This window comes from Apium graveolens, chromosome 7 (genome assembly GCF_009905375.1).
Source record: "Apium graveolens cultivar Ventura chromosome 7, ASM990537v1, whole genome shotgun sequence".
Taxonomy (NCBI): Eukaryota; Viridiplantae; Streptophyta; class Magnoliopsida; order Apiales; family Apiaceae; genus Apium; species Apium graveolens.
In genome coordinates this window covers 255,626,804-255,698,892 of record NC_133653.1, presented here as the reverse complement: position 1 = coordinate 255,698,892, position 72,089 = coordinate 255,626,804, and the positions used below count along the sequence as shown (strand labels likewise).

Sequence of the window (72,089 nt, the reverse complement as noted above, 5' to 3'; positions counted from 1 at the left end):
TAAAAATAATTCAGAATTCTGTTTTAATTTCTGAAAATTCATGTTAATTCTAAAAATAATTATGTTTATTCTGAAAATTTATTTTTAATTTAAAAATAAATCCAAATTATTTAGTTAATTAATTTTAGTTGATAATTAATTATTTAATTAGTCAATTAATTTAAATATTAATTGATTAATTAATTTAATTAGTTATTAATTAATTTTAATTGATTATTTAATTAGATTTAATTATTTAAAATTGATTTAAAAATAGTTTCGAGCTTTAAAATATTATTTTAAATTATTTTCCAGGCTCGATAAATCATATAAAATTATTTTAGGGTGTTTGAACCCTATTATTTTATTATTAAATGATTCGGAGATTGTTTTAATTCCGAAAAATGTTCAAAAATTCATAATAAATAAACCGTTCGTCCGTTTAATACGAAACGAACGCGTACAGACTCAGAAAAATATTTCGCTTTAAATAAAAATACTTTCGAGACCCAAATCCTTTGGTTTCGAAAGGTCGCTTATTTTACGAATGATTCTGAGTCGATTATTCATCGATAAATCATATTTTTGACCTAATTTCAATTTTAAACATATCGAGTCGAGCCTTTTGATGAACTGAGTCATATGTGATATGAATTATGTGATACATGAGTTATGTGCTTATGTGCTATGTGAATTACGTGTATATGTGGATCAAGAGTCCTGTGATTGTCTGTTATATTTATGTGTGGGCTATCGTATGGGTAGACGATAGGCTTTTGCCGCGTAGTTCGTCGAGTGGTTATCGATTAGACAATTAAAGTTCTATATTTTAATTATAGATGCGGATCATTCGAGTTGATCAAGACAAGATGTTGGATAAAGAGTGAGATGGAATGGAACTGGATATCTGGCTTCTAGCAATCGCAGGAGCAGCATATCAGTAAGGTGTTGAAAAGCAGGACGGAGATGTCTTGAGACAGAATGTCAGAATAGATGTGTCTTTGCAAGTGTGATTAACTGCTAAAAAAACTCAAAGGCAAGTACCCCTGACTTCACTTATCATTCAACTGACGTTTATTTCGAATCATATTATGCAAGTATTATTTTCCCTATTCTCTATTCGGAATAGATAAATATTTTACATATCGCTGAATTAAATAATTCTGTTTATGCAAATACTCATCTGTTATTCTATATTCAAAATAGTCAAGTGATTTTACTTATCCAATTACTGGATTTATAAATGTTTTGGGTTTTGAGAAAAATGATTTTGTTGCAAGTATTCCTGCCCAAGTGAATGAGGGAATAAAATTGTTTCGGGTATCGAGTATTATGACCCCTTTTCATTAAAAGGTTTTGAGATTGAATGGTTACTGATTGCGTAAGAGGCCGAAGCACCGGTCCAGCATGAGCTATTATACAGAAGTGTAATACGGAAGTGTAATATCTTACAAGGCTTGTTATGCCTTTTCTGGCGCCCTATAGGTACCGTATGTCTTTGGGATACGGGTAGTACCTATATTAACGGTATGGCTGCGGGATACCGGTGTTGTTTCATGACTGATCATCAGGAACAGCATAGTGCATAATTTTATTCCAATCGATTTGATTATATTGTTTTTGATAATCTTATAAGGAATGATTTATCAACTGTTTCTGTTTTGGAATAATGGTAAAGTACGGTTTTGATTCAGATTTTGATTTATGCTGATACTTACGTTGTTGTTAAATATCAAAGGTGGTATTAATATAGATAAATGATGTTGACTTCAGTATGGAATGTTGTGAGCATCAAAGTTCGTATTGATATCTAATTTGATATGACAGCAAAATAAATATTAATTTGAAGAGTTCGGTTTTGAATAAAGTTTATGATTCAATCCATAATCATTGTTTCATGTTATTGTGGTTTACGATATTTCCGTAAACACTGTTTTACGAGTTTTATTCTCGTCAAAATTCAAAGTATTGCTGAAGCATCTCGCTCAAAAATATCAAATTGGTTTTGAATACAATTAAGGAATTAAATCTAGGATTCCTCAACTAAAATTTTATGATTCAACAATTATGATTTTAAATGTTCTGCTCTAATACAGATGTCGGTTTTATATCAAAAAGACCCTATATATGTCATAATGATCTTGCTGAGCATTTATTTCGCTCATACTTGCCTGTTTTTAAATTTAACCTCCAGTGAGGATTAGCTTGTTGTTTAGCCGCGTAATTCGAGAAAGCAAAGAAGAAGCTTTTGGAAGGTGGTTGGTCCAGGGTTTGCGGGCTAGTGTAAGTTTTATTGTATAAAGTTGTTTATATTATATTATATTATAGTTGTATATTTTATTTGGGCCTAGTATACTTCATTTCGAAGTTATACTAGTGGGTTTAGTTTTGAGTTGGAATTTATTGAAAAGAGTTTTAAAAGAAAGTGAAAAATTTATTGTGGAATTTGGATATCTTGTTTCTAGAACTGTAACCTTAAAAGATCTTGGAGTAGTTAGGGGTCATTTATGCTAATTATCTTCCGCTGGCATTTATTTATTGATTAAACAGGTTAATTTGGATTGAGGTTTCATAGTGACGACCAAATCCTCTGACCCCGGATTTGGGGGCGTTACAGCATATGTAAATGAAATGATCCTACATCTTCAGCAGCAACTCTTGCTCCATTTCCCATCAGTAGAATCACTTCCTCTTCCTTAAGAGTCCTACTTCTCCTTAGTCTCTGCAATGAATTGCAGATATGAGAACCACAGGCGGTATCTAATACCCAAGTAGAAATTTGATTTAATGACATATTCACTTCTATCATGAACATACCTGAATCAGAAGCGGTAGTCTCACTACCCTTCTTCTTCTTCAATTCTGCAAGGTAAACCTTGCAGTTCCTCTTCCAGTGCCCCACCTTGTTACAGTGAAAGTAAACAACTTTGCTCTTGGGATCTTCAGCTTTTGGTGGAACCGGCTTTTCTTCACCTACTTTCTTCTTCTTGGAAGGGTTCCTCTTCCTTTTCTTAGGATTGGAACCTTCACCAATTAGAAGAACAGAACTCTTCTTAGGGGGGGAATTCGATTCCGCAGTCTTCAACATGTTGTGGAGTTCAGGCAGGCTAACATCCAACTTATTCATGTGAAAGTTCACAACAAACTGCGAGAACGAACTCAGAAGCGATTGCAAGACCAAGTCTTGGCTCAGCTCCCCATCCATGGCAAAACCAAGTTGTCCAAGACGTTCAATCAAATTGATCATCTTAAGTACATGGTCATTCACAGATAATCCCTCAGACATCCTACAACCGAACAGCTCCTTCGATATCTCATATCGAGCTGTCCTCCCCGCCACATCATACAACTCTTGTAGATGCATTAGGATAGTGTGAGCATCCATATGCTCATGTTGCTTCTGTAGCTCAATGTTCATGGAAGCTAGCATGATGCATTGAACAACATTTGCATCATCTATCCACTTACGATACACAACATGTTCATCATTATGTGCATCGCTAGCAGGTGCAGTAGGCTTAGGTTAGTCAAGCACATATTCCAGCTTCTCAACCCTGAGAACAATTCTCAAGTTTCGAAGCCAGTCAGCATAATTAGGACCAGTCAACTTGTGAGCATCTAGTATGCTCCTGTGTGATAGTGCAGAAGACATAATATAGTAAATCTGTAAATGATAAACACATAACAACACTTAGCAAATATTCAATTTCATTTCAAAAACACTATATAAATCGGGTCTTTATTCGTAAGTGGCTCCCACTAGTTTATCTAATTTATTCAACCCCCTACGTGAAAAATTAAGCATTCATAATGCTAGTGGGAATAGGAATCCTACATTCCATCACACAACCTCGGCTGTGGCACGAACCGCCATGTAATGTTCAATAGGCAGACAACTCTTGTCAATTACATCTTATGTTATTCCCTAATCAAACTTTAGCCTCTTGAATACTTGAGTCACGGCTGTGGCACGACAAACTCAATATTCTAAGTCAAGTCTAACCCAACATTCCGTACAATTGAATCAGTCTCCAACGGCCCACGGCTGTGGCACGTACCGACCTTTAGATTCTAATTCAATGTACACATCTCTATGTAATAGACAAGTATTTCTTATTTCGAAATCAAAGCCCTCGGCTGTAGCACGAACCGACAATGATTTAAAAATAAGAACTACTTTCTATCATGTTGGAAGGCTATGACCGACACAAGCCCGTTGTATCATTGGCCAATTACTACTTGATATTATTTAATTTTAGAGGGATTATATTACGTTACAATCATAATTATATTATAAAGAGATTCTTCCATTTAAATTAAATATTTCAAATCAATAATCAATAATCAATAATTAGATGATTCCCAGATCGGGTGGAGCATTGTCAAGAGGCGTCACTTAATAACCCTTTCTTACAGATAGAAATCTGTTGTTGACAGAATCATCCTTTCTCTCATATTGAAAATTCATATTCAATTACGTGTTTCATAAACACAAGAATCTCATGATTGTATTCATAATATTATTATTAAGGTTATGAAATAATTTCACTATACTAGATTGTCTAACAAACGCCTTATGTTAATTTAAGTTCACCTAAATCTATCATCGCATGATAAACTAAGCATATATCACATATATAAACATGAATAAACATCTAGGTAGGCATGTTACATCATCTAGCACATTGGTCTAAGCATTATACATCTCTATGTATCACATGAAGCATTTAAAAGCAATTCAAACGATCAAAAACAGCTTTAAAACACTTCTGTTAGCTATAAACAGTTCGAAACAATTTCTTAAAATATCATATAATATACCATTAGAAGCCTCTCGAAAAGACGAATCCAACGGCACCAAAAACGCCCAATTCTGAGCTCCCACGCGCCCTCACGCGCCCCGAGAAGGTGACTCACACGCCGCCACACGCACACGCGCTGTCACGCGCGTGTCACACCGACGCCCACGCGCTCCACGCGCCAAAAACCCTACGCTGACGTCAGCATGATGTCAGCACTGCTTGACCAGCGTGTCTGACACGCGCCGCGCGTGGCACACGAGCGCGTGTACCCCACGCGCGCGCGCCAGACGCGTGGTCCTCCCTTCTGCTTCGAACATTGACGCCTGACACTTCTTCGAACAACGTGCCACCGTCCTGTTCTTTGTCTTCTTCCCGTGCCATCAACAAACAACAGCAGATGTATATATATATATACATACTAACAATTTATATATATATATGATTATTTAATTACGAATTTAATTACAACAACTTCAAAAATTCATAATAAATAATCTATATATCATAAAATTATAAGAAAAATACCCAGACGATCTACAACACTTTTAGAACCCAGATCAACATTCAAATTTTTTTTTGAGAAATGATTTCTCATCAGTCATAATTAATCCATTATATAACTTGTAAAAATCATAATTAATTCATACAAGCACATAAAATTCTGAAATTTTTACCACAGATCTATATGCATACAACCTATGCTCTGATACCATTGATGGATTTTAATCACAACGGAAGCATGGCAAAAACACTTTTACCACATATAAAATCCAAATAAAAGCATATAAATCGTGATTAAAACATATGAATCGATTACTAACCTTTAATAGCGATCCAAAAGCAACGATGGGAGATCCTTAACAGCTGCTCCTCAAACGTGAAGCACTCCACCGGTATCCACCAAGAAAACGATGCTAAGGAGGAGGAGGAGGTGGAGAGAATTAGGTTTTTCTAAAAATTTTGGGTTAGAATAAAAATAGGGTTTTTAATAGTATATTTATAGGCAAAATTTTCAGCTGAAATTTTCCCATAAAATATTATTATTAACCCTTTATTATTCACATTAATAATTAAAACACCTTTTAATTATTAATCGTTTTTCTAAACACTTTAGAAATAATTCTCTCTCTTGATTTAATTTCCAAAAAATTAAATTCTTAATTAATAATATTAAGAACTTTTCTTAATTAATTTATAATCAATTAAATCTCATTTAATTAATTATTAAATTTGCCAATTAATTATTTATTTCATAAATAATTATTAGAAATTATTAATTAATTCCTCCACCATTAAATCATTCTCTTTTATGGTGTGACCCTGTAGGTTCAATATTAAGCCAGTAGTAGAAATAAATAATAATAAAACTATTTTATCATTATTTATATAAATTCTCTAATTTATTAAATATATTTATTCTACATCGTGAGGGATACTTCTCAGCATATCGCGACTATCCGGATAATACGAATTCACTGCTTAGAATACCAAGAACCTATTCAGTGAATAGTTCCGTACAATTAACTCCTTCTACCCTCCAATGTCCTGATTAAATACAAGGCATGGATCTTGTGTCAAGCCTATCTAATTTAATCATTTGCTTTCCCATTTACTATGCTCAGTTCTATGTAAATTAGAAACTCATTTCTAATTTCATTCACTCTGGCCAGAGATTCCTGAACTAGCATAAGTGGATCAGCCTTGAACATTCTCTTCCTTCACTGGAAGGGGTAGATCCTTTATTGATCATACACTATTTTCGTGTACAAATTCCTATACCCAGTAGAGCCCTAATAATTGTCCCTGGAGACTAAGAACTAAACCAAAGCATAGTTCAGTGTACACAAGATGACTATGATGACCTCAAGTCTAAGGATACTTGTACAACTATCACTATGTGAACAACTGTTGACACGTGAGTGAACTCCATCAGTTGTTCAGCTGTGCGAGTCATGTTCAGTGAACTTATTCTATAATAAGCACCTACATACTAGCTATAGTGTCACCACACAAATATCTATGAGAACAGACATCCTTCATAATGAAGCAAGCATAGTATGTACCGATCTTTGCGGATTATGAATTACCAGTTAGTAATCCTATGACCAGGAACTGTTTAAGTTTAGAGTTATCATCTTTTAGGTCTCACTATTATGATCTCATCATAATCCATAAAAAGCTTTACTCTAAACTATGGTATATCTTATTTAAACACTTAAATAGATAGAGCCCGTAATAAAAACAAAACAAGTCTTTTATTAATATCAAAGAAATCAAAATAGATTACATAAAAGTTATTCCTAAATCCTCATACATGATTGGACTTAGGACATATTCCTTTCAGTTAGAAATTCTGTTCATCCCCTTTCCCTTGAACTCATTTGATCTTTTTTCAAACATGGAAATTTCTGCTGCATACTACATATACCTTTCTTCCTTTTCATCCTTTGCTTTTGTTCTGTCATCTCTTACTTTCAGCCATACACACAACACATCCCTCCATGCTCTTATACTAGTATCCTTACCCTTCATCAAACTAATCACCCTCTTGATTTCTGTGGTTGAAAGTGTGTCCATTAATCCCTGCCAAGTAAAGTGTATGAGCCATCTTGATAATAAATTCTGACTTCCTTCAATGATACAACCCAAACTTTGACCATTTCTTCAGCTAATTATTGAAAGTAGTCGTCATCTGTGATGCACCAATTTAGTGGTAGAAAATCATTTTGATCAAATAAATTCCAGATGGCCCGTTTCTTCAACTTGCAGTTTCTTTGGCTTCTCCCAACATTTTTGAAATGAGTTTTGATAGGTGGCTTAAATGAAGGTAGGTTTGAGATTTTCTTTAGAGTGGTTTGGCTAGAGGTGATTTGTATTTATAGTGTTAATGTTTGTTTATACATAAGTTTAGGCTTAGATGTCAGGGTAGTTGAATGTTTGAGCTTGTAGGTTAGTGGCTTGAGCATGTTGGATTTGGATTGATTAGACATTTTTTTTATCCTGCACAATCTTCCTTCTTCTTCTTTCTTCTCTCATCACCCCTTTTCTTGTCTTCTCTCTTCTGTTCTTCTGTCTTGCTACCAGTTGCCTTTGAAGGTTGACTTGGATTTGAGCCAGAAGGTTTTTGATCATCTTTCTTATGCTCATCATCATCCAAGTCACCATTAGTATTGATTTGAGTTTTGGGTAAGTTGGCTTCAGCATCTTTCAGATATCTCCCTAGCAACTTGATAATGTCTTCATCTTCAACAGTCTTGTACTATTTTGTCTTCAAGTATGTCTCCAAAATCATGATCAACTTCTTATTTTCCATGACACATTGCTTAGGAATTTGGAAGTGTTTGTAATGTTTGGTGGTTTGACAGATGTATACCACTCCCTTGCTTGATTGTAAGTATACTTCTAGAAAAGAATCCACTTGAGCCTTCTTCAATTTATTGAGTAAGAGAGTGTCTTCATGAATCAATATGTTGACTTTGTTGATCAGAATGTCCAATTCAGACGCCCTTCTTATTATGAGATAATTAAGGGACACATGTATACATCTATCTACAACAGAGCCATTTATATTGACAACAATCCTTTTCTCCTGAAAATTGTCCTTTCTCACCAAGATCACCCATATGAAATTTATTGTCTTGTCCAAGGCTTTTTTGTATGTGAAGAAGTTGTTATTTGAGAAGCCCTGAGAGCCTTTAGCAATTCATCAAATTCTCTGCTTAGACTAGGTCCCTCAGCTGCTTTGAGTGGCCTAACCATTCCAACATCAACTTGCTGTTCACTATCCTTGGTTTGACTTTTTGAGCCTGGACAGATAATCTTAGCAACCTAGCCTCTATCTCCCCCTTAGTCTTGTTAGCAGGAAAGATGAGAGGAGTAAAAATTTCAGGCCTAACAGCTTCTGGAAGTGCAGGCAATGGAATTTTTAGAGCACCCATGATGGCTCCCAAAGCTAAAGAATTTTGCATTTGAAGATGCTTATGGGAGTCCATCAATGTTTGGATGTCAGCCTGTTGACTTTGTACCAAAGCTGTAAGTTGAGAAACTTGAGCTTTCAATGAATCATTGAAAGACTGTAATGTGGAGACTTGAGACTGAAGAGCTTGAATTTGTAAGTTTGTAGATGTTAACACTGGTGGTTGAGATGCTGAAGAGAGAGAAGTTCCAAATGTAGCTTGTACAACTTCACTAATTCCTTCCATCAAACAGATGGTTCAAATCTAGCCTGATGCAGTTGATCCAGCTTGACCCTGATGTCATTATTACTAGTGATTTTCTGCTGAACAACTTCATGTACGGCTATAAATGATTCCCTCGGATTCTTGATGCTCTTGTCTATAGAAGACGAATCAAACTTGGCCATTTTCCCACTTATTCAGAGTTGTCTTTTAAAACATAGCACTTACTTCCAAACACATGAAGATGCTTCACAATATGCTTTCTTTTAGACAAGATTGAGTAGGGTGATTTTCCAAGATTCTTGTTAATGTGAAATCTATTTTGAGCGTAACATGCAATGTTGACAGCTTCTTCCCAAAAACTTGTTGCAGTTTGGAATCCTGTAGTATTGTTCTAGTAGCCTCTACTAGTGTTCTATTCTTTCTCTCAACTACCCCATTTTGCCGAGGTGTTCTAGCAGCTGAGAATTCTTAAACAATGCCCTTGTCTTTGCAGAATTCAGTTAAAGTTGCATTTCTGAATTCTATGCCATTGTCACTCATCAATCTCTTCACACTATTCTGATCTTCAGCTTGTTTCTCAATCTTCTTGATGTGTTCAATTATGATGTGAGGAGTCTCATCCTTGGAATGCATATATTCTACCCATGTGTACCTTGAGTAGTCATCCACCATCACAAGTGAATATTTCTTCCTTGAAATTGACAAGACATTAACTGGTCCAAGTAAGTCCATGTGAATAAGTTGTAAAGGTGCACTTATGGATTTCATAGTTTTACACTTGTGACTTTACTTCTTTATTTTGCCTTTTTGACCAGCCTCACAAACTTTATTTTGAGCAAACTCCAGATTTGGCATGTCTCTCACTAACTACTTTTTTCACCGGGGTGTTGATTTTCTTGTAATTCAGGTGAGAGATCTTTCTGTGCCACATATTGGTTTGCTCTACAGATGCCTTGGTGTAGAAACAACAAATTCCTTCCTTATTTGCGGAGTGTAAATCTACAACAAACAGGCTTCCCTTTCTTACTCCTTTAAGAGCAACTTTACGAGTCTTTTTGCTGATGATTAAACATTCTCCTTTGTCAAATGCAATATTGAATCCTCTATCTGTGAATATACTGGCACTTAGAGATTCACATCCAAACCAGAAACCAGTGCTACATCTTCAATGATAATATTTCCAGAAACTAACTTGCCATATCCCATTACGAAACCTTTGTTGTTGTCTCCAAAAGTCACTAATGGGCCAGCCATCTCCTCAAACTGTGATAACAGGGCCTTATCACCTGTCATATGTCTTGAGCATCCACTGTCTATGATCCATATGACTCTCTTCATTTTGCCCTGTACATAATGAGGATTGAGTGTGTTTAGCTACCCAAACAGTGTTGGGTACTTTCTTCTTCTTAACATAATTTGCAGAATTAAAATGAGTTGATTCAAAAAGATTGGTGTTCATTGATTGATTTGCATGTTCTCTTTTAGCTGCAGACCCAATGTTGACTTCTTTGAGGTCTACTCTCAGCTTGTGATAACTTTTCATCACTTTCATGTTGCAAGGAATACAATTAAACTTATCACAGAAAGAATAAGGATCTTCAGCCTTTGCTTCACTATATTTGCATGCTCCCAATCTTGACTCACTAACAACCTTTTTGCAAAGGTGAGTTAGATGATTTGTAGAGCCACATTTCTAACACTATTTCCTAGGGGCATCCGCAACAAATGCAAAGTTATTTCTCTTGTTTATCCCAATCTTTCTATTTCTGTTTTTCTTCTTCTTTCCTGCATTCTCAGTCTTAACCTCCTTGATTGGGTTCTTGGGGGTTTGATCCACCATAGGCTTCTTTTCAGTTTTAGAAGGTGGAGTTGTTTTTGTGTATTTCTTTTCATTATCCTCATCAGCAAGTTCTTGCTTTATGATCAACTTCTTTTCACTGAAATTTACTTCACATGCTTTGAACAGAGGTGAACCAACCTTTCTCAGCATAGCTGAGACATCTTCACTTATAGTTGTTTTTCCCTTGTCACCTTCAACTTTCTTGTTGATGTTCAATGCATCATAATCCAACCCAATAGCTATGTTAGCACATGGATTGTTCTTTTCATGGTATTGACCAACTAGCTGAGATGCATTTCTGAATGATTTCAATTTCACCTCATTCTTCTCTAACTTTTCCCTCAACACAACTTATATCTCAGTAGCACATTTTAGCTTGTTCTTTAGATACTCATTTTCTTGCTTGACAGTTTCAAGCTCAACAAGCTGCAGTTCCAGATGTTGTTTCTCAATCTCAAGCTTCTCATTTACTTTTGACAACCTACTCATTTCCTCAGTAGCTGCCACCATGCTTGTGTGTATGTGAAACATCTCTACACTCATCTTTTCTACAGTCTCCTTATATTGACTAACATTTAAATCAACAGTAATAAGAGTTGGTACCTCTATTTTTGATGAGGATGACTCTCCTTACTCCAAGGCCATGAGTGCATAGTTTCCAAACTCCTCATCTTCATCATTATCAGAATCATCCCAACTTTTTTCTTCTACAATGTAAGCTTTTCCAGACTGTTTTTTCAAGAGAGCTTCATACTTAGCCTCCAACTCCAAATATGCCTTATCCTTTTTTCACTTTCTTTGGCTTTCTACATTCTATGACAAAGTGGCCCAATTCATCACAATTGATGCATCTTATTTTTGATCTGTCAATAGATCCAGTTTTGTAGCCACTTTTTCCACCAGAGTTATACTGAGCTTTTAATTTCAAGATGTTGTCCTTGTTGAATGTCTATCCTTTGTTCATGAAGAAATTTGGCTTCTTCATTCTAATATTAGAGAATTTTCTTGCTAGGTAAGCCATGGATTGATCCAACTCATCCAGTTAATCCAAGGTATAAAACTCATCTTCTTCAAGTTACAGAATGACTTGCTTCTGTGGCTCATCGTTCTTTTGCTCAACACTTGAGACAGTTGGAGTCTGAATTTTTTGTTCATCATCAGATAAATTACAATCATTAACAACTAGTGCACTTGAACCATCAAAAATATACCCTTGACCAGCTCTTAAAGATTTTCTTTGAATCATTTCCAGTTCATAGGTTTTTAAATACCATATAAAACCTCCAATGTCATTTTGCTCAAGTCTCCTCCATTTCTTATGGCTGATATTTTCTGTTCAACATGGTTAGGAAGGGTGAGCAAAAATTTCAAGTAAACCTCTTCAACTTCATAGTACTTGTCATGAATCTGCAAGTAATTAATCAGCTTATTGAATCTTACAAACACATCAGTAATACTCTCCTTTGGTTTAGCCATGAGACCCTCACACTGAGACACCTGTATTCTCCTTTGCTTTGATCTAACTTCCTTTGTACCTTCACACAAAATTTCTATTTTCTCCTAGATCTGTTTAGCTGTGTTACAGTTGACAATATTGTTGTACATGACATTGTCAAGTGACTCTATCAGAATTAATTACAGACCACTGTCAAGGGAAACTTTTTCTTTCTTAGTTTCTGTGTATTTTGAAGGATATTTAAGACCATAATGAGCTGGGATGACCATGTCTCCATCTGTAGATTTTTTAATCCTTTCCATAGGTGTGAAAGGTCCATTCTTCAGAATCTGGATGTACAAAGGATTGGCCAGCCTTAGAAACATCATCATTTTCTTCTTCTATAATGTGTAGTTAGTCTTATCAAAGGTTGGTATCTTTATATTGCTTATCTTTTGTGTATTCATTCTTCCAAGATCTTGATTTATTTACTTTCAGATTTTGCTCTTATACCACTTGTTAGATATTGAATACAACACACATGAGGCACTACACCATAGATTGCTTATAGCAACGCCGACAAAACATTACCTTAAGTGCTATTTTTGTTGCAATAGTGTCTATGGCAACAAATATGCCAAAATTAGGCATTGAATCCGAGTGCGTTACAATTGCTCGATTTAGCAACGAATATAGCACCTTATTGTAACATAAATAATTCATTGCAAGATAGACATATAGCAACAAATTCTAGTCTACAGCAACGCCTAAATAGCATTGCAGTAGCTTAAATTCGTATCATTTTAGTGACTTTAAGGCAATAATATTTGACCAATGACAACGATTTTAATCAAGATATTGCAATAATTTTGACCCTATTGTAATGATTTTGTAACTGTTTAGCAACATTATTCAATGAAATAGCAACAATTGTTTTTAAAAAAATTGAAAGATGTTTGCTGTAATTACTACTAACCAGGCATACAACCACAAATTCAATTGATAAATCACAAACTAGGATCAAGTTTCCAGCAGTCCAAAAGCAGTACCATGATCGTTATAATATAGTCTTACAAAGCATTCCAAATCTAAGTCGCATACATAAACTAGACATTAAATTCAAGACATAATTTAGACAAAAGTACATATTCAAGACAAAGATAATTAAAACTAAGCTAAGAAGATAAATGGACGATCAACCAATAGCTTAGTCTCCATATGAGTCGACCTCATCATCACCGTCATCATCTTCATCAACAAGGATGCAAGAAATAATTATAACGAGCAAGCATGAAGAATCCCTCTAGTTTGGTTTCCCTTGCTGAATTTGTTGAAAGAGAGCTGCTGTTAACTAAAAGGTAGCTTGAAGATGTTTCTGAGGGTCAGCTCTCCATCCTTCAGTGTTCCTAAGAGCAGATTTTATAATGATTATTGTAGACTATATCAACAAGGTTGATGACAACCGACAACTCTATATATTATTGTTTACAAAGACTTGCATATTTTACTCTACTATTAAGATTATTAATAATTTAAGAACTGTTTACAGCCAAGGACTTGTAGCTTCCGTTCCATAAAACCTTCTTGAACAGTCAGTTCAAAACAAAACCACATGAGACTTTTAACAGATTAATAAACATTGACTAGGAAAAATATACACACTCCATAAAGATATTTTTATTCTATATACAAGGCCCAACCAAACTAAGCTTAAACATAAATTGTGGCCTATTCGGTCTCTTTAAGAAAAAGCACGTGAATACCTTTCCCAAGAGCAAGTAAAGAAAAAGCAATGGAAGAAAATACCTTTTCCACTAAGATCCTATCCGAAGAGCTTGAAAATAATCATAAATATGTGTCTCTGGAGTCAGTATACATATATATGTAAGAGTAAACGTGAAGATAATATTTTCTTTGTAGTAACACTGACACTAGACCAAACCACTAGGCATTAGCTTTTTTGTGTAGTTCAAAACATATCACAACAAGTGTTCGTTAAGTTGCTTTGTGTGTATACACTATATAGATATTACTTGTATAATTGGAATATATATTGTGTGTGCTTGTTAAGTGATACCAGTACCACATTACCAGTAACAAATTAGATGCAGTGACAAGTGATAAGAAATATAAAGACCTCTTTACTGGAACTAGATAGATACTGAGTATATGTAGAGCCTTAAGAGTTGATTTTCCAAATAAATATCCCATATGTGATTTCAGTGAATCGAAACAAGCCATATTTGTAGAAGATTGTCGCCCAAAGTAGACTGGAGCTCTAATTAAGCACGGAACACAAACAACTGCAATAACCAAACAAGTAACAAATGTAAGATGTATTAGCATGACACTTGTGGGTTTGTTAAACTAGCAAGGAACAATAATGCATAATGATATTAAGGGGAAAAATAAACCGGTAGCAGTTGTTTTCCAACATTCTCGCTGTCACTAAATAATTGCAAAACTTTTTTCCTCTTCTCATTCAGGAATGAGCCATCAGCATCACTCTTACACAGTCCTTTCTCCCACTCCTTGATCAGCCAAAAAACATAAGGGATTAGTATTATACAAATATAGGTTAAGTGTTTTATAATATACAGGGAAAGAGATGTATATATGTTATGAGAACTGTACTTATTCTTTAATTGATGGCACAAATTTATACAAGTTTGAACCTTGACGTACTATTGATAAATAATTAGTTAACTACAAAGTGTCTTACTAGAAATTTTTCCTAATCATAAAGCATAATAACAAAATCTCCGGACAAGCAAATCCAAGTCTACCATCTGCATGATATACATAATTATGTACAAGATAATATGTGTTCAACTTGAAATATACATATGTATAAGTTATAAGGGATTAGTATTATACAAATATAGGTTAAGTGTTTTATAATATACAGGGAAAAAGATGTATATATGTTATGAGAACTATACTTATCCTTTAATTGATGGCACAAATTTATACAAGTTTGAACCTTGACGTACTATTGATAAACAATTAGTTAACTACAAAATGTCTTACTAGAAATTTTTCCTAATCATAAAGGATAATAACAAAATCTCCGGATAAGCAAATCCAAGTCTACCACCTGCATGATATTAACAGAATTATGTACAAGATAATATGTGTTCAACTTGAAATATACACATGTATAAGTTACAAACCACAGAACACTAGAGCGACCGGTGTGCCACATCTGTTCTCGTGTTATCCCTGTGGTATCCAGCTGAAGCGTTCTGAAAATTTCTGGCCCGGGGGAATCAGATGTTATGAAAACCTACCAATATAAGTTACATAAGAAGATAATGGGTCTTAAAAACTGGACTGATTCATGAGTTTGTTTAAGGTGCAAAACAGATGGACATATATTTATGACTCCAATACTCAAGGGGTTTGTTTTAGGCATTGTAATACCAGACTTCAAGCTATTGAGGCTGTTTTTATTATACATCAAATACCCACATATACAACTCTGTATGACATACTGTATATACTAATGAAACCAAAAACACAATTTATTACTAGATGACTCTATCGTGATTATTCTCCTTGAATGTGGCTTGAGTCGAGCAAGATAGGGTGGGAAAACCTATATGGCTAGAATGAGTCATGCATAATATCCGCAAACAAGAAAGAAACTGTCTACATCTTACTTGGCAAGTAACACAGAGTGTGTGACACAGTTGAGTCTTTCCGCAATAGAACTCGCCATATATTTTAGTAATGGATCACGTCTCAATGCCTCATATCAAATTCCAACCAGGAAACATCGTAAAGAATACATAATATCACTTGCAAAAGAGTTTTTACAGACTTGCATACAGTGTCTTATTGTATATATAGTAAATAGGATTACAGTAGTAACAAACTGCCATTTGGAACCTACCTTCCAATAATTTGTCAAGTTCTCCGGATCCTGTGGTGATAAGAATGATTTCCTCCCTCTGAGCATGGAGTTGACCAACACCGATGAAGCCCATTGGGACCAATTTGGAAACAAAAAAATCTCGGGAAGCAAAACCTGGATAATAACAGAGCATACACAAAAAAATCCCACATTTAAAAGCATAAAACACATTATATAAGAATAAATCCGCAATTAAAAGGCTTACAAACACAAACATACAAATAGAGGATACAAATTAAAAAGCTTACAACCACAAACTAACAATAAAATACCCTATTTAAAATCACAACCGAAGCTCTAAATTTGAAATTTAACTTAAAGAAAATTTCAAATTAAAAGCCTGAATTAACATACAAGAACTAAAACATAACCCGATAAATCGATTTTAAAAACATTACTATTTAACAAATAAACCCTAATTGAAACACACCTTTGGATGCAGATTTTAAAATCAATTTGGAAAGAACATACCTTTTCGAGTTTGAGATTGAATCTTCGAGCTTTCCTCTTGATTGGAAGCCTCTAAATCTCCTTGAAATCTCTGACTCACCATCTTTATCGATCTGTGAGTGTAAATGTGAATATGTGAGTGTAGATGTGTAAATGTGAGTGTGTACTTCATAAATAATTTGTAAATAAATTATTTTAGTTTTAATGTGTAACAATATTTGGGCACATGTTTTGGAAATCCCGCTTATATGTTGCCCGGGAAATTTTTGGCCCAAAATTTTAAATTTCTTTGCAATGGTTTTATAAATTTGTTGCAAAGTGTTTAAAATCTTGTCAAATTTTCACCTTTTTGTAACAATTTTTAAAAACATTACAATAGCTACACATTTGTCAAAACTACAACATTTTACAGATAAATTTTGAAGTGAGCGTTGCTATAGCCAATCTATAGTGTAGTGGAGGGGTGAATGTGTTTTGGATATTTTTAAGTCTTTTTCAAACTATTTTGGATGGTGAATAAAGCAGATTAATTTGTAGAGATATTGTGTTTAACAGAATTAACAATGCATGCACAATAAACACACACTACGCCTTAGATGGCTTTTAACAACACCAAAACTGTGTTGCTATAGACCCCTAAAAATGTTTTCATAAGCAAAAATGGGTCTATTGCAACACTTTTTCGGTGTTGGATCTAAGGTCGTCATTATAGGTATCTAACCTTACATCAGTGTCAATCTATGGCAACATAGCAAAATATGTTGCTATAAATATCAATTACAACGGGAATTTCAGAGTATAACAACACATATTTGGTGTTGCAATAGGTATACTATCTGAAAAAAATGGCCCCACATGTGAGCCCCACCTGGGTGCACAACTTGGGCCCACATCAGTAGTTTTTAAAATATTCATATTTAATAGTTTTTTTTTCTTTAAATTTTTATAAATATAATATTAATTAGAAAAATATTTACATCCGAAATATAAAACTCAAATTCATTTAATAAATATAAAACTCATGAATAATTACAAAGAGTTGAACCAAATCTATAAAATTACATTCTACTATAATAAGAACTATAACAAGTTCTATAAAAGTACACGTTAAAATAAATCTAAAAATCCTAGAAGGTACTTGGGCAAAATCATCGGGATAATATTTTTTCCACCCACTTTGCCATGTCCTTCACTATTGTCATCGACTCCAATGTGGTGACCGAATGATTCAAATTGCATTGCTTTGTCATGCCAACTGAAAACAACTGCAAATGGAACAAGGGTAGCATTTAAAAGTCTGGTTATGGTACCAAGATCACAGATCTAGAAAATTGACAAACACTTGTATTAGAAACTTCAGTAATAGTACTTGTTTACAGATAAATAAATGTTTTCAACGAGGAAACATGAACATACAGACGTTCTTATTTTTTCAAATCCACCGAAGATTTTGGCATATATGAAGCCATTGTTCCGCTTAGATGGAACTGCAAGTTAAAATGCAATAAAGGCTTATATAAGTATACATTAAAATCTGAATACTGAATAGTTAGCATGGACAATATGTGATAATGTATTTCTCAAGGAAAAAACAGATCAAATAATTTACTTAATAAATATCAAAAAGTGAGTTGGACTTTCTTCACTATTACAACTGTTTCATTCTTAAACCCATTTTAAGTTAATTATTCAAAAACATAAATCTTATGCAAGATTCACCTTATGTCCTTATTCATGTCAGTTCCTTATGACACTCTCATAAACCTAAAAATGTTGCAGAAACAGAACTTACCAGTATATCTACTTCTACATTTTGCATAAGGCTGCAAAGACTCTAAGGACTTCACATTTCCCCACAACCTTCTAGATATAGCAGGCTGTACCAACTAAGAGAAGAAAGAAACCATTAAATAATTGTTTAAATATACTAGCATGCATAGTTTAAACGAAGACGTTCGGAAATACAAGCAGCACTAACTTTCTATCCCCAACACCGATATTTAAATCCTCATTAAAACTTGCCAAGGCACTATTAAAGAAACCATTAAATAATTGTTTAAATTTACAAGCATGCACAAGTAAAGAGAAAAAAGATAAAGCCAAATACTACAAGTCCAACCCGTTTGATTTTGGATTTGAATATTATCTTAATTCACATCCAAAGTATTATTGAAGTCGAGCTGTCATTGCTACAACTGCAATAAATAAAGTAAACACACGCAAAAATAATCAATATAAAGTAGAACCTTGATAATGAATAACCTCCTCAACTTAATTAATTTTCCGGGAAAACCTGCTTAGCTTTATTCATTCCCAGTGACATTAATTCCTCCATAGCAGCCAACCAAATTTGTAGTCCTCGAAAAAAAAGTTGTGCCTCATGTTAAGTGAAATTTATGTTAAAAGTTATAAGAAAAGAATGTCATCGCAGACTTATCTGATCCTAGTACATATACACATAGGTATAGCTCATAGGGGCAATTAGGTTTGCATCAAATCTACTGAAATGATAAGTGAGTCTAACATCTATCGAAAACATATTAAACATCTAATTTTAAGGCAATGTTCATTCACTTGAATCACATTCTAGTGCATCATGATTATTGAGAACATTGTGATATATTTGAAGTAGGGAATCAGTGTCCTTCACAGGAGTAGCGTAAACAGGTGATCACCAACCTTATTCTCACAGTTCCGGTAAAAGATGCAATGTCACAATAAAGAAGCTTGACTCTGTTACAGTTATAAAAATCTGTAACAGAAAAAACATCCAGAAGATATTTTACTGCCAAAAGTTATGTATAATTACTAAAATACAGTTTGTCCTAATTCCATTTAGTAGTCTTGTTGATACAAACTAGGATTTTCTTCAACCTTATTGCTCAATATTCCAGTAAACGGCAACTGCTTTGCATAAATCTGTAAATTGATATAAAGAACTGTGAGAATCATTGAATTATTTCCCGAATTTCCCCCATTTGTCCTGTGTCCTTCGTTCATTTTAGACTTCTAGTAGAAAGTTTCTACTCATCTTTTTGAAATAACAACAAAAAGCTATATTCTTTGGAAATCTCATATTTTATAAACTAATAACACCAAAGACCAGATTCTTACCATCTTGCAAATGAACCTGTTGTTCCGTTGTCTGCAACTTCAGTTTCAGTTCACTGTTATTAGCTGTCAGACCATTTGTATCTCTCTGGGCCATAATATTAAAGACAAAAAAGTTCAGTTATGAGCATGTCTTCATCCAAATACCATAAACATATGTAGGAGACTTATGTCATGCACAAATAAGCCTCACATGTATAGATCAACTGATAATTTTCTTTATTTAATTGAGCACGAAATAAGGAATTACCTGCAACAGGGTCAATTGAGCAGCCAGAGTTGTTGCCTCCGATTGCATAACCTGTACTTTCCTCTCAAGCTCATTTTCCTCTCTTTAGATCTTGCGGCGGACTGCCTGTATGCCCATATCCTATTTCAACATGAAGAATGAAATTAGATCCCGTATGATAAAACATATTGTAGATGACCCTTAAAAATAAAAAATGAGTTACAGATATAAAAAAGCAAGGACTAAGAATAATGATAACACTTGTACAGAATCTTCGCTTCCTACAGCTTAAAACCCACAATTATATTCACATCAATTCAAAAAAAATACAAAATCGACAACCAAATCATCATTAAACCTAACCAACCAAATTAGTCTAGCATACCCATTAATTAAATTCAACCTCACCTCGAAGCCTAATTTACATAGAGAGAGACGGCGAGGGCCAATGAATGAAGGAGGAGAGAAAAAGGAGAGAGGCGAGTTTTTCCAAATGAAACGAAAATGAATCCCTAAATTTTTTTTGCCCTTCCTTTTGTCCCGCCTCTGTCTATCTGTTTAGCTGCCCAATCCAATTTGTCAGCAGCCCAGCCCATATCAATTCATTTTTTAATTTTATAAGTTTTATAATGTTGTTTAAATCATACATATTATGAATATTATCAACAATTTATTAAATTAATTAATTTTAAAAAAAAGTAATAATACTACAGGGTGTTATTTTTTATAAAATATTTTAGTGATATCAAGTAATTTTTTTATTTTATTAAATTAATTATAAAAATATATTTATTTAATTTAAATTATAATAAAATATTTCAATTTCTATAAATATAAGAATAATTTGTTTATATTTTTGGCTTTCACTTTCCAAAAACTCTACAAACTATTTTTATTCAAATATACTACTTTTAAAGATAAATTTAAAATTAAACTGAATTTTAAAAATAATATTCAACTACTTATGGCAACACGGTATATGTGGTGCAATAGAGAAGACAACTATTTCAATACCAAAGATTTATTGAGCTTTTGCAACATGTTATTATGCCTATTGCAACACCAAAATCTGGGTGTTGTGATAGGGCCATAATTTCATATCTATTGCAACGTTTTCTAAGACAACACCAGGAAAAAAATGTGTAAATAGGTAATCTATGAAGTACTGACAGTATTTTTAAAACTCACTTAACTTTGTATTAAAATTAAGTATGTCTTGCTACAATCCCGGGTTCTTTGTAAGTAAAGAACTGAGCTTCTTTCTTGAGAAAGTTACAAGAAAATCTTGATCTATTTGTTACGAGTGAAAATAAAGGACCAGTGTTTACTTTATAAATTAGTAAACACAGGTTTACACAACATGCAATAAGATATACTAAACCCTACTTTAAGTTATCTCTAACACTTTCCATTTCCGGTTTAATGAATCTTTGAAAATCGTGCAGGTCTGTGACTTTCCTTTGTCAGTTAATCTTGCCCTTTGATCTTGCACTCTTCAAATTGCTTTTGTAGATTTTACAATCTAAGTGATTAGATCGTTTGTTGATTGATAATCTTTAATATTTAACTTGTCTGCATTCTGTACTTGAGGTTCATATCGAGATCTCCAGTTTGTTGTATAGAGAACTAACATCTCGATAAGTATAATGGCTTATCGAGATCTCTTAGTTCTCTATAAGTGTCTTAACTTGTCGAGTTCTCTGAGTTCTATATAAGTGAATTTGGCTTATCGAGGCCTCTGAGTTCTCTATAAGTGTCTTTGACTTATCAAGATCTCTAAGTTCTCTATAAGTGAACTTGGCTTGTCGAGGTCTCCAAATCTCTGTATGTAGAGAAATGACTTGTCGATATCTCTGAGATTTCTATATGCATTTTGACTTGTCGATATCTCTGAGATCACTAATGAGAAATTGACTTGTCGATATCTCCAATTTTCATATCTTCATTTGCCTTGTCGATATCTCTTAGTTCTCTATATGCAGAAATGACTTGTCGATATCCACAATCTTCATATCTTCATTTGACTTGTTGATATCTCTAAAAATTCTCTATAAGCCATTTTAGACTTCTCGATAAGTCATTCTGGAGCTCTCGAATGACTTCGCTATATGACTTGATCTGTGACTTGTACATATCTTGACTTAATGGACATTTTTCCTAAAACAGATTTATTCAACTCCAAGTTTCTTCACCTTTTCTCTGAGGCATGATCTTGTTGATCTTCCAGAGTTTATTCTTAGACTTTAGACTATTTATAGAAAAATACTCTAGTCTGATCTTTAATATTTTTACAGACTCAAGTAATACAATACAAAATACAGATTTATACTATCATACAACTAAATCTCATGGTTATCAATATGACTTAGTTTTGTTATGGTACAAGCATGTTTTGCACAACAATGATCCCATACCTTATTTGACGTTTCATACTTTGCTAACGGAGCACCAATATAATGAGTAACATAATTGTTATTCCACCTGATAATTTTCAAATAATATTATCATCTGCTGGTTTAACTATAGTATCCTTATCACGAACATAACTCCACAAATATTTACCAGGCAAAAATTTATCATAATATAATACAAAAGAATACTCTCAAATAAAAATTTATCATAATGTAATACAAAAGAATACTCTCAAATAAAAATTTATCATAATGTAATACAAAAGAATACTCTCAAATAATATAAAATATAGTTATATATATATTTTATAATTTTCTTTTTTAATAAAAATTGAATTTTTATATTTTTATTCAGAAAAAAATTATAAAAATAAATTACAGAACTATAATTTATATACAAATTTAAATCCGTGCCGCATACTCTTTCAAAAATGTAAATAATTGAAGGGGACGGATTTGTACCACTTTCCTGCCATTTTTTCCAAATAAATACTTTCCAGTTTTCCTCAAAAAACAACTCTCAAATTTTATCATCTATTATATATATAATAGAGCAAATAGGGGGTTAGGTGAGACAATTTATTCAAAATTACTAATTTACCCCTCAATAATAAATATAAATAATTGTCAAATTTAATACCATATATTAATTACACTTAGGTCATTATTACTCCTTATTAATAAATATAAATAAATACCATATTTAATAACATATATTAATTACACCTAACTCATTAGTATTAATAATTTTATATATGTTACCATTTATAATTGAATATTAACAACCTATAATTAGATATCTAAAATTTAATAATATTTGCATGTATATATACTAAATTCTTATTTTTTTTGAAGACTTTATATAAAATAAATTATTTTCAGTAAATAAATTTAATATGTTAGCTAATCTGAAAATGACAATGTTAGTGTATCAAGTATTAAATCCAAGAAATATAATATATATTCTCTTTGTATATGTATAAAATAGTAGGTTATGAGGGGGCTTATAATAAAGTTGAGATTCTTATTATATGACCAAATCGAATATAAACTAAGACAGGTTTGAAGATTTTGAATATATATAATAAAATATTAAAATATCAAGTTCATTACGGTTACATTAATATTTTACAATGGTAATGTGAATCATTTTTCTTACATTAACCAATTTAAAGTTTTTTCAGAGGTATAAGTAAAAAAGTTATAAGATTACTGCACTGTTATAGAAATCGACAATTTCGTCGATAAATTGCTAGAAGGCAATCAAACAATATTATAGAACAAAATCAGTGCATACAACATTTTTGCCATTTTCGATCAAAATCGGCAATTTTCCGGTCAAAATTTGACGAATCAAACACACAATTTGAGGCTATGAAGAAAAGAAAAGAAAGAAGAAATATACTCAGCATCGAGTTGGTGAAGAATGACGATTTTAAATGAAGAAATCAGACGGTTGCCGAATAGAAACTGAAAAGATAACAGAAGAAGAAGAGAGATGCGTAAAGATGATTAAGACTCTTATTATTTTAATAAATAATGCACACAAAATAATGTTATAACTTAATATGGATGTACAAATGCAATTTTACACATCTCAAATATAATTATTTTACTTATATATTTTAAAAAGAATATAAAAATATGTTCGACATTATTTCGATTTAGCATTTCGATAAATTCTCGATTTTTTACGATAGTTCAACCGATGTAGTCCATTTATCAATTTCCATAACCATTGATTACTGACCTATCTATTAATATATTTATCATACAAATGATGTATATTGAAAAATATATTTATTTTATCAATTGTACAATATTATATTTAATATGTCGGCTTTCATATCCAATTATTACATTTTCTAATTTGGAAAGTAAGAATTATCTCATATTCATTGTATTTTGTATCACTAATTGTACCATGTAAACAAATATAGTAACTCTTTAATTAACTTCGCAATATTTCATTCATTGTAATTATTTTCATGAGATATGTATGCTGTCATTTGTATAATATTTTTATATTTCGATTTCATTGCCGCATATTCAATCCATTTTGAGAAAAAACATGTTAAGTACGACATCGATCTCAACTCCATAAAAAGAGATATTTAGTTAATCGATATATTATGAAATTATATAAATATATCGTCAATAATTACAATTAAAATAACATTAATTCACGCATCAGAGAACATGCGAGTTATAGAGCTAGTTCATCTCTTAAAAAACCAAAAATTTACGTAAAAAGTAACAAAATAAAACAATAGATTCAATCCAGCTAAGCAACTCCATACCTGAACTGTGAAAAACACACCTCTTTCCTTTTAGCTCCCCGTTAAAGGCAAGTATCTTCTCCGATTACAACTCCTTTAAATTACAAATCTACCCCTAATAATTCCTAAAATTACTCACCTTAAACAATTTAAACAAAGATAATATAGTCTTTTCACGTTGCCACTTCGTCGAAACGTTGTCGTTTCAATAAACCCTAATCGATAAAATTAAACGATTCGCTTTCCTCATAAATATATACATACAAAAATCTGTACGTATAGACAATTTTCTCCAAGCTCTAATTTTTATTCAATTTGATTGATTCACTTCTATATATAGCTAATTGAATAGCTAATATACATACATTTGTGTGTATATATATATGATTAAGTGCAATTGAGAGTTGAATTGAAAATTTGAAACCCTAGATTATAGATACATATATATATGGATCATGAAGATGAGGATTTGCAGATGGCGTTGAGGATGAGTATGAACGAGCCGCCGGAGCCGAAACGGAGCAAACCGCGGGAGAATTCGATCGGAGAGTCTCCGGAGAGTGATCGGAAATCCCAGCGGGAGCTTATGGCGGCGGCGGCGGAGAAGCGGATGATGGCGGCGAGAGGTGTGTCGGAGTCTCCGAGTTTGATAGCGAAAGTCGAAAAGGCGGAGATTAGTGAGAGTGTGTGGAATTCGAGTAATCGAGTGGAGAGTAAGAAGGAGAGTGTTGGTTTAGGGAGTGAGATAAGTGCCGAGGAGGCGAGGATGTTGTTTATGATGGTGTTTGGGGATGGTGTTAGTAAGGATATTCTCGCGCAGTGGAGTAATCAGGGGATTAGGTACTGATTTTTGTTTTCGATAATGTATCGATTTTTTGTTAGTTTGGTTTAGTTGAATTTTGTGTTACGTGTTGTAGTTGTTTGCGTAAGCTGGTTTAATTTGTGCAAAAGTTAGAGTTTTTGGTTAGATGTTAAAAGATGCAATATTTATTGAGTTTTAAGATATAATTACGGCTTTTTATGAATTTGTTTGTAGCGGTTGTTTAGGGATAAAGGTGGTTGAAAAATGTTATGTACATTGCGAATGGAATTTATATTGGGTTTATACGCGGATAAAAGTTGGAGTTTTGGTTAGAGGTTTAAAGATGCTATTTTTATCGAGTTAAAGGATAAATTTCCTGATTTAAAGAATTTTTTTGTGTTGTGTATGGATATGTGGTTGAAAATTGTAATGTACATTGCAAATGGAGTTTATATTAAGTTTGTACTTGGATAAAGTTGGGTTTTTTGGTTAGAGTTTTAAAGATACCATTTTTATCGAGTTGGAGGATATTATTATGGTTTTTTTAAATGTAGTGATTTATGGTAGATGTGCTTGAAGCTCTAGAGTATATTGCAGGGGGTTAAGTGTTGTTGATAAATGTAATGCACATATGAAATGGAGATTATATTGGGTTTAAACACAGGTGTTCACCTTTTAGTAAAAATGGATATGAGTGCAAAGCTTTGAACTTCCTAACATACGTTTTTTTGCTAAATAAACTGCCAACATAAGTGCTAGTTATGCTACAGCGGAGGGGCATTCCGTAGTATTTATGGTTACATACTGTAATATCTTACTTATGTTTGATTAGTCGAACAAATATGAGCAAAGATGTCTTACTTGGACATTCGTGTGGTTTTTCCCCCTTGTCTGATTAAAGATCAACAAATCTTTGAATTGACTCTATTGTTTTTATTATGAATGGTTTTTGACTTACTGAAACTTATCAAGCCTGAATTAAGAGCTTTCGGTCATTGCTGAACAACATCATTAAATGTTTATCTGTTCAACTTTTATTTCTTTTGTAGGTAGCTTTCCTTTGAAATGATTTATTAGGTTTTAAGTTCTACCACCTTGAAGCTATCCGACATTGATGACAACATTTTATCTCTTTAAACATTTATGATGTATTCTTGGTGAAATAAATGCATCCAGTGAGAAAAGATTTCCATGCAATTATGATGTGCTCTAGCCTCTATATGCCCAAGTTAGGTTTGAAATTAGGAGAAATTTCTTTAAAATTTCAATGTCCAATTGTACTCTTGAATAAAGGTTGGGAATTATTTAAAACCAATTTGGGATAAAATATTTGAAAAAAACCAAGGGGCTCAGGGATATGTACGAAATGATTTACTCTGTTAAATGGGACTTAAGTCATCATTCCAATCAACCCAATTGCTCATATGAACACGGCACATGTGATTGAGGTTCTAAACCCTGTTAACCTGGTTAATTAACCATGAATTAAGCGCCCCTTTAAATCATTTTTTATGTAGGATAATGAAGAATGTTCTACTGAAAAAATGTCTTCTCACTGTATCTCCAAATTTCTTTAGCAGTAGCTTTATTCCTCCTCGAATATATATTAATATAATTATGATATATTACCTGCATGGTGCCCCCATTATGTCCATTGTTATACTTGTCATGATATATTTATATTAGAAGTAGTTATTGTTATTATAATTGCTTAGAAGTGATTATTCCGGTGCAGGTTTAGTCCTGATACAGAAACATCTATGGGTTTGGTACAACATGAAGGCGGACCTTGTGGTGTGTTAGCAACTATTCAAGTAAATTCCCTTAAACATCTTTAACTTCCCATGTATATAATATAATGCCCAACCACTGGTCCAGGGGTATCTACTCACCTTTGGTCTGTGAAAACAATGAGTATATTCTGCATAGCATAACATTTGATTTTAGGTATGAGTGGGGTGTAGATAAATGGTTGAGTGCTTTCGTTGTTGATAAAAGATCCTTTGGTTATTCCGGTCTGTCCTCTTATCCCATGTTTGAATTATATCATAAACCTCAAAGTTCACATAATTATACATGTAAAGCCTCAAAGCTTATTGATGAGAATATGAACCTTAGAATTTATTAAAATAACAGCAGAAGACCCTATAAGATCATTTAGTGAGAAGAATTATTATTCTATCCAGATTGCACTCTAAAGCCATAATATGGGCCGACATTCATTTTCTCGAAGATTTCATTTTAATAGTTCTAGTTATGACCGATGAAGTTAGCACCTTTAAATTGAGTTGTATATTCTTTATATGCATTATTAGTTTTTATGCATTTGTAAGAACAAAAAGTATTAATATGGTGTTCCCCTCTTTAGAATTTATGGCTCTGCCACTAAGTTAAGATTTCTATATCTCTAAGAGATCTTCCTAACTAATAGAAAATTTAGTATAATCCATAAACTGTGATTTCGTAAAGCAATGAATCACGAACACAAATTCAAGAAACGATCTACGTCTTGACAATTCAAGAAGGATTATACAGTACATGGATTAGGAAGGTCAACTGTGATACCAGATATTACCGGTCACTAATAAATAGTCCAATAATAATATTCATAAATAATTAGATATGTAATTTTTTTCTGAGCTTCATGGACTCTTTTTTTGCAATTTTTGAACTAATTAAAACATTCAAAATTGTGCAAAAGTTGTTAGCTAAAATTCAAAGAAAAGTTTGCATACTTGTAATATATATAAAATCAGTACAAGTTGGCGATTATGCTATGTAATAAATAATCAATAAATGGATATCTGGTGATGAGGAAACTGAAAAGAAAAATTTAGTGCCAGAATACTAGTGCTCTTACTTCTATATCGTCCCTCAGACAGGCTTACCCTTTTAATTTTCACTAATTTGGCTTGATATCCTTTTTATTACTCTTTCTTTTTTAGCCCTTATAAATGTAAGTAGCATGATTATTGCTCCTCTCTCTCTCAATCAGTCAATCAATCAATCAATATCTCTTGATTTAGGATTCTTGGAAATTTAAGTTAATTATTTAAGGAGTAAGCCATGTAACTTTCTGATCATATTACAACCCAAAAAGATATTGTAGAAAGTTTGTGTTAGACTCTCTCTCTGTGACACACACACACAAGTCGTAAGAAATGTCTCTTATCCAAAAGCTGTTGTAGAAAGTTTGTATGAGAAACTTCGGAATTTCAAAAGTCGTGCTAATTTAGCAGATGAAAAAGTGGGTGAATGGCAACCATCAGTTGTGCGTCTACGTGGATAGTGGAAAATGAAATACATAACATATTTGATATAGTAAAATAATTGGTTGGGACAATTAGATAAAGAACATGATGAGGACTGATATGAAGTGCTACTGCTATTAATTGCATAGACCAGTGTCCCTGAGTTTTCGAAATTGTAATTTGACATAGCTGTTAATCTGTCAGGATCTGGTGAGTTCCTGACTTGTTTTGTGTCTATTTTGGTGTTTTCTGTTGATTTAAGTAGGATAACAGCTAAAGTAAGCTCAGAAACAGAGATTTAGAGTAGAATAGAGATAAAATCAGAGAGATTAGGTAGAGATCAGAGAGAAACTTGAGAGAGAAGAGAGATAGAATGATGGTTTTTGATATAATGATGAATATTATTGAGGATGCTACTGCACAAAACTTATATTATCTGAATTGGTTTTTTCTGATTATCAAAGCAGATTAGTACATATGATTTTATAGATTCCTTGGATCATTCTAGATAGCTAATTAATTATCTCATAATTGAGAGTCACTGAACATATCTCTTGGACTTCTAATAACTCCCAGACTCTTAACTTTTCACCTTAATGAAGTATCTTAAAGATTTTTCTAGATTATTTTTTAACACCCCCCCTAATCTAGTAAAATCTTGACTTCAAGCAAATCTCGAAAATAATTAAACTTATAGGCTGGCAGTGGTTTTGTAAAGACATCCGCTAGTTCTCAGGTTTGGCAATGCAGAATTTTCAGCTCACCGTCTTCAACAAGTTCTCGAATGAAATGATGACGTATTTCAATATGTTTTGTTCGGCTGTGAAAAATAGGGTTCTTTGTCAGTGCAATAGCTGACATGTTGTCACAATATATAACGGTAGAATCATCCTCTTGTAGCTGCATATCTGCCAGAATCCTTTTTAACCATATTGCTTCACAGGCTGTAGTTGCAGCTGCCACGTATTCTGCTTCTGCGGAGGATAGGGCTACTGTTTTTTGCATCCTAGATGACCAGGAGATGGCTTTTGTACCAAGGCTGAACAAGTAACCACTAGTACTCTTCCTATCATCCACATAACCTGCCCAATTGCTATCCGAGTAACCTACTAGCTTGTTATCTTCTTCAGACCTGTAGAGCAGTCCGTAACTTTTTGTCCCTTTGAGATATCGTAATATCCTCTTTACTGCTGCAAAATGAGCTTTACATGGCTCACTCATAAATCTTGAAACCCCACTAACAGCTTGTACCAAATCTGGCCTTGTATTAGTAATGTAAATCAAAGAGCCAACTAAGCTTCTCTACAATTTCACATCAACCTTCTTACTTTCATCATATTTAGATAACTTTTCATTGACTGCCATGGGAGTAGCAAGAGACTTACAATTTGTCATGTTGAACTTCTTGAGTATATAATCAACGTACTTCTCTTGTGAAATAAATATTTCACCAGGAGATTGCTTAACTTGCATTCCGAGGAAATATTTCATGAGACAAAGGTCAGTCATCTCATACTCCTTCATCATGGCTTTTTTGAAATCTTCAACCATTTTTTCATTTGTACCGGTGTAGATTAGATCATCTATGTACAAGCAAACAATCAGAAAATCTGGACCCTCCTTTTTGACATAGAGTGATGGTTCAGATGGACTTCTTAGAAACTTATTTCGTTGGAAATAGGAATTGATTTTGCCATTCCAAGCTCGAGGGGCCTGCTTTAATCCGTAAAGGGCCTTCCTGAGGCGATAAACTTTATTCTTGTGCTCCTTAATGACATATCCTAGGGGCTATTCTACAAATATCTCCTCTTCGAGATTACCGCTGAGAAATGCAGATTTTACGTCTAGTTGATAGACATTCAACTTGAGTTGCGCAGCTAGAGAAAGTACTGTTCTTATAGTTTCCATCCGAACAACCGGTGCAAAAGTCTCGTTGAAGTCAACTCCAGGTTGTTGCGAATATCCTTTCGCAACCAAACGAGCTTTATCTTTTTGAACCGAACCATCCTCGTTATATTTTGTTTTATACACCCATTTTAGTCCAATAACATCTTTTTTTTAGGCTTCTCTACGAGCTCCCAAGTCTGATTTTTTCTCGATCATTTTCAATTCTTCATCCATTGCTGTTCTCCATGAATTTTCTTGCGAAGCTTCCTCAAAACTTTGTGGTTCAACGAATAGTAAGGCCATGTTGCAGTTTTGATAAATATCATCCAAAGACCGAGTCTTCGGAACAATCGACATCAATGGATGAAGAATTCTAGTTTCTCCGGTTTGCTGATTTTCCAGTTCTCTTTCTTGTGTAGATGGAGGCCCAACAAAGTTAATCTTTTGAAAATTTTCATTTTCATCTTTCTCCCAATCCCATGTTGCTGCTTCGTAAAAATAACATCTCTAGAAATCACAAGTTGATTGGTTACAGGATTAAACAACGTAAATCCTTTTGATTCGTTTTCTTTTGGAACATGAGAGTACGCAATGCTACCAAATACTTTAAAATGATTAACCTTAGGTTTTTCATCAAACCATGCTTCATAAGGTGTTTTATTTCTTACGGCTTTTGTGGGAGACCTATTGAGAATATACACTGACTGCTGTATTAACAGCCTCCGCCCACAGATTCTTAGGTAATTTTTTTACCTTGGAACAAGCTTGGGGCCATCTCAACAATTGTCCTATTTTTCCGTTCAGCGACACCATTTTGTTGGGGCGTGCGACGTACGGTCAACTCCTTTTTTATTCCATGTTCTTTGCAGAATTTTTGGAACTCATTACTAGTGAATTCACCTCCACGATCGGATCTTAAAATTTTCGGAGAATGACCACATTGTTTTTCTGCCATAGCTTTAAATGTAGTAAAATGCAGAAATGCTTCCGATTTGTGCTCCAGAAAATAAACCCAAGTAGTGCGGGTGTAATCATCAATAAATAGCAGAAAATATCCTTTTCCAGCAAGAGAAGGGACTGTTGCAGGTCCCCAAACGTCGGTATGTACAAGTTCAAGAGGGGCTTTGGCTCTCCAAGATGACTTAGAAAAAGGAAAACGATGCTGTTTTCCACAGATGCAGCCTTCACATATATTCTGTTCCTCTGCAATTGTGGGCGGGCCAAGAACCATTTCTTTTCGTTTCAATAATTTTAAGGCCGAATCTGAGATGCCATAGCAGGGATGCCATAGCAGGGACTCATCATTTTCAGCGTTGAGAGAATAATTTTCAACGGATGACATTTTCAACGGATAAACCTTGTTAGGTGCCATCTTGGTTTGAGAAATCAGTTGCTTTGTCTTCTTTTCAAGAAGTAGACAATGATCTCCTTCAAATTTAAGAACATATCCTTTTTGTGCCAATTGACCAACACTTAACAAATTTTGTGTTAGGCTTGGAACAAAAGAACATCATGAATAAGTTTAGAAGTACGTTCCTTTGTTTGTACAGCCACTACTCCTTTGCCTTCAACATTTTGACGTTTTCCATCTCCAAGAGTGACTTGTGATTTCATGTTCTCATTCAGATTAACAAAGATGTTCTTGCCTCCTGTCATGTGGTTAGAGCAACCACTATCAACGTACCAGATATCACTTGTTTCTTGAGTATTAAGGCAAGTATAAAACAATTGGTCCGAAGCCTCGCTGCTCTCAGAAAAATTGGCCTTTTGTTTTTGTCGAAACCAACAATCTGTCAAAATGATTAGGACGGATGAACCTCGTACATTCATACCTGCAATCATGTGTATGATGCCCATTTTTATGACACAAATTGCAGTAAGAACACAGGATTTTTCATTCTGATTCTTTCTTCCTTGGTCGTGGGATTTTCCTCTCCCCCTTCCTCGATAATTGCTTCCTGATCTTTGGAATTTCTGACCATGACCTTCACAATTCTTCTTTGTTTGTGAAGCTTAACTTGGACTGAAAAGCCTGCTCTATGGGCTGGTTTGTAAACCGGGACATTCTGCTTTCATGAGCTTCAAGCGATCCAATTAACTCAACCAGAGTTAATTGAGATAAATCCTTTGATTCTTCGATAGCAGCCACAACATGATCATATTTGACCGGTAAACTTCTCAAAATCTTTTCAACAATTTTCTTATCTTCAATTGTGTCTCCAAAACTCCGAATTTGATTAATGATATTTGAAACACGAGAGAAGAATACTTTTATAGATTCACCTTCTTTCATTAACAGATTATCAAACTCTTTCCAAAGAGATTGAAGTAAGATCGATATTACCTTTTGTGAGCCTTTAAATTCATTCTTTAGAATTTGTTGCTGTACTATTTGAACCTGATGCCATTTCTCTGACTGTAAATGATCTACAGAAGCTTTGATGTGCTTGCTGTGCTGTTTATCCAGAGACCAGTGCTCTGATACCACTGATGGTTTTTGATATAATGATGAATATTATTGAGGATGCTACTGCATAGAGCTTATATTATTTGAATTGGTTTTTTCTGATTATCAAAGCAGATTAGTACATATGATTTTATAGATTCCTTGGATCATTCTAGATAGCTAATTAATTATCTCATAATTGAGAGTCACTGAACATCACTTGGACTTCTAATAACTCCCTGACTCTCGACTTTTCACCTTAATGAAGTATCTTAAAGATTTTTCTAGATTATTTTTCAACATAGAATGGGTTTAGAAACCCTAGAGAGAGAAAGTAAGAATCAGTTACAGAGAGAGAGAATTTTGGTGGCAAAGCCATTTTCATATTCAACATAACATGAAATGAAAGTTACATCAGGTATTTATAGACAAACACAAGCATTGACTGATAAAGACTAAAGTACCCATAATGACACTTAACATAACATACTTTACCCAATACTATAACACTGCCCTATACTAATGCACATTAATATTCCTTATTCCTGACATAATAAGATTAGGAGTAATGGGAAACGTTAATTTTGAATTTGGTTCAAATTGACTGAAATGAATATATCAAATGCCATACCATTTATCTGTTCCGCTGACGTGTTCCTAAGTGCTACTAAAAAATTCATCTAGAATGAACCTTCTGAAAATTTGACTGCTAGGTTTTTATACAACTGATAATTATAACTATATTTTCTTGGGAAGGAAATATGAATTAAATGTTTCTGGGTGTCAGTTTAAAAAGTAAAAGTAGCAAATAAACAATGCTCTACCTTTCTCCAGCATGGTTGTCAAACTTTGACTGTCTTTCCTGTTCCCTTTTTTGGTCTGAAATATATAGGTAGATTGTGTACTTGTTCACATTGCTCCTGGTTACTTTTAAATCGACAATATCTTTGATGAAATTGTTGTCCATAAATTTCTTGCCAGACAAGTTTATAAGAACATCTATGTTAAGTTGCTAGCTCTTCTATAATCTTAGGGTCTTATAGTGAGGCGTTAACTGGATCAAATATTATAATGGGGTGTTTGGGGTTCATTAAACCTCAACTTAAATGGGAAACGAGGTCCTCCAACTTATGTTTCCTGTTTAACAAATATATTGAAAGTGCTTTATTACCCTCTAATCTTGGATAAGTAGAATGTGCTACATGGGGTACCTTCTTCATCTCCCAGACCAATTTATGTAATCTATTCGCATGAATTACTTCTAGCAGTTTGTAATCTTTCTAAATAGTTAGGATAGATTGTATCTATTTCGTTGATATTATTTATATCCTATACTAATAAGTTAGCTTAGTTTTGTCATGAATGTTTTAAGTTATAGAATGTATTACATCTAGTATTCTGAAAATCCTCAATTTTTCGAAAACATCGCGATTATTTTTTAAAAAATATTTGACCGATTCGACATCTTTACAAATTATTTATTTTATAATAAAAATAATGCTAATATATTAAATTTTATTAAAATATTAAAAAACAAAAATACATTAGATTTTTATGATATATGATTTATTTATAAAATGTTATGATGTATTTATAAAATAGCTTGTCTTTTTAAATATAGTTGTTTTTAAATTTTAAATCCACGAATTATAATATAAATTTTCTAAACAGTAAATTTCAACTTATAAGTTACAAATACCATACACTTCACCAACTTATAAGTAAAATTAGTCAAACACCTATATTACTTTTAAGATATAATTATTTATTACTTATATGACACTTTTTAACTTTAAATTATAAGTTACTTTTTTTAAGATATCACAAACGGCCTTTATCCATCATCTCATTTTATGTGTCATGTTTTGACTATTTTATTGTCAAATTTAATTAGACCTGTAATTAGAAAGAAATTTTTTATTATTTTAAAAAACTGAAAATTACATTTTGAAGTGTATGTTTTGAAATTTTCTTAGTTGTATAATAATTTAATTTAAAGTCAAAATTTGGTCAATTTGAGTGCATGCTAGTCAGAATAGGACGCACAAAATGAGATGGAGTGAGTATAAAACTCACCTTGACTCGCACAAATGGACAGACAGACAACTGTAAGCACACAAATATTTAAACAATTGAGGGTGGGTTACTAACCAAGGAGGCCTTCATTTGGAACATATATCATATTCTACGATCCAGAGCAAAAATAAATCAAGAACCACGTGCTTTAGTAGTTTCTGCAATCATGTAAAGTGACACATAGATAAGACTGTGTTAGGCTGCATCGGGGACTAACCAATGAGCTTGAATATAAAGATGTGACGGACTAGTTTGTATCAATGTTAAGGATGTGATAATCTGTTGTCCTATTAAAAGATATTTTGGTTCTACAGGCATTTCTTCTCAAACATCTTTTGTTCTCTCAAGAGGATCTTGGACAGGCAACATTAAATGTGGCAATAAATTTTGAATCAAGGAGAGTTCAGTGTGTTGATCCAGACATATTTGCATCTCTAACTGAAGAGAGGAAGTTAAGGTAAGTTTCCTGACACTGTTCCTTCTTGTGGCTAGAACATTAAACTCGGTTTCCATGGACTTAAGTTATATTTAGGTAATCTGTAAGTATTTGAATACATATCATCTCTGCTAAAGGAGTTAAATTATCATTTAATCAATTATTTGGAAACCTTCAGGTCTTTAATTGAGATCAGCTTTCTGATAGTCGTTATTAACACCATGATTGGAACTTTCCATCAATTCCACTTTGTTGCTTTTAGCTTCTTTATGATTATCTTCTCTGATTTCCCTGTTCGATCTTTGGACCTTCTGGTAAATAGGTGATGTAGGTGTGTGGCTCCCCTAGAGTCGATAAATTTTTTGTTGAGTCTTGGTAGTTTCTAAATGCTCAATTTTTCTAATAGTCAACATTCAACAAAACTAAATACATAAGCGATAAATTTATTTTTATATTAATAGAACACAATTAATGATTGTCTGTAGAATCATGTCAAAAACAAGGGTAAACATGATAGTGATGCAAGCGGATCCCAGCAATTCCTAACAATTTGTATTAGTTGTGCTAACACTCTTAAATCTTCGAACTAATAAAGTTAAATATATATCTTTTTGCATACTTTACCCGCATTTCTTAGAAGTAGATGATAGATTTTTTTATCGAAATTTTCTGTGAGGCCGAGGATTAATCTCACATCTGGCTCTTTTAAAGCTCTTAGAGGCTGTCTTTCTGATGTCTCTGAGGCATAACAGGACTTGTATATGAAGATGATTTTCAAAAATAATGCGTCTTTTGGGGTATTTTGTTTGTCTTTTGGCCGTGTCTAATGTGATTCTTACAACTAATACTTATCATGGTTTGTAGAGCGTTGGTCAGAAGTTTAGCTGAGATGCTCTTTCTTTGCGGAAGTAACAAACGTGCTGCAATTGCATCACTGAGTATCCTTGAATTTGAAATCAAGGGGCCTAACAATATTCCGAAGGACGAGGTGAATATAATGAGAACAGATTTTATTTCTAGAATAAAATTTATCGGAGTCAACCGGAGTAATTCTTACAAATTGAAATAATAAATTTCCAAACTCATAGTTCTTTGGCAATTTCCATGCCGCATCTGTCAGGTCATTGCAAAAGCACTCGAAGGCCTTTCACTTGAGACATATTTGGATTTTCAAAAAGTTCTTAGAGTAACAACATACACCTCAATGGATACTGCAGTTCGGAGGCTAGAGGAAATGATTCCTCTTTTCCAGAGCCGTATGGGAGCAATGCTATTCTTAATATCTGCTTTGCTTTCTCGAGGACTGGTATGGTTTTCAATAGAGAGAATCCTATTCTGTGGTGCCATCTTTCGTGCTTTCTTGTTTGTTTTTCTAGCCACTAACTAGGATCCCCCTTCACCCCTTCCGGACAAAAGTTATGCAAAAGGTCAAGAATTTGAATGTCCATGTAGTTTCTGTCTGCGTTTTTTGTAAATTTACGAATTTAATTATAATATAAGAAAGTAGAGTACTCCAGTACCTTGATCATCTCACCCAGGTTAACTCTGAAGTGCAGATATGCATGTGCAAGTTGCCTTTTTTCTTTTAATATGAAAATTTGTTTGTCATGAATATATAGTATGAAATGATGGCAGATTATGAAATTCAGGGACTAAAGTACTGTAACTTCTGCATTAAAAACAACAGTATCTCCAATTATAGCCCCACTCTCTGTCCCTCACCATATCCCTTGTGTAAGAGACAAATGTATACATGTCAAGTAGGGTCGTAACTTATAGCTATGAGTCTACTGTAAATGATCTTTTCGTTCTAAATACTTGGGTATGACCTCTCCTCTCTCTCTCTCTCTCTCACCATATCGTCATATCACTTGTGTAAGAGACAAATGTATACATGTCAAGTAGGGTCGTAACTTATAGCTATGATTCTACAGTAAATGATCTTTATGTACTAAATACCTGGGTATGACCTCTCCCTGATTTAGGCATGTGGGGAATGAGAAATTTGGTGATCCCTGCTTATTTTTCACGTATGATAAACGGACATATGTTTCTCGAAGAAAATCTGTGGTTTAGATAAGGTAGTGATTGCTGATTTCCTGTGTGTGATCCAATTTGATTAAGTCTACGGTGAGCGATAACTTGATTTTAGTTGGAAGTAGTTTATCTAGGATCTTGTGAATCACTTTGCTGGTAGCAAAGATAAATTTTATGGGGTTTAGTGCTAAATTTAATTCTAGTGTTATGCCTAAATACCTTTGAAGTATTATTTTGTTTTTTGATCATTTTACACTAAGAATGCCTTCCAAGCTATTTGACAATTTTATTCATTCAGCTCGTAATTCCTCCTTCAGCCAGACCATTTAGTTGTGTTGGTTGTTCCATAAAAACCCAATTATAATCATTTAGCTTGTAATTGCTCCTTTAGTCGGACCATTTAGTTGTGCTAGTTGGTTGTTCCATGAAAACCCAATGTCTTAGGAAATACTGATCTTGTAATTTACATATATGTTTTTAGTTTAAAACATTACTATACGATGGACCAAGTACCATACTGAACTATGAGAATGAGATGAATTAAACTTAGATTATAAATCAACTGATAACGTATAGAACGATTACAACTACTGGGAGGGATTCGAGAGTCCCCAGTCGCCTCTCCCAAACTATTCTCTCAATTCACAGAAATAACATGACCCTAATTCCACTGCTCCTCCCCTCTTTTGTTCTCCCCGGCCCAAGCCCACCAATATTTCCTATTTCCCTTTTAAATAAAAAGACTGCTACTTTAATTTATTAAATTACCATGATACCCCTTTTTAATTCTTTTTAGTCCTATGCCTTGAGTAAGTTTTGAGCACAGTTGGCTGTTGACCCTGATGCGTGACATTACTCCCTTCCCACACAAGCACCTTGTCCTCAAGGTGGAACTCCGGAAATCGCTCACTAATACCATCAACTTCTTCCCAAGGGGCTTCAAATTCCGGTAGATTTTTCCACCTTATTAATGCCTCCCGATGTCCCTTATCCTTTGGACCCACATGACGCACGTCTAACAGCTGTTCAGGATGGACCACAAGTTCTAGATCACTATTTAACTGATTTGGAATTGTGGGGGAAGCTGGTACAGTCCCTATAGCTCGTCTCAGTTGTGACACGTGAAAAACCGGGTGTAACTTACTTTCAGGAGGTAAATTAAGCTTGTACGCCACCTTTCCAATCTGCTGCATCACTTCGAATGGCCCGTAAAACTTTGCTGCTAGTTTTTCAAAAGGTTGGCGTGCCAGGGACCGTTGACAGGGACCGTTGACGGTACGGTTGCAATTTGAGGTATACAAAATCCCCTACTGCAAACAGTTCGTCCCTGCATTTTGTATCAGCAGCTGCCTTCATTATAATCTGAGCACGTACCAAATTCAGCCTCAATTCATCCAAGAAATGATCACGTTCCTGAAGCATTTCTTCTATGCTACTCACTGGGGTTTGTCCCCGTCCAATGCTGAGTAGTGGTGGGGGATCCCTCCCATAAACCATTTTAAAAGGGGTCAGCTGTGTTGACATATGAGTGGCTGTGTTGTAAAAAATTTTCCGCCCAAGGTAACCAACGCGCCCACCGTCTTGGTTGAGCTCCAGCAAAGCAACACAAGTAAGTTTCTAAGGCTTTGTTAACAATCTCCGTTTGGCCGTCGGTTTGGGGGTGGTAGGCCGTGTTATGTTTAAGTTCGGTCCCTTTCATCCTGAAAAGCTCTCTCCAAAAGTTACTCAAGAAAACTGTCACGGTCTAAGATAATCGAACTTGGAAACCCGTGTAGTCGCACAATTTCCTTTGTAAAAACCTCCACTACTGAGACTGCAGTAAATGGGTGTTTCAACCCCAAGAAATGGCTGTACTTTGACAACCTATCCACAACGACCAAGATGCTGTCAACTCCTTTTGACAGTGGCAGTCCCCCGATAAAATCAATAGAAATATCATCCCAAATTTTTGTAGGAATTGGTAGGGGCTGTAGAAGCCCGGCTGGAGATCGTTGTGATAACTTATTTTGCTGACACACCCCACATTGTTGCACATAAGTTGTTACCTCTTTCCGCATTCCCGACCAGTGCCAGTCAGAGGCAAGGTGGAGATAAGTTTTTACTTCTCCGGCGTGACCCCCAATTGGAGAGCTGTGATACTCTCTTAACAACATGTTCGTTAGCTTCGATCTTCGCGGTATAACCACACGCCCTTTATACAACAAACAACCTTCAGCCACAGAAAACCCTTCGTGCCCATTTGAATCTTCTTGCAAATCTACTATGATTTGTTGCAAGAATGGATCTTCTTTTACTTCTTGCCGCAAATGCTCCCAGTTTAATTCAGGCAATGACAACAAGGCTCCCAACTCAATGTCCCCAGTAGTTTTTCTCGATAGCTCGTCTGCCACTTTATTGGCTCGTCCCGGTTTAAATTGTATCTCAAAAGAGTATCCCAACAACTTTGAAACCCATTTTTGGTAATCACTACCAACTTCCCTCTGCTGCATTATAAACCTCAGGCTCTGTTGATTAGTCCTCACAATAAAATGCCGACCCAATAAATAATACCTCCATTTTTGAATGGCGAGACACACAACCATCAACTCTTTTTCATAGATGGATTTTTGACGAGCTCGTATGCCTAGCAGTTTGCTAAAATAAGCTAGAGGATGGTTTCCTGGCATTAACACGGCTCCAAGAACGAAACCGGATGCATCTGTCTCTAATACGAACTCTTGAGAGAAATCAGGCATTGCAAGCACAGGGGGATTTATGAGTGCTTGCTTTAATTGCAAAAATGCCCTTTTAGCTTCATTTGACCAGCCAAAATTGTCTTTCCTCAACTGGTCCGTTAATGACCCAGCTATTTGAGCATACTTTTCTACGTACTTTCGGTAATAACCGGCAAGGCCCAGAAACCCGCGAAGCTCCCTCAAGTTTTTTGGTTGTTCCCACTCCACTATAGCTTTAGTTTTTTCATTGTCGACTGCGACACCTTGGCCTGAGATGACGTGACCGAGATAGGCTACACGGTCTTTACAAAACGTACACTTTTATATATTCGCGTAAATGCTGTGATTTGTCAGTGCCCTTAGAACCAGTTTAACATGTTCCAGATGTTGCTCCCTGGTTTTGCTATAAATGAGGATATCGTCAAAAAAGACCGGGACGAATTTCCTTAAATACGGTCGGAACACGTCATTCATTAAGGATTGAAACGTTGCCGGGGCATTCATCAAACCGAATGGCATAACCAAGAACTCATAGTGCCCATCGTGGGTTCGGAAAGCGGTCTTGTGTGTATCCTCGTCTTGCACCAATATTTGATGATATCCCGCCCTCAAATCGAGTTTTGAGAAAATCCTTGACCCATGTAACTCGTCTAGTAGCTCTTCAATCACCGGAATGGGATACTTGTCGGGTATAGTCTCTTTGTTTAGACCCCTATAATCTACGCAGAAACGCCAAGATCCATCCTTCTTGCGTACTAGCAAAACGGGGCTAGAAAATGGGCTTTTAGATGGTTTTATAATCCCCGCTTTTAAGATCTCCTGGATCATTCTCTCTATCTCATCCTTCTGACTTTGGGGGTACCGATAAGGTCGTACCCCTACAGGTTGACTCCCCTCTTTTAACCGAATGAAATGCTCTCGGCCTCTGGGAGGGGGCAGGCCCTCGGGTTCTGCAAAAACTGATCGATGTTCCTTCACCACTTCCGCCAGAAATTCTATTACCTACACCTTGTTTTCCCTGTTTGTTTTTCCTCTCCAATTTCCATCCTATTTATTTCCACCCAAAACCCCTTTTTCTCCTTGCAAAGAGTGCGAATCATTGCCTTCAAAGAAATTTGGGATTTAACCAACATCGGATCTCCAACCAGTGCCACAGTAGTGCCCCCTTTTTGAACTTGCATCACTTGTGATTTCCAGTTTGTTGTTACGGCTCCCAACTTTCCAACAATTGAATCCCCAGAATCACATCCGTTGTACCTAAACTCAAAGGCAAAAAATCCTCGTGCATGACCAAACCTCCGTCCAACTGAATTGATACATTTTTACACACTCCATTTGCTTTCACGGTATGTCCATTCCCCAATGCCACACCAAACCCTCCCGACTCCGAAATCGGAACGTTTAATTCTGCCTTGTCCAAGGACAAGAAATTATGCGTGGCCCCGGGTTTGATAAGCACCATGACCTCGCTGTTCCCCCAAAACCCCCTTAACTTCATTGTCTTGGGGGTTTGACAGCCCCACTACCGAGTTTAACGACACTTCAGGATGCATTCTTACCTCATTTTGCTTCTCCCCCATTTGGTCTTCCGTCGGTGATTGAGGTGGCTCACTACCTGTTCCCTCTGACCCCTCCTCATCGTCTTCCTCTAATAAAAGAACACTCAATTCCCGTCTTCGACAACGATGTCCCACTGACCATTTGTCGTCACATCGAAAACATAGATCCTTTGAGCGTTTTTCCTGCAGCTCCTTCTCACTTAAACGCCGAACCTCTCCCAAGCCCTTTCCTACACTCATTCCCACTTGGGCGTGGGTTACTGATGCCTGTGATTCCTCCCCACCTCCAGAAACCCAACTTCTAACCGTTGTAGGACTGGTCTGTCCACTCACGGAAGGCACTGCTGCAGGGCCCTTTGAAGCATAAGAATACATACTTGACTTGAACGAACTAGTGAGCAATTTTTTTGATCCCACTGCCGTATTTTTCTCTTCAACCCGTAAAGCCAACTCCATTGCTTGTTCTAGATTTATCGGACTCAATAGCCTCACCTCAGCCTGTATATCAGCCTAGTCAAAAACTGTCCCAACAATATTTCCTCCGCCACACGGTCAAGTGGCGGTGCTGTCTCAATAAACTTACGCCTGTACTCGGCTACTGTATGAGTTTGAATTGACAACCATTGCTCGTAGAGAGACCCTCCATGAACTGATCGAAACTGCCTGAGAACAAATATTTTTAGATCCGCCCAACGACGAATCGGATGCCTTTTATTCTCCCTTTGAAACCATTTTAACGCAACTCCTTCAAGAGCTACAACCACTGCTTCCAACCTCTCTTCCCCCGTAAGCTTGTAAAAATCAAAATACCTATCAACCCTCATAACCCATCCATCCGGGTCACTCCCATCAAAAATTGGCATGTCGAGTTTTCGAAAACGCCAATTTCCAGGTCCCCCTCCAGAACCCACACCGACCTGATTGCTCCTGTCATACTGCGCGCGCACTCCCAAAACCCCCAGATAAACTACCCTCTCTGTTTGGAGTATAAGTCACATCTCGCGATGACTCCGCATGATTAACACTTCGTTCCATCTTATCAGAAGGTTGATTATGCATAGATTGAATAGAAGTAAGAGTGGATTTTACCTCTAGCTGAAATTTATCTTGCGAATCCTTAATGGCATAGATGAGTGCTTCGTGTTGTTCCCTGACTCGTGAGATTCGCCCTTCTAACCGTACCGCCAAAGCTTCCATGTCTGCCCCTGTTTCTTCACCTGTTCCGCTTGATTGGCTCGTAACGCTTCCACCAATGATTGCTTCATCGCCCCCAAACCCTTCTCGACAGCCTGACTTACCATCTCCTGCAACTTAGCCTCCATATTCCCCATTGCATCCTCTAACTCCTCCACTCTTTGATTAACTGTAGGTGTTGTCGGCGCCATAGATCTTAGTGCTCTGATACCACTTGAGATGAATTAAACTTAGATTATAAATCTACTGATAACGTATAGAACGATTACAACTACTGGGAGGGATTCGAGAGTTTCCAGTCGCCTCTCCCAAACTATTCTCTCAATTCACAGAAATAACATGACCCTAATTCCACTGCTCCTCCCCTCTTTTGTTCTCCGCGGCCCAAGCCCACCAATATTTCCTATTTCCCTTTTAAATAAAAAGACTGCTACTTTAATTTATTAAATTACCATGATACCCCTTTTTAATTCTTTTTAATCCTACGCCTTGAGTAAGTTTTGAGCACAGTTGGCTGTTGACCCTGATGTGTGACAAAGAAGCCTAAGAATAATAAATGACACCTTTAAGAACCCCCCATTGTCTCTTTCGATGGTGTTTGCAGTATAAGTCTCACATATTTTGGACAATAACCATGGAATATGATGTTTTGGCAAAACTAATTTGAGACCCTATTTTGCCCTTTAAATGGTGAAGTTCTTGTTCCGATACTATTGCGTTGAAATAAACAGAAAGGTAGAGGAAAAAAAGTGAGTTTCTTATTCGACTAGTAATTGGCAAATCAAACTAATATTGGTGTCAGATTTGGGGAAAGTTATGCTATGAAGTTATGAACTGTATAACGAGATCATTATGTACATGATGTATGATATCTTATGGAGTAATACTGAGATAGAATATGTACTCATTGCTTTTGTTCCAGTACTATTTTTTACCCCTTGCTTCTCGCCTGCTTTCAAGTCTTTCAGATATTATTAAGTGTAGTTTGTTTAATAAATAAAATTTAAATATTTATTATTTATCTTTATTATATGTTTTATATACTCCCTATTTAAATCAAGTGTATTGTTTGATTTTTTCTGGTCAAATTGACCAAATTTTTAATTGGAAATTACATATATATATATATTAATATATATATATATATATATTTGATGTATATATATATCAAATTATTGAAAGAAGATGAATAATTGTATTGTTAAAAAGTATATATAATTTACTCTAAGATGTATATATTCAGTATTTTAAAATTAATAATTTTTTTACATTTTAGTCAAAGATCAGTTAATTTGATTGCAAAAAGTCAAACAAGACACTTGCTTTGGGATTAATTTATAGATACATTACATATGTCGAGATGATGTATCATTGCATGCAGTTTATGCTAATTACGAAACTATGAAATTTTAGTTTAAAAAATTATAACGAAATTAGAGTTTCCTTTTATTACTGCCGTTCAAGTGCTTTTAATATTTATATTTTTTTTTCATATTTATCTGTTAATATTTTTTTTGTAGAACCATTTTTATCATTTTGATGATTTTTAAAATTAAATGTGTTTGTGCACATAAAAATTTATCTAATGAATTCTAAATATAATCATTAGTTGAAAGATGGATTGGTTGGAGAAATTTGAATTGAAGCATTTGAGTTACTAATACTTCAGTTTAGATAGGAAATCAAATGATTTTTTGCAGGCGGGTCACCTATCCAATAACTAGAATGAATGACTGATCTAGTAACTAGAACGAATGATTGATCTAAAACCAAAGCCTTATACTCATCGAGCAAAATTAACTAGAATGAATGACTGATCTGAAACCAGAAGCCAGAATTATAGTATAGATAAGTATAACATCAATGTATTCCTTATGTATAATATACAATTTTTAAATAATCATTTCATATATAGTTTTAAATTCTTATAGTATAATTAATTCTTTACAGTAGAACCATGATAAATAAATATTCGATAAACGGATAATTTTGTCAAATGAATATTTTTTCTTAATCCAAACATTGAGGTAATGTATTTTTAACCTCAATAAATGAATAATCTAAATTTATGAATAAAATGTTTCGGTCCCAAGGGTATTCATTTATCGAGATTTAATTGTAATAAGTCTAAACGTCTAGTACTCGTTATAATTATAAAATATTAAATACACGACAACTTCTTAAAAGAACGATTTAAAAAATAATAAAGATAAACTTGGGTGCATAAACCGCATAACAACTACTATCCCAAATAACAACTATCCCAGTCCCGAATGAAGATATAAGATATGGATAACAACTTGTAAAAGAGATCACAACTCGTAAAAAATCCAAATTATAATATTCAAGTATTTTCCAATAATAAAGTCTAATCAAATATGAAGGGATTACAATACGTATATAGGGAATCGAAACGTTATTAAAATAACGTAATAGGCTAAGACTCGTAAAAAAATAGGCTTATATTTTTATCCATAAAGATTTATTTTAATTTTATCCTCGCCCCCATTCCCCCATTCTTTATAGATAAAATAATAATTTTTTATATGGTTTACCAAATAAATTACTAAAAGTATATACGATTTATACGTATCTTTATAATTTCAAAATATTTAATCGATTTATTAATTTTTTAAAAAATATTAGAATACATTATAAAATTAATAATCTTATTTTTTTTTATATTTTTAGTAAATTCTACTAATTTGAATTAGTAGTAAAAAAGAAAAAAATTAATATATTAAAACTATTAAATAATTTTATTAAGAAAGTAGTAATAAATTTGAACTTTTTTTAAATTATAAGTAAATTTTAATTAGTATTAAAAAAGATAAAATTAATATATTAAGAATTATTAGATAATTATTTATTAATAAGTATATTATGTACTACATATTTGTTATAATTTTTTTCAAAAAGAAATTTCCCCGTTGCCCATTCGGGGCGGAAATGGAGGTGGAAAAAGATCCTCGTCGTGGAAAAAGACAATTGTCTGATGTGAGGTGCATATCATTAAAAAATTAATATGTTGCCAATGGTTGGTACTTGTTTGCTCTGAAACTGAGATATTGTGTATTTTACTTGGTTAACTTGGTTGTGTGCTTATGCCATTTGCTAGGTAAGAAATGTAATGATTGCAGTTATCTTACCTTTGGTCTGCTATCTTTTATTGTTTGAATAGGAATTTGTTCAAGCTGACAGGGATGATCCAAGTCAACCTTTAGTGACCGCTCCGTTTGGGCATGCGTCTCAGGTATAATAAATTGGTAGTATATAATTTTGTCAATGTGCGTTTTATTATTGGACGGACTGTTTAAATGCTATTTCAATCTTGATGTATATACTGTGGTTTACTATTATTATTTCGAAATTATTATAATGGTCAATATTGTCCATGAGCAGGAGATTGTTAACCTACTACTTTCCGGGGAAGCCGTAGCCAACGTATTTGATGGTAAGATGGACTTAGGTGGCGGGATGTTTGTGAATGGAATTTCCACAAATGTGGAAGTCGGTTTTCTTACCCTTCTAGAGTCTCTGAACTTTTGTAAGGTAGGTCAACATCTCAAATGCCCAAAATGGCCAATATGGGTAGTTGGTAGTGAATCCCATTACACCGTCTTATTTGCTCTTGATACTAAGGTTCAAGAGGAAAATGAACTTGAGGGTAGAGAAACACAGATTCGTAGAGCGTTTGATGCACAAGATCAAAGTGGAGGCGGGGGATTTATAAGTGTAGAAGGCTTACATCAAGTCCTAAGGGAAACAAATATTAACCTTCCAAGTGAAAAATTCGACAACCTAAGTGCGGCAGGTTTTATTGTGTGGAATGATTTTTGGCAGGTTCTTTTGAATTTAGACAAAAACTTGGGTGGCGTGAAAGATTCAACTGGATTGATGGGGAAGAAGGTTTTTGACCTTTACCATTTTAATGGGATTGCAAAATCAGTTCCCAACGGTAGCCAAGGGTCTTTCGGAGGAGAGATTCCTATACAAAGACCCAGACTCACAAGACTAAAAGTTTCGGTTCCTCCAAGATGGACTCCCGAAGAGTTTATGGCAGATGGGCCCTCAGTTTCAGCAATGAATGATAAAGATGTTGTTGAAGTCTCTAAATCTGAGCCAGCTCAGCATGCACCTTTAGTTGATTGCATCAGAACACGCTGGCCCCGTGCTGTTTGCAACTGGCAAGGGGACTCGCCAAGTATAGTTTAGTTACTTGGTTCATTTGTTATGTTTAATGTCTGAGGTACACAAATTACAAAAGTAAATGTGGATGAAGCTGGGTGGAAGAAAGTAACCAACTTTAGTTTGAAACTAGCTTGGATAGATTTTTTTTTTGCCTCCATTGCTTCCAAAAGACATGAATAGTATATTTGCTCTAGGCATTTGTAAATGTCTAGTTTTTCAGAATTTTCAGTATCCATGGAGAGTTTTGTTGTATGAAATATGTAAAATTTTTTGCATTTCACGTACTTGATTAGGGAAGTTTGTCTCAAAAATGTTACAACAAACATAGTGCCTGTTCGGCTGCAAAGAGCGACCATTATTGGGCTCAAAGCCCGTTTATGTTTCATAGAATCTGTTTGGCTAAAATTTAAAATGATCAATATATACATCACATATGTTAAAATATGATTATATATATATATGATGTTAAAATATGATTATATATATATATATGGGATTGCTCAAATGAGAACCTCTATTTTGGTGAGATATGAGATCTAATCTCGACCCTTAATTTTTATTAATCTTTTATAATCTAAACCACACATTTGTTATACCTTATTCCTTCCTGCCAATTTCATCTCCTCCGTTTCTCTCACCTGCCACAAATCATTCATACATACTTATATACATACATAATATATCCACCTTCTACACTCTCTCTCCACCGCCACCAGCCTCCGCCGCCCGCCGTCGCAGCCGTCTCATCAAACTTCCACCATTTCTTTTTACCTCCGCCACCGCCATCCACCATTGCCGCCTAACCTCCTCTACATATTTTACAATACACAACACATACCTCTCTTTTAATCTCCAACTCATCAACCATCTCCACTGCTTGTATTCTTTCCCACCGGAACATTCACCGTCGATGCCGGAATCTCAATCCTCAACAACCACTTCCGTTTCAAAATTAGCGATGACGGAGATTTACATGGCCTTTTCTATACGTCCATCGTAAAAAATTCGTCACCTGTACATATTTCATTTATCAAAAATTTTATTTTTGTGTTGTGTAGCATCTCTGTAGTTTTAATTAGGTTAATTAGAGATTATGGTGATTGTTGGGATTGGTTTAGGCTGTTGGATAAATTTTCGGAGGTGTGGTTGAATTTTGGTATTTATAGTTTATTAGTTGGAGATTTAGATTTAAATATTATGATTTTCGTTACAATATTGGTGGTTGAAGTTTATGAAATGAGTTGGTAGCCCGATCTGGTGGGAAAAATAGTTGTTAGAAGTGGTGATTTTTGGTTGACGATGGTGGTTTTTTGTATTCTGGTGGTGATTTTTCATTTTCCAGTGGTGATTTTTGGTTTTCCGGTGGTGATTTTTTGATTTGACGTTGGTGATTTTATGTTTGACGGTGGTGATTTTCTAGTGATCGACGGAGGTGGTGGTGATCGCCGGAGGTGGTGGTGGTCGGAAATGGCGGTTGGAGGTAGTGGTAGGTGATAATTAGAAAGAAGATGGAGAAGTTGATGGTTGGAGATGATGAGATTTAAAATAAGTGGTCCAGATTAAAAGTACATTTAAATTAATGTGGTGGAAATTAAATCTCATATCTCACCATAAAAAAGTTCTCACTGGAGTAAGACCCTATATATATATATCATATATGTTAAAATGATGAATGTCCCATTTTATTTTTATGTTAATACTCATTTCACCAGTAATTAGCCCTTGAGTTTTGTAGAATTTGTTCTACATACCGTTCTAATTCTAGCTATTCAACAATACTAAGGAGGCGTTTAGATGCACCATGAGAATATAAATCGGGAATGAGAATGGAGGATATGGGAATGAGGGTTAATGAGAATGAGAATCAAATGGAAAACTAAAGGGTATGGTGGGTTTGATTTACCCACCAAGAGGGAATGAAGTTCCCATTCTGCACCACTAATTTGGTAATCCAAACACTATCACTTGGATTTAAGGTTCTGATTCCCGTTAACCGGGCACATTAACCATCAACCAAACACTCCCCTAAGTAATGCTTGAATTATGACGAATAATTCGAAAATTCACCTTTTTTGTTCTTCCATTGTGGTCACTTCAGAAAATTAGGGTTTTAGAGTTTGCTGCATGTATTTTCATAAGATATAAGCCGCTTAAAATATGTAAGCTGATTTGATTATATTAATGATCTTTTAATTTAAAAATTGTGTGATCCCATTCCAAATCATAATCATATAAATGTAATAATTATACATATTTGTTGCCATGTTTGCAAGATCATGAGCGGTAATCAATTTCTAAATTGATTATGTTTCCAGTATAGCAAACATATAATACAATTTATGATATAAAATCTGACCAAACCATTCTACTAAATTACTAATATATCATTATATTTTCCTATTTTCTTTTTTCAAAATTAAATAAGATCAATGGCTAGAATTAAGTTCTCCGGTTCTCTTTCTTGATAAGGAGGATCTCCCTGAAACTTTACCCTATATATTATATGCATTTGTTCAAATAGAAATCAGCCTTAAAATAAAAAATAGAAACTAATCTACACCCTTGTATCAATCTCATTTAATGCCCATGCACAACACTGAATACCCCATTTCACAAAAAAATTCAGCTAATTTCTTCCGTTTTTAATTTGATTTTTTCGTATTTTTAAATCCGACTTTACTGTATTTTTCTTCATCATCCAACGATAAATTTGCATAGCATATATGCTATATTTCAACGCGATTTAAAAAAAATATTTTAATTTCTAGTTTTCATTATAAGAGAGTTTTTAGTGGAGTAGTACCCTATATTTATATTGCAAAGTAGATATTAGATTAAGAAATATGTATAGATTCTAAGAATGAATCGGTTAATTTCTAATCATAAATGAAAATTGATACCTCCGGTGAGCGGGGCGGCTCTTTCCGACGTCGTGCCTGAACCTTCTTGCGGTGAGCGGGGCAGTTTCTGTAAAATAACACCGGAGGGGGGTTTCAGCCCCACGGCGCCTCCGGTGTGAGAGTAAGAGCTTACTTGAGGGAGATGAAGATAGATAACAAGGGGTGGCTGTGTGTGTATGCTTGTATGTAAGAGAGTGTGTGTGTAAAAATATATTTAACCCCTAAACCTTTTTCCTTTGGGATATTTATAACCCAAAGGTAGGGTTTAGGGGTTGGTACCTCTAGATCAGGGTCGTTCGTTGTTGGAGGCAGAGGACGCCTGACTTGGGTAGATTGCATACATGTGTCTAGGTACGGACCACCTTTAGGATTCCCCAACGATATGCTGACACGCGTCATGTTTAACTGAGATGTTAGTTGTTGATTGCTGTCACTGTCACGTGCCCACGTACCCCTCCTAGGCGGGTTGTGGGTATCCATGTGCTTGTTGGGACCCCCCTCGCGTCTGCCCTAGCTGGGTTGGATTCTAGATGAGAGGTGATCCTGGTTGGGGGGTGATCCTGGTCCTGGATTGGATCCTGGCTGGGAGATGATCCTGGTCCAAAATTGGATCCTGGCTGAGAGGTGATCCTGGTCCAGGGTTGGCCGTGAGCCCGGGTCTCCCCACTTGACTGCTTTGGGTGAGCGGGGTCCCGGGCTATCAGCTGAGCTTGCCTCACCCCATATCTGGGTTGAGCCCTAGCCAGGTTGCTTATACCCTATCATTTGCCCCCACTCCCTTATGTAGATTTTCTGGATGAGGGAGTAGAGGAGTGTAGTAGAGGCCAATTCGGATCCAGGTAGAACAAAGTTGTTGCCTTAGAAAAAATTCTGCTTCTTTCTTGGCTCCCAGTCCGGGTTTGGTGAAGTAGAGACCAATCCGGATTATGATTAAAGAAAGTTTTCTTAAAATTTTTTTTGTTTCGTTCTTGCCCCCCGAATCTCGGTTTGGTGTAGTAGAGACCAATCCGGATTCGGATAGAAGAAAGTTGACTTAGAAAAAATTTTGCTTCTTTCTTGCCCCCAATCTGGGTTTGGTGTAGTAGATACCAATCCGGATTAAGGTAGATGAAAGTTGACTTAGAAAAAATTCTGCTTCTTTCTTGCCCCCGATCTAGGTTTGGTGTAGTAGATACCAATCCGGATTAAGGTAGAGGAGATTGGTTGCCTTAGAAAAAAATTCTGCTTCTTTCTTGCCCCCAACCCGGGTTTGGTGAAGTAGAGACCAATCCGAATTCAGATAGAAGAAAGTTGACTTAAAAAAAATTCTGCTTCTTTCTTGCCCCTCAATCCGGGTTTGGTGTAGTAGATACCAATCCGGATTAAGGTAGAGGAGATTGGTTGTCTTAGAAAAAATTCCGCTTCTTGAGGATACGAGTCCGGATTGCCAAGGATCTGGTAGGGGTCTTTGATCCGGGTATGAGGCTTCTGATTCTGGAAAAATGGGGGAATTCATAACATTTTTTCAGTCCCCCCCCACGATTTTGAATCATGGGGCAGTTAATTTTCCTTGAAATTCGCCCCATAATCATTATATGGTTTATTAAGCCTTTATGCATATATTTAAATGTATATATAATTGTAAATCCTATTTCTGCCAATCCTGGCTTGCCCCCTATAAAAGGTTGTCTCTCCCCTTGTTTTTCTTTATCTTTATAACAATTGTAAATTCAATAGAGAAACCCAAAAGTCATTCTCCTCTCCTTTTGGTTTTTTCTTTGAGATTCAAGGTTGCTTTCTTGGTGGCTTGAAAGGTCAATATTATTACATATTATTAATACTTATTTTATATCCATTTTCATAATTTTATTAATAAATTATTTTATTTTGTTTTGTAGGAAAATAAATAAAATCAGAATTTGAGTTGGAAAAGGTGCAAATAAGGAAAGAGGTGGACTATTCTAGAAGTCAAGGGAATTGGAAGATAAATAGAATACTTATTGGAGAAGAAGAAGAATTTACTTTAAGAATTCTACTTGTATTCCAAGACCCAAACCCTCATATTTTCCCTATATATATGGGTCTCCCCTCTTGTATTTTATACACCCAAGACACCCAATTAGTAATTTATTTTGTTCATGTTTTTATCATATGTAGCTAAATTTATTCCCTAGGATGAAGATGAAGTTATTTTAATTGCTTTAATATCTTCTCGTTCCTATTATTTGATTCTCATGATTTTTTCTTGGTGCTTAATTGTTTAATTAACAAAGTGATTTTGATGTATTATTGTTACCAGATTTATTTTTCATAGCCTATGCTTGCTCCATGAAGTTTTGATGGGTTATTGTTAGATAACAAATTTCATAGTATATGCTTGTCTCGTTAATTAAAATTTATTTGTGAAGAAAAGAGAATTGATTTTAGGGCGAGTTGATATTAATTGTGATTGATTAACAGATTCAGATTCCTAGGTTTTCCATATTATTTGATCTATTTGCTAATTAGGTTAATTCAAACTCCTCTCAAATCTTATTGTCTAGTTCGCCTGATTTAAATTGTTAGGATTTTGAAAATTCATAGTCTCTGTGGATCGATCTGTATTTGCTACGATTAACCGCTGTGCACTTGCAGTTATTTTACACATCAAGTTTTTGGCGCCGCTGCCGGGGACTATTGTTAATTTTCACTCCTTGATATTTAATTCTTCGGACTAGTTTTTTTTGTTTTCACTTTGTTTTTTAGGGAATCGTGAAGCGGAGGAAAGTTTGGACAAGAAGATCGCAAGAAGGCCTCACCGTCTCTTTTGGAATTTTTCAAAGCACTTTTCGGTATCCCGTATCACCTCTCTATTTTTTTCCTCACTTTTATTATTGAAAAATCAAAAAAAAAAATTCAAAAAATCTAAAAATATTAGTTGATTGTTAATAACCAATTTGTTGCATCATTCATTCTTTCATATAGGATCACATCATCTAGATTTTCTTTTTGTATTTATTGCTTTCCATCTTATACAATTGTGGTGATTGCTGGAGGAAAAAGGTACGTACAATTTAGAATAATATACGTAGTGTAGTGCATCCATAAGTGTTTATTATCTCGTTCTTTGTGTGCTACATCATCTAATCAATCTTAAGGGGGCCACCCCATTTCATGATAAGGTGAGGGATTTCATCACCCTTTCCTTGGCCCACAAATCACTAATTCCTTCATCTTGCATTCAACTAGCTTAATAAAATTAAGTAGACGTTGGCCCCTAGGATTTCGAGCTCAATTAGGAAGGTACCTAAAAGAGGAAGTAAATTTGGAATTATTCGAACTTTTGGTGACAAGACAAGTGTATCACTTACCTGGCCAATTTGGATTAGTGACTAGGCTAGCGTTTCTCTAATTCAGTGCCATGTTTACAAGGAAACGCCCCACTTACCTGGCCAATCAGTTTGAATAAATCTAGATTTATTGACTTTTTGATGGTCCAAAAGTTAGGAGCTGTCTAGATTTTTTTCTTAGGATTACCCATAGATCTAAAATTTTCTTTTTGATTTTTCAATTTTTATGAGTGTTTACTTATAGCTTTTGTCTGCTACGTGATTACTTGTCTTATATGCAAAGTAATTGGGTTCGAGACCATTCATCTAGATTAATAAGACACTCTAACCTTTCATCTCCTAAAGTAGTAAGGTAACTCGACTTTTCTTCACCCACAAAAATTGAGTCAAAAGAAGAAGTAGAAATTCCACCTATAGTCATGGCTGTCTCACTCAAAGACTGTTGTTATCCCGCCCGTTCCGCTGAACCCTCATGCATAGTCCTACCTGAAGTAACCGCGAATAATTTTGAAATTAAACATCACCACATTAGCATGTTACCTAGGTTTTCTGGGGTAGATGGAGAGGATCCATATCTTTTCATTCGAGAATTTGAGGAAATATATGCTTTACAAAAACTCCAATAAATTAGCTCAGACTCCATTAAGCTCAGACTTATTAACTTTGCTTTAAAAGAAGAGGCTAAACAATGGTTGTATAGTCTACCCGTTAATTCTATTTCCACGTGGGATGAATTTGTGGCTATCTTTCCTAAAAAATATTTTTCAAACCATAAGACAAACAGACTTAGGAATGAAATTAACCAATTTCAACAAAATCGAAATGAGTCTTTTTGGAAGTATTTTGATAGATTTAAAAAGCTTTTGTCTAAGTGTCCTCAACATGGTATTAAAAAATGGAGACTTTGTAAAATTCTTTATGAAGCCTTAGACAGTCAAACCACTGCTTTGTTAGAGTCTATGTGACAAGGTAAATTTATGGATAAATCTGAGGAAAAAGCTTTGCAATATTTTGAGGAGTTAACTGAAAAAATAATGTTGTGGGAGTCAACTAGGGAACCTAATCCAGAACCTGAAAGAACTAAGGGCTTACACGTAGTTGGTATATCTATTTCAACTGAAGCTAAGTTAGCTACACTCACTAAACATCTAGAGGCCATAAAAACCAACAATGTGTCTTCTCAATTTTCTATATGTGCAAACTGTAGTTCTCCTAATCATGTAATAGACAATTGCCCTGAAAGTGAACAAGTCAATGCTATGTTTCAACCTAGAGTTTGGAATGATCCATATGCACCCAGATACAATCCTGGTTGGAAGAATCACCCAAATTTCTCATGAAAGAAAGGTCAATACAATCAGTTTAATCAAAATTCTCTACCTGCTTTTCAAAATCCCAATCCTGGTCCATACCCAACTCAAAATTCCAACACATATCCTCCTCCAAAACTTGGTCATTATCCTAACTCAGTCCCCGTAAATCCTCCTAGTTTTAGTGAATCTGATAAGAAATTGAATTCCATTAAAAAAGTATGGAGGCTTTAATTAAATCTCAACAATCTTTCATGCAAGCTATTACCCAAGATAGGCGGTTGTTAAATTCAAACACATAAGCCATTTCTAAGCTAGAGGTCCAAGTTAGTCAATTGGCAAACACAATTAGTGAGAGAGAGAGAAAAATCATTTTCCTAGTCAACCCGAGGCTAATCCTAAATTTCATCCAAACCAAAGGTCTCATGAAAATGTGAACTTCGTCATCTCTCTAAGGTTTGGCAATCAATTCAACAATCATGCTGGTATTAATACTCATCAGGAAGATAAACTAACATCTGAACCAAATCCTCTACTCTTGAATCCTAGTCTTCCACAATCTTTAAATCCTGAAACTTCTGAATCTATTGAGTCATCACCATCCAAAGAACCACCTTCAAAACCCCACTCTGATGCGTCTAGTGAAAAAGTCTTTAAGCCAAAAGCTCCGTTTCCTCAAAGACTTTTCTCAAACAAACAATCTGCTCAGTTAGATAAGATTTTGGAAGTTTTTAAGCAAGTCAAGATCAACATTCCTCTTTTAGATGCAATTCAACAAGTTCCCTCTTATGCTAAGTGTCTAAAAGATTTGTGTACTCATAAAAGAACCACTCATGTTCCTAAGAAAGCTTTCCTAACCTCTCATGTTAGTTCTATCTTGTCAAATCAAATCCCTGTGAAGTATATGGATCCTGGCTGTCCTACCATCTCTTGTGTCATAGGTAATACCCTCATTGATAAATCTTTACTCGATTTAGGAGCTAGTGTGAATCTTCTTCCATTATCTGTCTATCAAGCCTTGGGTTTAGGTGAACTTAAAAAGACTAGTGTTACTCTTCAGTTTGCTAACCATTCTGTCAAAACTCCAACGAGTATAGTTGAAGATGTGTTGATTAAGATTGGTGATTTTGTCTTCCCCGTCGATTTTGTTGTCCTGGAGACCGAACTAGTCAAAAATCTGAAAAATCAAATTCCTATCATTTTTGGAAGACTTTTTCTTGCCACGTCTAATGCCTTGATCAACTGTGGGAATGAATTAATGAAACTTACTTTTGGAAACATGATAAATGATCTCAATATTTTCAATATAGGAAAACAACCCAATGAGCTTTTTGACCAACCCATAGATATTAATATGATTGATGAGTTAGTTGATAATGAAATCATGAATGTTGACGATGTCCTTAGCTTTTGTCAAGATTATTTTGGTCAATATTGGGATGATACTAGTCATAAAAATGAGGTCAATGAAATGTTAGAGTCCACCATTCCTAGTTCCAACCAAGAGTTAGAACCTTTTCCTTTGCCACTTTTTGAAGCTAGTGAATCCATTGAGGCAAGTCCACCAGAATTAGAACTCAAACCTCTTCCCGAAACTCTTAAGTATATATTTCTAGGTCCTTTAAGTCTCTTCCAGTCATAATTGCATCTGATTTAACACCTTCTCAATAAGAACTCTTATCTGTACTTAGAGAGAGTAAGGAAGCCATAGGGTGGAGCGTATCCGACATCAAGGGAATCAGCCCTGCCATTGTCCAAGATAGGATTCACTTAGTTGATGATGCTAAACCGGTTAGAGAACCACAAAGGAGGTTGACCCCGACTCTTAAGGAAGTTGTTAGAAAAGAAATCCTTAAATGTCTAGATAATGGAATCATCTATCCTATATCTGATAGTTCATGGGTCAGTCCTGTTCAAGTAGTGCCTAAAAAGTCAGGGATCACTGTCGTTGTCAATGAGGATGATGAACTAGTTCCCACTCGTGTTCAGTCTGGTTGGAGAATGTGTATTGATTATAGGAAACTTAATGCTGCCACTAGGAAAGATCATTTTCCTCTACCCTTCATTGATCAAATGTTAGAAAGGTTAGCAGGTCACTCATACTACTGTTTTCTAGATGGTTTTTCTGGCTATTTCCAAATTCCCAGTGCTCCCGAGGATCAAGAAAAAACCACTTTCACATGTCCTTTTGGAACCTTTGCCTACCAACGCTTAGCTTTTGGTCTCACTACTGCCCCTGCCACCTTTCAAAGATGTATGATGAGCATTTTTTCTGATATGGTAGGAGACTTCCTAGAAATCTTTATAGATGATTTTTCCATTTTTGGTTCCTCTTTTCATCAGTGTCTTAATCATCTTGACTTAGTTTTAAAATGATTTAAAGAAACAAACCTTGTTCTTAATTGGGAAAAATGTCATTTCATGGTAAAGAGGGAATTGTTCTTGGTCATAAAATTTCATCAAAGGGAATTGAAGTTGATAAAGCTAAAATTGATCTCATTGTTAATCTACCTCCACCAAAATCTGTTAAAGAAATCCGTTCGTTCTTAGGACATGCTGGTTTTTATAGGCGTTTCATTCAGGATTTTAGCAAAAAGGCTAGACCGTTGGCCAATATTCTTTCTAAAGACATAAAATTTGAGTTCTCTAATGAATGTCTTCAATCTTTTGAACATCTTAATAAATAGTTGACCTCAGCCCCCGTCATTCAATCCCCTGATTGGAATCAACCTTTTGAGCTTATGTGTGACGCATCTGATTATGCTGTAGGGGTAGTTTTAGGACAAAAAATCAATAAAATACCTCATGTCATATACTATGCTAGTAAGACTCTAAATGATGCTCAACTTAACTACTCCACCACTGAAAAGGAACTTCTAGCGGTAGTTTTTGATCTTGAAAAGTTTAGGTCGTATCTTATATGCTCTAAAATCATTGTTTACACAGAACACTCTGCTCTTAGCACTACAAGAAAAACATCAATAGACAACGGTTATGTACTGATGTGAAAAATGCAAAAAACCAACATCTACGTGGGTGTAGTAAAGGTCCTTGTTTTTCACATCGGTTCTGGACCGATGTGAAAGACAATATAATACATCATTTCTAAATAATAACCGATGTATTAGATATACTAAGATATCGGTCAATAACTGATGTGTAAAAAAAGAAACGATGTTAATTGTACTTATACAACAACGCTTCTGTACATAGAAACGATGTATTTGACATATTAAGACATCAGTCATTAACTGATGTCTGTGGTTACATATTTATCCATCATATATATATATATAACAAATATACCAAAAAAATGAGCAAAATCAATTACATATAAATGATCAAAACTTTGATTTATCATTATCAAACTAATACAAAGCATCCCAACATACAACATTGTCGAAATAAAAAATATAATTCTCAAATATACAACATTATCAAGTCAAGTGGGAGATAAAAATCTATGCCGATGAGGAGAGTTTCCTCTATTTACACCATTCTGCTTTTCAGTAGTCCCTAATCCTCCTGTAAATGTTCATCAACTCCCTGATCATCCTGCAAATATTCATCAACATAAGACTTTCACAAGTACATGCGATCAGTTCATAAAACTGCAAATAGTTGTCAAACACATACACCCGACCACTGTATCCTCTATACCCAAATAGTTGCATCATACATTATCAAGACTAAATACGTTAATCTAAAAGATCTTTAATTACTTTCTTTTACCAGAAATTCCAAACTGGTGATTTGCATCTGTTAGCATAACCATTATCGTTCGATAGCACTTAATTAAATTTTAAATAAAGGCAGTTTCTACCTGGTCAAGTAAGAGAGCTTTAATTCTGATTTTTTCACTGTTAGAGATTTGAAGAAGTATTCTGTCGTCATAGGTTCAAAGAGTGCATCTCGACCCGGCTCAGATATAGGCAGCACAGAGATTGGCTGCATAAATTAAATTAGTAAAAACATAAGAATGATAAAACTACATTAAAAGTATTAATTGAATATCCAAGTCCAGCAAATTGGAGAAGGAATTTTTGATACATTTTCAACTGGAGTTCTGGAGCAAATAAGGTTATAATCTATTATTTTAATTGGAGAAGGAATCGGATGTTCTGGAGCTCAAAAATGTAACCCAGTAGAAGGTTATAATCTATTATTTGCTGAGACTCCGGATATTAAACTGGAGTGACAAAATATACAAGAAGGAAATATGAATTGCAGCTAGGTGAATGTCTGACAAAAGACACAGAACACTTTTGAGTTCAACACAACAGATGCTACAAATTATATTAAAACCTTGCTAGGTAATATATAAGAAATGCCACCCAGATAACATCCTAAGCAAAACCTGATAATGTATGTATAGACTATAGTAATCATAATTAAAGAATAATAAACACGAAAAAACTTTTCCCATAGAACATAAAATTAAAACAAATATTATTATTATTTTTCCTTCAATTGTAAAGATAATCTACATCAGAACCATTAAACTACAGGTTATACATCTCATGTTTTATCTAAGATATATGCATGTTGCATGCAATATGTAACCATATATTGCTAATGAAGAAACTATTTAAATCACATTAATCGTGATGTATTATCATCAGAAGGCTAGTAAGAAACCATTACTATCTTTCCAGATAAAAGATGAATGCAGAGTTCACTACAGATACATTTTTTTTATCCTTTTTTCTGGTTGTTTTATATTGTGCTGATGATATTGTTCAATAACTTGAGATAGTAATATTATCCATAGGAATGATGTAAGCCATAAACTCTCTGCAAGCATAAGATGCAAGCCAGAGGTTACTTTTGATGACTTGGTGAAGCAACTCATGTATCCATAGCTTTTAACCGAAAGTGTAGAATATTACAGTTGAATCTGATTACACTAATTAAATATGAAAGTGGAGAAGAGTATAGGTTAAAGGATGGTAGTAAGCCAAATTTGGATACCACTGAAGGAAGGTTTACATAGAAGTGGGTAACATCTATCATTACCAGAGAGCATACATGTTAAAACAACAGAGCATACTGATAGTAGAGAGCTATATTGCAATTTATACATGAAGGATAAATTGATATAAGAAGATAATTTATAGAGCTATGTTGCAGTTCATAATTGATGGATAAATTAAATAGTTGAATCTCAGCAGCGCTATGAAGGTAAGTTGTAAGGCATATGTACCATCTCTGAATTTAGTGGTCTAGATAACCTTACATAGAATACTTACACTTGTCCAAAACCAACAAGACATACCTTTTTTCCTTCTTTCTGAAGCTCGGAAGCTCGAACATACAGCTCACCTCTAACAGCATACTGAGCCTTTTTCACATTTTTATTGATGGTCTCATAATCCAAAGCTGCCATGATGGAATGTATAAATTTCTATCTAGCACCTGAATTGAGAAATTAACTCAGTACATACATCGAATTCTTGTGACCAATTGACCATATATATGCACTTGATCAATTCAGAGCTGCATTTTTAAACACTACATAGCCAAACTAAAGATCCAAATTGCATAATAGAAAACATATGCATATACTAAACATCAAATAAGTTAGGAAGTCAAGTTCACTGAATCATGGTTAACTACACAGCTTGCGTGAGTAGCCTTCTCCATAGAAGTAACAAAACATCAGGCTTGTGAATCTGATGCTTTCATATTTAATTTTATTATAATTAGATGTTTGCAGAAAAAACTTGTTGGCAATAGTCGGTGGAAAAAAAATGAAGCTGTACTAGTAGATCACGCTAGGATTTCAAAACAAGAGAATATTTAGATAAAAAGGAAAGGGGCTAAAATTCCTACATAAATGATAAGCCTCGGTGTCCTAATCATACATGGATTGTCAATACAGGAAAACCATCGGACTCTATTATACATATATAATTTAAATGCTAGCTAATGATGATCAGTTACATGCATCCAAGGAAATCAGGTTACAAGATAACATTCAATATAACAAAACTAAATAACCAAGTATAGTGAGTATAGTGTTAAGTTACCGATTCTCCTAAAACTTCAAGGTGTTAGGAGGCGTACTTACCAGGATCGTATATTACATTCTAACTATTACTAGTGCTCCTCCTAATATAGAGAAGCGACAAACAATGACAAAGCAATAATCATGAATGTGAATGGAACCAAAAATCCCAGCTACGGTCCAAAGCTAATGACCTCTCGATAGCAAGCAAAGCAAATCACGGACCAACATATCTATCTCAAATTAATTCAATGATATCTAATATATACGCTTATAGAAGGAACGCTAAAATGCTAAGTCCTAACAATTAAAACAAGACATGTAAAATCCATATACCATAATCACAAGATCAAAACCGTAAAAATTAGAACAAAACTAGAAATGAAGAAAAAATAAAATGCTCCAAGGCTATGTTTATCTCATGGAAATATAATCTCCCGACTATTAGCATATTTGCTCTGATTTTATATAAAATCACATCTAGATGTTAGTTATCTAGGCCTACATTTTGATCAAATAGATAGTGCATTTCCACGATATTATATTACCTAATGAGGAAGTGGGATATAATAATCCCACAATGAACTAGAAAGTGTTCAAAACTTGTTCTTTGGGATCATTTTAATGAACAACATATTTGATAAAAAGAGTACAATCATAAATTATAAAGGAAATATGATCCTTGCACACAAACACAACCAACACTCTTTTTTTGCTGAAGATATACTCTTATTAAGAATATGTCACCTCATACAAATACAAACTTACTAAACCCCTTAAACAGGAGCTCCGACATATAAATTCCTATTACTAAACCCGTGAAAGTCAAAATCATACTAATCAGACCCGAGCTCTGTAAAATCAAAAGAAATACATAGAAGGAGAAAATATAATAGAATTTAGATACCTCGAAAAGAAGCATTGGGGTAAAGACTATGAGCACGTTGGAGCTTAACAAGGACAAGATGACACATGAGGAGGTAACTAAGAAGTACTCCTGCAAAATACACTCTCTCAATTCTCGAGATCTGTCAAAAGAAGTTTGTAGAAAAAAGATGAATTAAACCAAAAATTTAATTTTGAAAAGAAATTAGAATAAAACTTACTAATTGAGAGCAGGTTCTAGCTAGGGTTCAACCTTATTTGCACAAATTGACTAATCTTCAACCTCCTTTGCAGTTAATCGAATTTTGTTGAAACCAAGGTTTTGATAAATTGAAATCTAGGGTTTGAATTAGGAATTTCAAGTCTAGGGTTCGAATTAGGGGTTTAGTAAGTTACAGTTTTGATTTGGGGGTGAAGAATGAGAGTGACAGCGAGAAAGAGAGAAAATCGAGGAATGAAAGAAAGAGAGGAAGATAGTGAGAAAGAGAGAAATTCGGGAGAGAGAAAGAGATATGAGAGAGTTTAGTGCGGGGGGAATATTTAGAGATACATAGATAAAATATAAGGGGAAATGTTTTAATCAAAGAGAGAAATGTTTTAATCAAAGAGGGAAGGAGGCCGCGTAAGTTTTTGGTTTTTTAAAAGGTAGTTTAGACATCAGTTTGTTTTATAACTGATGTAAAAAATGGTCTTTAACATCGTTTTGGAACAAACCGATGTTAAAAACATTTTTAACATCGGTCCTTAATGACAGCGATGTCTATGAGGTGATGTCTATTGGTCGTTTTCTTGTAGTGTAGATATCTCTTCTCTAAGATAAACTCGAAGGCCCGATTGATTAGGTGGGTCTTGTTGCTCCAAGAGTTTGACCTAGAAATTAGGGATAAGAAGGGTTTTGAAAATATTATTGCTGATCATTTTTCCCGTTTAGTAGTGGAGTCCACCATTGATATGCCTTTGAATGAGTCTTTTCCTGATGAACATATTCTTTCCATATCTACCACTCCTTGGTTTGCTGATATTGTTAACTACCTTGTCACTGGTGACATTCCTTCTCATTGGTCTAAACAAGAAAAATCCAAATTTCTCTCACGAGCCAAATACTTCTTTTGGGATGATCCCTATCTTTTTAAGTATTGTTCAGACCAAATTATTCAGGGTATGTTCCAAACCATGATTTTATAAGTATACTTTCCTTTTGCCATGATCAGGCTTGTGGAGGTCACTTTAGTGCTAAAAAGACAGCTGCTAAAGTACTTAAATGTGGTTTCTATTGGCCTAGTTTGTTTAAAGATTCTGCTGAATTTTGTGCCGCTTGTAGTAGGTGTCAACACTTAAGAAATATCACTATAAGAAACATGATACCAATGAATCCAATCTTAGTTATCGAGATCTTTGATGTCTGAGGTATAGATTTTATGGGTCCCATTCCTAATTCTTTTGGTAAACTCTACATTCTCTTAGCAGTTGATTACGTGTCTAAATGGGTCGAAACCATACCAACTAAGTCTAATGATAACAAGGTAGTTCTTAAGTTCTTGAAAGAGAAGATCTTCTCTAGATTTGGTAATCCTAGATCTACAATTAGTGACAGGGGTAAGCATTTCAAAAACCATCAGTTTGAGTCTCTTTTGAGGAAGTATTCTGTTAGATATAATTGTGATGTCATGTCTAATATGATTTGTGTTTAGCTTTCAGATCTTACTTAACAGGACAAATCAATACTTAACTGGAAATCAGTACTTATACTGAAGTCAGGACTTAAGATATCAGAACTTAAGTTGTTAAAACTTAAGTTATCAGGAGATATTTATCAGGAGATAATATCAGAACTTAAGGAGACGTTCAAATTAGGAAGGCGGCTGATTGAAAGGAATGAAGATCAAGATAAACATAAGAAGAGATATGCATGAAGAAGAATTCTATGAGGAATGTAATACTTGGAAGAAAAGATAACTGATTGATATATATTAGGAAGCATAATTATATTCGATATCAATTAGAAGATTATCTTGTAACTATGTAGTATATAAACACAGATATAGGGTTCACTATATGTGTTATCATAATTGAGATTATTATTCATTGTAACCCTAGAAGCTCTCGTGATAATTTGTTCATCACTGAGAGAGAACAGTTCTTTGTAACAGAGTTTATTGTGTTAAATAAAATATGTGTTTTGTTACTTGAGTTCTTATATTCGATTTGATTGTAGTAAACACTGTATTCTACCCCTTCTACAGTGTGTGTGACCTAACAAGTGGTATCAGAGCAATCTGTTAACATACATACAGTAAAGATCCAAAAACAATCATGTCTGAAGAAGTATAAACTCCAACCAAGCCCATCAAAACTGAAGAAACTCCAAAGACTCAAATCCATAATCGATATGAGACTATTAGGGTTCCCATACTGAAACCCTCTGAGTATCCCATATGGAAGGTGAAGATGTCTATGTTTCTAGAAGTTATAGATCCAGAATACCTTGACAGAATTAATGAAGGACCACATAAGCCAACCAAGCTCTCTGATATAGTTGCAGATCAGCCATCACAGACTGTACCAAAGGAGAAAAGTGAAGATACAGCTAAAGATATCTCATCTATTGCAAAGGATGTAAAGGTAAGATATTTGCTGCACAGTGCCATTGATAATGTAATGTCAAACAGGGTAATTAACTGCAAGACTGCAAAGGAGATATGAGATGCCTTGGAGACAAGATGCCAGGGAACTGATTCAATTAAGAAAAACATGAGGACTATACTCACTCAAGAGTATGAGCACTTTGACTCAAAACCTGATGAGTCATTGACTGGTTTATATGATAGATTTGTCAAACTCTTGAATGATTAGTCACTGGTGGATAAGGAATATGATCTTGAAGATACTAATCTCAAATTCCTTTTAGCTCTTCCTGAAATTTGGGATTTTAGCTCTTCTTGATGAAATTTATGGTATGCTCAAGACTCATAACTCGAGATGGATCAAAGAAGCAAGAGGCATGGGAGAAAGTCAAGGACAGTTGCTCTTAAGGCTGAGGAGGAATCCCCTAAAGTGGCTGTCTCAAAGAAAGGAAAAGGAAAGGCTCTCATCACAAAGTCTGATACTGAGTCATCAAGTCCTGATAGTGATGAGGACTCAACTGAAAGTCTATCTGAGATGGACCCTGATGAAGAGATGATGAAGCTGTGTGCTCTTATGGTGAAAGGAATCACAAAGATTGCATACAGGAAATTCAGAAGGGGAAAGAAATTTTCCAGGAAAGGTGCAAGTTCTGATAAGAAATGTTTTAGAAAATCTGAAGGCAAAGGAGGAAAGTCTGACAGAGGAGATTACTCAAATGTCAAATGCTATAACTGTGGTGAGAAAGACCACATATCTCCTGATTGCAAGAAAGTGAAGAGTGACAAAGGCAAGGCTCTTGTCACAAAGAAGAAAAGCTGGACGGACACTTCAGATTCTGAAAATGAGGTGAACTATGCCTTGATGGCAAATGCTGATAGCAGCTCTGAAGCTGCTGAATTTAAGGTACCTCAAACAACTTATGCTTTTCATACTAATGATATTACTGAGTTAAGAAGATATCTTAAAACCATGTTCATTAGTTATAGAGATCAAACTTTAACATGTGAAAGATTAACTTCTGAAAATCTTGCTTATAAAAAGAGGAATTGTTATTTAGAAAAAGAGTTAGTTATATTCCATCAAACTCAGAAAGATAGAGATGATGCTTTGTATGTTAGAGATGAAGTGATTAAAATGAATGAATCTCTAAAAATTGAGTTAGAAAATGAAAGAGAGATTATCAGGACTTGGACTAACTCTGGATGAACAACTCAGAATTTGTTAAGTAGTGGAAACTGGAAAGAGGGCTTGGGTTATGGAGATGATAAGAATGATAAAGGAAATGTAGAAATTGAGCCTATAGTTGTTAAACAAAAGCCAAAGGTAAATCTTGTTAAGTTTGTAGCTGTAAAGTCTGATATTGATAAATCAGAAGTTAAAGAGAAATTAACTTCTGACAAACCAAAACAGGATAAGCCAACTGAAGTTAACATAGGCTTAATGACAAAGAAACAGTTTAAGCATAAGCTGAAAGATGTTAAGAATGTAAACAAGGTAAAGCCACCTAGAAAAAATAGGAATGGAAAGGTAGGTGTGAATAAAAGCAATGATTATAAGCCTGTTCCTAATGCTCCTAGAAAGAAATGTTATAACTATGGAAATTCTAACCATCTGGTTTCTTTTTGCAGGAAGAATAAGAACATAAACTCCTTACCTTCAAAATCAGGAGTTAAGAGTCAGTCTGTTAGATATAGGTCACACAATTCTTATTTTCATTGTGGTAGTTTATGGTATTCCAATTATACTTGTAAGGAATATCATAGTTTGTACTATGATTATTATCAAATAAAACCTTCTTTAAAGAAAGTTAGCATTATTCCTTCTAGTGTAAGTTCTAATGCAAAGTCTGATATTGCAAATTATGATAAGAAAACTGTTAACATAAATTCTGATGCTAAATCCCCTGCAAATGTTAACAAACTTAATAAGGCCAAAGGATCCAAGCAAGTCTGGGTCCTTAAAACTAATCCTTAGTGGTCTTTATGATTGCAGGGCAACAGGAAAAACATCCTAGTTCTGGACAGTGGATGTTCAGGACATATGACTGGAAATAAAGCCCTGCTATCAGACTTTGTGGAGAAAGCTGGCCCAGGTGTTTCTAATGGAGATGGCAACATGGGAAAAACTATGGGATATGACAATATCAATCTTGGGAATGTCATCATTGAAAAAGTAGCTCTAGTCTCAGGACTTAAAACACAATTTGCTGAGTGTTAGTCAAATCTGTGACAGAGGTTATCATGTGGATTTCTTTGAAGAACACTATGAAATTGTAAGTAAATCTACAGACAAAGTTGTTCTGAAAGGATACAGGCATGGTAACATTTATGAAGCCAAGCTTTCAACAAGTACTGATGGTTCTGCAATCTGTCTGTTAAGTAGAGCATCAATTGAAGAAAGCTGGAATTGGCACAAGAAATTCTCTCATTTAAATTTCAACAATATAAATGAACTAGTCAAGAAAGATCTTGTGAGAGGACTGCCAAAATTAGTATTTGCTCCTGATGGCCTTTGTGATTCCTGTCAAAAGGCAAAACAAAGAAAATCTTCATTCAAGAGCAAGACTGAATCTTCAATTCTTGAGCCTTATCACCTACTACATGTTGATCTATTTGGTCCAGCGAATGTCATGTCTATTGCAAAGAAGAAATATGCTATGGTCATAGTGGATGAGTTCACCAGATACACATGGGTGTATTTCTTGCACACAAAAAGTGAAACTGCATCTATCTTGATTGATCATGTCAAACAACTGGATAAATTGGTCAAAGACTCTGTAAAAATCATAAGAAGTGATAATGTCACTGAGTTCAAGAATTTGATTATGGAAGAGTTCTGCAAAGACCAAGGAATCAAGTAGGAATTCTCTGCTCCTGGAACTCCACAGAAAAATGGAGTTGTTGAAAGAAAGAATAGAACTCTTATTGAAGCTGCACGAACTATGCTTGATGAAGCAAATTTACCAACCTATTTTTGGGCTGAAGCTGTGCAGACTGCTTATTTTACTCAGAATGCAACACTTATCAACAAGCATTGAAAGACACCATATGAGATGATGAAGAAAAAGAAGCCAAATCTGAAGTATTTTTATGTATTTGGATGCAAGTGTTTTGTTCTTAAGACTCATCCTGAACAGCTATCCAAATTTGATCTAAAAGCTGATGAAGGAATTTTTGTTGGATATCCACTTTCCACAAAAGCCTTCAGAGTCTACAATTTAAGAACAAGGGTTGTCATGGAATCTATCAATGTCTCTTTTGATGATAAGAAGATTACTGGACTTGAAGATTTCAATGATCATGATCAGCTGAGATTTGAGAATGAAGTTATAAATTTTGATTCTGTAAATCCTGACAGTCTAAATCCTGATACTGCAAACTCTGATGGGTTAAACTCTGATGTTATTGAAACTGTGGTGACTATGCCAAAGGAAAATGCACCTGTGAAGGGGGAGCATATAGAATATCCAACCACATCTCAAGAAGCATCAGAATCTAGAACATTATCTTCAAGTTCTGATTCATCAAGTTCTGATGAGCCAAGTTCTGATAATTCTGGAAACTCAAATTATGAAGGATCCAACTCAGAGAGCATAATTTCAGGGGGAACATCAAAAAATATTGATGGAGACAGCATGGATCATGGGGGAGCATCCAGTTCTAGAGATAACCTTCCATCTGCAAGGAAGTGGACTAAAGCACATACACCTGACTTGATTATTGGAGATCCTGAAGCAGGTATAAGAACTAGAACAACAACATCAAATGAATGTCTCTATCACTCTTTTCTTTCTCAGACTGAACCAAAGAAAGTGGAAGAAGCTCTTCAAGATGCTGATTGGGTGCAAGCAATGCAGGAAGAGTTAAATGAATTTGAAAGAAATAAAGTCTGGACCCTAGTGCCAAGACCAAAGAACAGATCTGTTGTTGGTACAAAGTGGGTGTTCAGAAATAAAAATGACAGTGATGGCATAATTACAAGGAATAAAGCAAGGCTGGTTGCAAAAGGATATTCTCAACAGGAGGGAATTAATTATGATGAAACATTTGCACTAGTTGCTAGATTGGAAGCCATAAGATATTTTTGACTTATGCTGCTCACAAAAAGTTTACAGTCTTTCAAATGGATGTAAAAAGTGCTTTTCTCAATGGAGAATTAGAAGAAGAAGTATATGTTGAACAACTTCCAGGTTTTGTAGATTCAAAATTTTATTATCATGTCTACAGACTTGATAAAACACTTTATGGCCTTAAGCAAGCTCCAAGAGTATGGTATGAGACACTAACTCAGTTTCTTCTGGAAAGTGGATTTAACAGAGGGACAATTGACAAAAAATTGTTTTATCTCAACTATTGAAAGGACTTACTTTTGGTGCATATATATTTTGATGATATCATTTTTGGTTCTACAAATGACAGACTTTGTAAAAGGTTTGCCAAGCTAATGCAGTCAAGATATCAAATGAGTATTATGGGAGAACTTTGCTATTTTCTGGGCCTTCAAGTCAAGCAGAATGAAGAAGGAACTTTTATTTGTCAATCTAAGTACACCAGAAATTTGTTGAAGAAGTTTGGAATGCAAGATTGTTCAAGTGCATCCACTCCTATGGCCACTGCAACAAAGTTGGATAAGGATACTGGTACATTAGTAGATATTACTGATTACAGAGGTATGATTGGATCATTACTCTATCTAACTGCAAGTAGACCTGATATCATGTATGCTACCTGTCTTTGTGCAAGATTTCAAGCAGATCCAAGAGAACCTCACTTAACAGTTGTAAAAAGAATTTTCAAGTACCTTAAGGGTACAGCTGATATAGGATTGTGGTATCCTAGGGAATCAGACTTTAAGCTAATAGGTTACTCAGACGCAGATTTTGCAGGATGCAAAATTGACAGGAAAAGCACAAGTGGAAGCTGCCAATTTCTTGGAGGCAGATTGGTTTCTTGGTTTAGCAAGAAACAGAAGTCAATTTCCACATCAACTGCAGAAGCAGAGTACATTGCTGCAGGAAGCTGTTGTGCACATATTCTTTGGATGAAGAATTAGTTACCGGATTATGGGTTAACATATTCTAAAATCCCTATTTACTGTGATAATCAAAGTGCTATTGCTATGACAGGTAATCCAGTTCAACACTCAATGACAAAACACATCAGCATTATGTACCACTTCATAAGGGAACATGTGGATAAAGGTACAGTGGAATTGCATTTTGTTCCAACAGATCAAGAACCAGCAGATATCTTCACAAAACCACTGTGTGAAGCTACTTTTACAAAATTGGTAAATGAACTTGGAATGGTTTCAGGTTCTTTTTCTAAATCTGCTTAGTTTATGTTCTGATACATCAGACTTTAAGATCAGTATTTACAGATATTACTATCTTTGTGTATTTTGTGCTTAATTTAAAATTTTCTAAGTGATCATTGTTGTCTGATGTGTATTTCTAAACTCTGATAGTGATATGAATGTTTCCGTGACTATTCAATCCAATGAGGATAACTGTGCTGGATGCTGACCTAGTAGTCTTTAATATACTAAAAATACCATGTTTGAAGTAATTGTTTATGTGGAAATCTTTTAACACAAGCAAATTCTGATATTGAGCTTAGTTAAAGTTTACTTTGTGTATCTTATTACTAAGTCAAAAACTAGAATAGTGCTTCTTATCTGTTAAGTTCTGATGTTAGTAAATCTTATGGATGTACTAAGTGCTGATAAGCCTCACTTATCAAAAGAAAAAAAAAATATCAGGTACTCCTTTGAGATCTAGAGAAAAATATATGTGGAAGGAAAGACCCAAGTGCATTAATGGTATTAAGTAATATGCATTAGAAAAGCAAAATAAAATTTCCTTGGTGACTTTTCACATTCTCTGATTACTGGAGAAATACTCTGATAATAGCATAAATTCTGATAAGCAGTTGTGACTCACTTACACTGAGAAGCCACTGTAAAAAGGAATTTCAAAAGATGCATAAAATGAGCACAAAACATTTGAGGTGGACTCATGCATGAACTCATTCTATAGTAGACTTCAGAGTAATGACAAATTTTAAGCAAAGTTCTTAGTTATGCCTTATTTCTAAGATGTACTGAAGTGAATCAAACTTTACTCTTTGTCTTATATTTAGCTTAATACACACACATACACTCCCTATGAATGATGAAAATTACTGTGATGATAAATGTTATTTTGGATGAACAGTTTAAGTGTCAGTTGCATAAATTCTGAGGACAAGTACTGATGGAAGTTCTGATGATTAAGTTCTGATGTACCCATATCAGTATTTGTGTGAAGAATTACAGGAATAAACATTCACTTTTTGAGTTAAGGAGCCATATTCTGATGACTTTTAAATCCTGATAATAATCAAGTTCTGATGCTGACGTGGCAGTATTTATTTACTTGGTTTATTTTTGGTCATTACTTGAACGGTCATATTTTCTCAGAATATTGGTTTACGTGAGTTAAAGCAGTAATAATCATTTGTTTAGTGGGAACAGTTTTTTTTAAAAACTGAACGTGCAATGTAATTATTACTTATTTACCGTGCCCATTAACTTTTGCCTTAACTGCTGCATGCCTGACAGGTGTAAAGGTCTGTTCCACTTCTTATTAACTGCTGTCACGTGGGGTGTCTAAGTAAAAGAGATAAAAGATTTTCAAATCTTTTATTTTCATTTTTATTCTACTCTCTTTCTTTTCTTATTCTGTCTCACATTTTCTGACGGTTTTCTTTACAGACATTTTCTCAAACACCTTACAAGCACTCTAACTTCTCACTTATTTCTGATGGCGCCCAATAATTATTGATGGAGCCAAGTTTGTCCCAAATAATTATGCTGCAATCCTGAACAAGGCTGAAGTTCCATCAGATCTGCACTTTGTGCAAGATTTATTAGCTCATAGTGAGATTGGGTATGCTTTGACCCAACCTCAAACTATTTCAAGCCAACAAGTGCTGACATTTTGGAGAACTAGGCTTTTTGATGATGGTGGTGCTACTGGTACTCCAAGCATTGTTTTCACATCAGGAGATGTAGAGCATGTGGTTACTCCTGGAGCAGTTCGTAAAGCTCTCCAATTACCTGAAGGTTGCACATTCTCAACAGTGGAGGATCCTGTCTTACAGTAGCTTATGGCCAGTTTGGGCTATGAGAAAAGTTTGGGAAAGCTGGGTCAACTGAAAAGAGCAAATATCAGAAAGGAATGGAGCTTTTTCTTTGATTGTATCACTAAGGCATTCGCCAATAAGTGCTCCAACTTTGATGCTATTCCCATCATGAGTCAACAAATCGGGTATGCCCTTATTCATCAAACTCATTTTGATTTTGCAAGTGCTGTGCTAGGTTTTATAGGGGATAGGATGACAGAGTATAGAAATGTAGTATACTTTGCTAGATTCTGTCAGCTTATATATACTTTCTGTTGTGCTGATGAACCCCAACCTACCAGTAATTTAATTCCACCCTTTAAGCTTGCAAAAAGGGCATTTAATGATCTATTAAATGCTGACATTAAGAAACCAGTACAAAGACCCTTACAGATTCCTCAGTTAGTAAAACAGATCCTGGTAAATGCTGATCCACAAACATATACATCTGTTTATCCTGATGTTCAACCCACCAACACATCACAGCCAACTCAACAACCATCAGAACCTACCATCTCTCACCAACATCAAACTTCTCAACCTCAACCTACTCAACCCTCCATCAGGACATATTTCAAACCATCACAGTCATCTCAACCTCAACCTTCAGCACATCCTGTGAAGCCTTCATCTTCCAAACCTAAGAGGACTAAGATAGTACCTCA

General features: G+C 34.7%; 2 protein-coding genes and 2 long non-coding RNA genes across 4 annotated transcripts; 2 read left to right on the top strand and 2 right to left on the bottom strand.

The window, feature by feature from the left end:
* Nucleotides 1-17,715: 17,715 nt before the first annotated feature.
* LOC141671225 (uncharacterized) lies at nt 17,716-18,599 on the bottom strand. Its single transcript, XR_012555013.1, has 3 exons — nt 18,396-18,599; nt 18,020-18,090; nt 17,716-17,868 (listed from the first exon to the last, which is right to left on the bottom strand). It is a non-coding gene; the product is annotated as an uncharacterized LOC141671225 (long non-coding RNA).
* Nucleotides 18,600-19,673: 1,074 nt separating this feature from the next.
* Nucleotides 19,674-20,410, bottom strand: LOC141670773 (uncharacterized). Its single transcript, XR_012554730.1, has 3 exons — nt 20,352-20,410; nt 19,965-20,084; nt 19,674-19,802 (listed from the first exon to the last, which is right to left on the bottom strand). It is a non-coding gene; the product is annotated as an uncharacterized LOC141670773 (long non-coding RNA).
* A 4,481-nt stretch (nt 20,411-24,891) lies between these two features.
* On the top strand, nt 24,892-47,523 carry LOC141671274 (uncharacterized). The gene is made up of 7 exons (XM_074477461.1): nt 24,892-25,473; nt 27,171-27,249; nt 35,410-35,552; nt 36,396-36,519; nt 36,652-36,837; nt 46,217-46,288; nt 46,438-47,523. The coding sequence occupies exons 1-7, from the start codon at nt 25,082-25,084 to the stop codon at nt 47,248-47,250; spliced, it is 1,809 nt and encodes a 602-aa protein (XP_074333562.1). The 5' UTR covers nt 24,892-25,081; the 3' UTR covers nt 47,251-47,523.
* Nucleotides 47,524-48,621: 1,098 nt separating this feature from the next.
* Nucleotides 48,622-57,752, top strand: LOC141674697 (uncharacterized). The gene is made up of 5 exons (XM_074481402.1): nt 48,622-48,712; nt 52,851-52,936; nt 55,247-56,346; nt 56,436-57,024; nt 57,432-57,752. The coding sequence occupies exons 1-5, from the start codon at nt 48,622-48,624 to the stop codon at nt 57,750-57,752; spliced, it is 2,187 nt and encodes a 728-aa protein (XP_074337503.1).
* Nucleotides 57,753-72,089: the final 14,337 nt, after the last annotated feature.

What these genes read in the sequence shown, in the direction of transcription:
- LOC141674697 (XM_074481402.1), top strand. Translation starts at nt 48,622, where the DNA reads ATGTTTGACGGTGGTGATTTTCTAGTGATCGACGGAGGTGGTGGTGAT. An exon ending in ATTTTTCAAAGCACTTTTCG is followed by an intron (nt 52,937 to 55,246) that starts GTATCCCGTATC and finishes AATACTCATCAG; the next exon opens with GAAGATAAACTAACATCTGA. An exon ending in TGAGCATTTTTTCTGATATG is followed by an intron (nt 57,025 to 57,431) that starts GTAGGAGACTTC and finishes CTTAATAAATAG; the next exon opens with TTGACCTCAGCCCCCGTCAT.
- LOC141671274 (XM_074477461.1), top strand. Translation starts at nt 25,082, where the DNA reads ATGGATCATGAAGATGAGGATTTGCAGATGGCGTTGAGGATGAGTATG. An exon ending in GTGTGTTAGCAACTATTCAA is followed by an intron (nt 27,250 to 35,409) that starts GTAAATTCCCTT and finishes TTGGTTCTACAG; the next exon opens with GCATTTCTTCTCAAACATCT. An exon ending in CTTTGCTTTCTCGAGGACTG is followed by an intron (nt 36,838 to 46,216) that starts GTATGGTTTTCA and finishes TTGTTTGAATAG; the next exon opens with GAATTTGTTCAAGCTGACAG.